Genomic DNA, 70099 nt, shown 5'->3' with positions numbered 1-70099 from the left:
TATAGTCTATAATTTGGAACAGCTTAATTTCCTCCGGTAGGAGAAAAGGCATGGGTTCCCTGCCCTTGACATGAGCTTTCACAGGAACCCGGCAGGTTGGAGCACTCCTTCCACTTCTGTCATTCCTCTCCTCTATGGAGAGAGGATGCCATCTAGCACGAACTCTGGAGAGCTGCAGCTAGCCCCCAAATGGCAAAAGAAAGCCTCAGGTTCCACACTTGCGAGCTAAAATGAGCCCATGAGTGTGGTAGGCGACTCAGTACAACACAAAGCATCCTCACCTGCTACAAGGGAATTCTTCTCTTGACGTGGTCATTGGGTTAAAGAATGTTGCAGTGACTTATCTCAAGCTCCACAACCCTCCTGTGTTCCGGGATCCAGCGGGGACTCCAGAGAATCCCCACCTCTCCAGGCTGAGTCTGGCCTCTCTCTGTTTCAGGGACGTGGAGGAAAGGCTGTGGTTGTTCAGTCACTAACTCATGTCTGAGTCTTTGCGACCCCGTGGACTCAACACGCCAGGCTTCCCTGTCCTTCACCATCTCCCAGAGCCTGCTCAAACTCATGTCCTTGAGTTGGTGATGCCATGCAACCATCTCATCCTCTGTTGTCCCCTTCTCCTTCTGCCTTCAATCTTTCCCAAGGGTCTTTTCCAATGAATCAGCTCTTTGCATCAGGTGGTCAAAGTATTGGAGCTTCAGCATCAGTATCAACCCTTTCAATGAGCATTCAGGATTGATTTCCTTTAGGATTGGCCCGGTTTGATCTCCTTGCAGTCCAAGCGACTCTCAAGAGTCTTCTCTAACGCCACAGTTCAAAAGCATCAATTCTTCGGTGCTCAGCTTTCTTTATGGTCCAACTCTCACATCCATATATGACTACTGGAAAAACCATAATTTTGACTATATAGACCTTTGTTGGCAAAGTAATGTCTCTGCTTTTTAATACACTGTCTAGGTTGGTCATAGCTTTTCTTCCAAGGAGCAAGCATCTCTTAATTTCATGGCTGCAGTCACCATCTGCAGTGATTTTAGAGCCCAAGAAAATAAAGTTTCTCAATGGTTCCATTGTTTCTTCATCTATTTGCCATGAAGTGATGGGAGCAGATCCCATCATCCTAGTTTTTACAATGGAATATTATTCAGCCACAAAAGGGATGAAATATTGAAATGTGACACAGTAGATGAACCTTGAAAACATTTTACTAAGTGAAAGAAGCCAGATGTAAAATGACAAATATTGTATGATTCCATTTATATGAAATATCCAGAATTCAAAAAGACAAAAACATGGAATTGGTTATCAGGAGCTGGGATACAGTGATGGGGGAAGAACTGCTTACTGGGTCGGGGGGTTTATTTTGGGGTGATAAAAATGTTTTGGAATTAGATAAAGGTGGCAGTTCCCCAACATTGTGAATGTTCTAAATGTCACTAACCTGTTTCCTTTAAAATGGTCAATTTTATGTTGTGTTAATTTTATCTCAATAAAAATAAAAATTTTAAATCCAAGTAATAGTTGGAGAATACCTAGGTTGGATTAAGTGATTATTATTAATCACTTAATAATTAATAAGTGATATTAATATGTTGGACTTCCCTGGAGGTACAGTAGATGAGAATCAGCCTCCCAGTGCATTGGACACAGGTTTGATCCCTGGACTGGGAAGATTCCACATGCCTCAGGCAACAAAAGCCTATGAGCCACACAACTACTTAATATCGTGTGCCTAGATAGAGCCTGTGCTCTGCAACAAGAGAAGTCACTGCAATTATGTCTGTTCAGCACCACACTGAACAGTAGCCCCCAAGCAACTGCAACTAGAGACAGCCCACACGCAGCAATGAAGACCCAGAGCAAACAAAAATAATTAATTACAAAATAATGCTAATATTATTAATATGCAAAGGAAATTAAAGATATATTAAAGGCCAGAGAAATGAAAGATGCATAACCAGAAAGTTGCAGGACTGGGTCCCAAGACCAGTCTCTGATTCTTTATGCTGTGCTGTTTCCATTCTACTTACTGCATGATCTTCCAGAACGAGAGGAAAGGCAAGCATTTTTACCAAGTGCACCAATCTTGCAGGAAAGAGAGAATGTTGGCGGGAAGCCTCGAGTCCAGAGACTAGATAAATGGACAGAGGGAGCGGCAGAGGAGAGGAGGAAGCAATTGAGAAATGGAAGACTGACCGGAACATGCTTGCTGAACAAAATCAGGAGAAGGGGCGGGAGGGACGCAGGCAGGCTGGTTTGCATGGTGGAGGGGTGAGACTCCACTGAAGGAAAGAGGCCTTGGGCCACGATAAGCACTCCCCAGTTAGGAAACTGCGGATTAGGAACCTGCTAACCTGCAGGAGCTGATCCACTACTGCCCCTGGCCCCCAGCACCCTTCTCATCCTTTCTCCCCTCTGAGATGTCAGTTTCCCCCTTGGGAAGGACCAGAGACAAGACAAAAACAGCGAAGCGTCTTTCCTTTCAACACACCCTCTGGTCCCACTTCTACTCAACCTCTGCCCACTCTGGCCTCCAGGATCTCCCACCCCTTGGAAAATTAGAAGCAGCTTCTCCTTGCAAAGACTGAGGGCCCCTCCCCTAAGTGGCCGTAACAGAGGGAGGAGCTGGAGCCCATAAAAATGCTTTGCAAATGGTGAGGTCGAATGGAATCCTTCCATGCTGCATGACGAGGCCCCAGTGTTTCTGAACCGTTGATGACTAAAGGGAGTCGCAGAAACTTAGGCAAACAGTACTTTGTTGTGGTTGTGGTAGGGGTGGAGGAAAAATCCATCTGAAAGGAAAGAAGGCTCTTTTATTTTGGGAAAACACTTTCAGGGGCTTTTAGTTACTTGAGAATCAAGCCACTACCCACTCTGGAATGGGAATAAAGAGGAATTGAGCTGGGCTGCACATTCTCTAAAAACATGTTTTCTTCAGGGGAGGCTGATCACAGGATGCTTTCTGGAAGAAGCCAAGGTGGGGGTGGGGGAGGGCTAGGTTGAGAAAAAGAGGTGAGATCAAGGGTGTTCCCTGTGATATTTTCCCAAGGGAGCAGATCCCTGCAATATGGGGAAGGAGGGCTATTGCAAAGGAGAAAAGTGGTCTTGGGGGAGCCTAAAGAGCTGAGAAGGTGACAGAGAACATTAAAGGGATAGCGTCCACCCTGCTTTATGTTTGTCTTGTTTGCATTATAGTCCCCAGCTGTAATCCCCAAGACTTCTATTTAAAATGATTGCTCATCTTCTGCTGGCATCCAGGAATTGAGAGAAAGACATGTGACCATCCTGGGAACCAGAAGTGTAAACAAGAAGACAAGAAGCCCAGAAAAACCTCTGGGCAAGAGGGGAGCTGAGAAGCCCAGAGCAGTGCTGATACCTGAGGTGAAGGGCATGCCTCGGATCAATATGTATATGCTCAGTCGCTCAGTCATATCTGACTCTCTGCGACCCCATGGACTGTAGCCCTCCGGGATCCTCTGTCCATGGGATTCTCCAGGCAAGGATACTGATGTGGGTTGCCATACCCTCTTCCAGGGGATCTTCCCAACCCAGGGATCAAACCCAGGTCTCCCACATTGCAGGCAGATTCTTTACCATCTGAGTCACCAGGGAAGCCCAAGAATACTGGAGTGAGTAGCCTATCCCCTCTCCAAGGGAATTTCCCAACCCAGGAATCGAACTGGGGTCTCCTGCATTGCAGGTGGAGTCTTTACCAGCTGAGCTACCAGGGAAGCCCCAGGATCAATATGGACAAAATGTAAAGATGCTTTTGGGAATCCCAAGAGGTCCTGGGAATGGGGACTGGTAAAAGGCTGGACCACTTTCTAATCTAGGCTAGGAGGGGTTCTGGCTGTTGGACTTTGGGATGCTAATTTTAATGACATTTTTAGTAGCCCAACATGCCAGAGAAGAACCTAACAGTCACACAAGGTGTGATCATTACCATTTGTTCCTTCCTTCCTTTGACATTTACGGGCTGACTGTTAAGTGGGAAGCATAGTTAGGCACCATGGGATGAGTAAAACCACAAAGATGGGTAAGACACATAGGCTCTACCTTTTAACAGCTTCTAGGTGTTTTGGGCAGAGAAGGCAATGGCATCCCACTCCAGTACTCTTGCCTGGAAAATCCCATGGACAGAGGAGCCTGGTAGGCTGCAGTCCGTGGGGTCGCTAAGGGTCAGACACGACTGAGCGACTTCACTTTCACTTTCCTGCATTGGAGAAGGAAATGGAAACCCACTCCAGAGTTCTTGCCTGGAGAATCCCAGGGACAGGGGAGCCTGATGGGCTGCCGTCTATGGGGTCGCACAGAGTCGGACACGACTGAAGTGACTCAGCAGCAGCAGCAGGTGTTTTGGGACAACCAGTCACATGTAAGCAACTGGAGTGGAAGACAGATCAACAGGAGGAGTACAGAGGGCTGAAAGAAGACTGCTTTAAACTGCCTGGATGCAGTATCGGCAAAATCTCCTAGAAACCACTTATGCTCATTGTGGAGGGAGTGTAAACTGGTACAACCCCTCTGGAAGGCAATTTGGCAAAACATAACAAAAATTACTAAAGCACACACAGCCCTTAGTCGTAGCAGTTACAATTCTGGAAATATACCCTAAAGAATTAGATAAGAATGTGTCCAAAGGTTTGGCTACAAAGATGTGTCAACATCATAATATTAATTATAACGTAAAGAAAATTTTGGAACAACACAAATCTTCAATAATATCAGATTGGTTAAGTAAATTATGGAACAATATTCCAGTGGTATTCCGGTCAAAAATATTTAACCTGAATTGAATGGTGAGGAAGTATCAGGCAAGTAAGTGGAGGAACATTCTACAAAAGAGCCAGCTGGTGTCCCTTAAAACCGTGCAGGTCAAAGGAAGATAAAGAAAGACTGAAGGAGACTAAAAGACAACTAAATGCAATGTGTAATTTTTGGATTGGATCATCGGGGACAGTTGATGACATTGGAATATGGACAGTGGATTTGATAATAGTGATCAATGTTAACACTCCTGATTTTGATCATTGTATTGAATATTACGATTATTATATGTACTTGTTTTTAGAAAACACACCTTCAAGTATTGAGGGGTTTTTAAAAAGTGAATTAGCTAGTTATGCAAACTGCAAACAGGAGAGCCATCAGAAATCATTCAGAAATCAAACATGACTCAAGTAACAGCTCAAGGCAACAGTAAAAGATCTGTCATTAAACACAGAGGATTGATCACCCAGAGAATTATGTTAATGATAACTTTCAAAGGCGTTCAGGGGAAGGAGATATCAGCTGGGGTAGGGGAATGGGTAACCAGAAATGGCTGCACATTGTGAGTTTTTAGCTAGATCTTCAACCAGGTTCATCTACATTTGCTCGGGGTCTGCCATGTGCCAGGCACAGTGCTACAGGCTGGGCGTGTAACAGGGAGCAAGATGGGCATGGACCTTGCCCTGGTGGAGATTTTACTTTGGGAAGAAACCCAGCAAATAATTAGGAAACAGACAAAGTAATTGTAATTTCCAATCAAAGGAAACAAGGGCCAAGATAGAGAATAACAGACTGGGTCATTAGGAAAGTCCTCTTGGTGAAGATGACAGCCAAGCCATGTCCTAAATAAGGAAGAGAAGGGACTTCCCTGGCAGGCCAGTAGTTAAGAATCTGTGCTTCCTGTGCAAGGGGCATGGGTTGGATCCCAGGTCGAGGAACTAACATCCCATATGCTGTATAGTGTGGCCAAAAAAAATTTTTTAAAGGAGAAGGAGGTAGCCAGACATGTTGTTTGTTGTTCAGTCACTCAGTCATGTCTGACTCTTTGCGACCCCATGGACTGCAGCAGGCCAGGCTTCCCTGTCCTTCACCATCTCTTGAAGTTTGCTCAAACTCATGAATTGGTGATGCCATCCAACCATCTCACCCTCTGTCGTCCCCTTCTCCTCCCGCCTTCTGTCTTTCCCATCATCAGAATCTTTTCCAGTGAGTCAGCTCTTTACATCAGGTGGACAAAGTATTGGAGCTTCAGCTTCAACATCAGTCCTTCCAATGAATATTCAGGACCAATTCCTTTAGGATTGACTGGTTTGATCTCCTTGCAGTCCAAGGGACTCTCAACAGTATTCTCCAGCACCGCAGTTAGAAAGCATCAATTGTTGGTGCTCAGCCTTCTTTATGATCCAACTCTCACATCCATACATGACTACCGGGAAAACCATAGTTTGACTCTACAGGCCTTTGTCAGCAAAGTGAGATCTCTGCTTTTTAATACACTGTCTAGGTTTGTCGTAGTTCTCCTTCCAAGGAACAAGCATCTTTTAATTTCATGGCTGTCGAGTTTATTTTCTTGGGCTCCAAAATCACTGCAGATGGTGACTGCAGCCAGACTTGAGTGGAGAGAATTCCAGTCAAAGAGCACAGCAGGTGCCAAGGTGTGGGCTGGGTGTTGGGGAAGCAGGAATAAACCAGTTTGGCTGAAGCAGGAATGGGGTGGATGGACCCAAAATGAGTGGTCTGGAAGGAGGTAGGGGCACAGACAGTGTAGGATTCTACAGTGGGGTTTTACCCTAATAAAAAACAGGAAGCCACCGAAGAGTTTTATGTAGGAGATGAAAAGACCTGGTTGGTGTTTGCTGCTGAGGGTGCAACAGGAGGAGGCAGTGAGAGCAGAGACCTTCGGAAGCTTCTGGGCCCATCATGGGCGGTAGGGAGTAAAGGAGGCAGATGGGGTGATGGGGTGGGCCTCACGTTTGGACTTTCGCAACATCTCCGAATAAAGTTTGTTACGGAGAGGCTGACAGAACTGAGAAAGATGGCATTCATCCTCTACCTTTCTCTTTCTTAAATTATATTATTCTGGAATGACATCAGAGTCTCATTTATTTATTTATTTTGGCTGCACTGGGTCTTCACTGCTGCTCGTGGGCTTCTTCTAGTTGCAGCGCTCCGGCCTCTCACTGCGGTGGCTTCTCTGGTTTCGAAGCATGGGTTCTAGAGTGTGGGCTCATAGTTGTAGCTCACAGGCTTAGTTGCCCCGAGGCCTATGGAATCTTCCCGGAGCAGGGATCGAACCTGTGTCCCCCTGCATTGGCAGGCAGATTCTTAACCACTGGGCCACCAGAGAAGTTCCATCCTCCACCTTTCAACTTGGTTCCCAACACCAGCTCTCCCAGTATGGAATGAATTATGACTATTTATGCCTAAATCCTGCAGCCAACCTGTGGATAGCACTTTGTATTACAATTTTTGTAGAGCCATGTTTAAGCTTGGGTTCTCCTAGACCTTGAGCCTAGGATTCAACACAAGGAGCTTGTTTGGGAGGTACCAAAAGTGCAGGTGAGGCAGAGGGAGATCAGACAGGAAAGCAGTTGGTAAAAATGTGTTAAGTAACCTCCGTGGGTGACTGCAATTTAATCCCTCTGGAAACTCCAGGAAACACACCTCAGGTTATCTGCCCAGCAGCAGGGGAGCTGGCTACTTTGACACCAGCTTTCTCCACCTGGCCACTGTGAGGGCTGCCATGGTGGTGGTGGTGGTTTAGCCGTTTAGTTGTGTCCAACTCTTACAACCCCATGGACTGTAGCCAGCCAGGCTCCTCTGTCCATGGAATTTCCCAAATAAGAACAGGGGTTAATTCTCTTAAATTTCTGTCTTTCCACAGGGGTGGATGGTCCAGCCCTCCCAGTTCTGAAAACCCTCAACACAGAGATGCAGGTAAGGGCAGTTAGGAATCTCTGGGATCCAAAGTAGCAGCAGGGTCTGAGGGACACAGAGACTTGTGATACAGCTGCATGGACTTTGTGTTGCATTTTCTTTTCCTTTTAAAACAGACCTCAGGACTTCCCTGGGGGTCCAATGGTAAGAGCTCATCTTCCTATGCGTGGGGTTTGGTTTCGATCCCTAATCAGGGAGCTAACATTCCCCAGGCCTCCAGACCAAAAAACCAAAAGGTAAGACAGAACATCAAAATGTAAGACAGAAGCAATATTGTAACAAATTCAATAAAGACTTTTTAAATGGTCCACACCACACACATACAAAAAACACGTCACATCATGAAAGCGACCTAAGACTTTTTGACCACCAAGAGGCCCTAAGAAGTTGTGAAAATTCCAGGGGCAAAATGGTGATGGCCTGGACTGAGGTGGTGGCAGTGGACATAGAAGGCATCTATCCGTCAGGTGCTGCTTGGCTGCGGCGAGGAGGTGATGAGGAATAGGTTTGAGGAGAGAAAGCAGGAGTTGGTCTTGTGTTTGCTAAGTTCGGGCTGGCCTGGTGTGCTGTGATTCATGGGGTCGCAAAGAGTCGGACACGACTGAGCGACTGAACTGAACTGAACCGAAGAGATATCCGAGTGGAGATGTTGGCAGGCAGGCTGGGAGACACCGCTCTGAAAAGGGGGTAGGTGGCCTAGAGTTAGGAGGAGGATTTTAAGGGCAGTGGACTATTCTGTGTGAGACTATAGTGGTGGATAAACGTCAGCACACACTTGTCCAGACCCATAGGATGTACAACAGCAGAGCAAACCCTAATGTAAACTCAGGGTGATCATCAGTATAGATGCATGGATTGTAGCAAAGACACCACGTTGGCGGATGGTCGGGGAGGCTGTGCAGGGGAGGAGCCAGAGAGTACATGGGAAGTCTCTGTGTTTTCACTCGATTCTGCTGTGAACCGGAAACTGCTCTAAAAAGTATAGTCTATTGAGAACTTCCCTAGAGGTCCAGTGGTTAAGACTACATGCTTCCCAGGCAGGGGGCATCAGTTGGATCCCATGTGCCCTGCAGTACATTCAAAAATTTAAAAAATACACACACACACACACACATATATGTATAGTCTATTAAAAAAGGAGGTGGGGTGGGAATAGATGCCTGCATGCATGCTGAGTTGTGTCTGACTCTTTGCAACTCCAAGGACTGTTGCCCTCCAGGCTCCTCTGTCCCTGAAGCTTTCTAGGCAAGAATACTGGAGTGGGCTGCTGCTTCCCATGCCAGGGGTCTTCCTGACCCAGGGATCAAACCCGTGTTTCTTGAGTCTCCTGCACTGGCATGTGGATTCTGTACGACTCCTCCAGGGAATAGTTGGGGGATAGGCTATCTTTATGATAGCAGAGAAAAGACTCAGGAAAGGCTCAGAAGGAAGCCGAGGTGTGCTGGGGGGCAGGACGGGAAGTCTCAGACTCAGGAAGGTGAAATAATCTGTGGGGTTCTGAACAGAGGACAGGTTGACTCCGTCTGTTACTCACTGCTGTGGAGCAGCACGAGGTCAGGCAGTGGGAATTCAGGGATGAGGTTATCAGGAGAGGCCTTTGCCAGGAGACACGGCTCAGTACTGAGGGTGCATCTTCCCCAGAACCCAGGAGACAGCTGAATCTGGGGCACTCGTCAATAGGAAAAGAAGGGGGAAAACGAATGCTTTTAGCCATGGAAAGAGGAAGAACTCAGTAAACCCAGAGTAATGTCTGCCATCTCTAATTGTAGCCCTGGTTACCAGAATATTAACTTGTGGTTCCAGGGAGGTATTTTCCGAATCATCATAAAAAAGTAGCATGTATCTTTTCATTTGTCTTTCCCTTGTCTAGGTCCAAAATTCTTCCCCCAAACTCAAAAAGGAGAATTTCAGTTATTTTCTACTCTTTGGGTGATGAAGACAAGTTCAGTTTGTCTTTTTCCTTTAGGGGAACAATCTATGTCCTTGTCGTGACAGCTAGAGAAAACTGAATAAAGAGATTTTTTCCCCCCAGAATGAATGCGGAAAGAACGTTTTGGCCACTGTGTCGGCCACTGCTTATTCATTAGTTCGACGAACTTTTTCTGAGCATTTGTCATGAGCCAGGTACTAGCCTAACCTTGATGGCCACAGAGTTGAGTAAGATAAGAGCTCTACTCCCACCAAGTTCACAGTGTGGCTAAGATCTAGACAAGACTGTGTGTGTGTTTTCAGTTGCTCAGTTGTATCCGACCTTTTGGGGCCCCATGGACTGTAGCCCATCCAGCTCCTCTGTCCATGGGATTTCTCATGCAAGAATACTGGAGTGGGTTGCTACTAACAACTCCAGGGGATCTTCCCGACCCAGGGATTGAACCTGTGTCCTCTCTGTCTCCTGCATTGCAGGTAAATTCTTTACCTGCTGAGCCATCAGGGAAGCCCCAAACAAGACTCTCGGGAATCCCAGCGTGATGCAGCAAGCATGAGAATGAGAAAAGCTTTCTAGGTACCTTCGAGGTTTCTCTAACGACCCATGGGGGAGGTAGTCAGAGAAGGGTTGGCGGAATAGTATTCAAATACCAATTCCAATTAAGGTTATCTTTTCTTGGAATGAACAAATGGAGGACTTTGCTTATCCTCCCAGAGGACGTCTTTGGCTCTAGCCAGAGATTAGCTGAAGGACACTCACTCTGCAATTTCTGAACAGGATATTGAAAGGCTCTAGTGTGAAATTCCTTCTGGGCCTCTGGGCCGGAGAGTCTAGGGTACTTCATTCTTTTTAGGACCAGGGAGATAAGCTTTCGACAAAGATCAGCAGACCAACGTGTCCAATGAGTTCTCCATTCTCATCGTCCCCCAGTCAGTGAATCCCTGTGTGACCTGAGGCAAGCTGTTGAAACACAGGCAACTGCTTCAGCTTTCTATTTGGAAAAGAAGTGATAAGCAGTGAAAAGTCTCCAGTAGCCGAAAGACCTGGGAATTGGGCATCTATGTTGAGCCTGTAGGGGTTCCCAGGTAGCACTTGTGGTAAAGAACCCTCCTGCCAATGCAGGAGATATGAGAGGGGGGTTTGATCCCTGGGTCAGAAGATCCCCTGGAGGAGGGCATGGCAGCCCACTCCAGTGTTCTTGCCTGGAGAATCCCATGGACAGGGGAGTCTGGCAGGCTATAGTCTATAGAGTTGCAAAGAGTCGGACACAACTGAAGTGACTTAGCACGCACGCACGTTGGACCTGTAAGCAGATAGGGTAGGGGTTCCCTGGAGAAAGAGACCCAGGCATGACTTTCTTGATGTAAGAAAAGCCATTTTTGGCCTTAGCTATTTTTGTGATCTAAGGCTGGCCACAGTGCTGTCCTTGAACAGGTCTTAGTAATTTATGATCTAAAGGGAACAAAAGAATGCAGAAGCAAATGACTTTATGAGGCAATAGAAGTAACTGTAGTGAGGATTCTTCTGTTATAAAGACTTTCAGGTCTGTTTCAATGATAAAGATTGGCCTGAAGTGTTCAATCACCAGATCAACTGGAACCTAAGCGATGAATGATATTGACCTTTTCTGACCCTCATAACTTCAATCAAGTAAAGCTTGGATTCTATCTACCACCCAAGCCCCTTCATGTGTACCCACATACCCTTAGCTTGAAACTTCCCTAATTTTGCTATGTAAGGAGACAATGCTTTGGAAAATATCTCCTTACTTAGGACTTCCCCAGCGGTCCAGTGGCTAAGACTCTGCACTCCCAATGCAGGGGAACCAGGTTCAATCCCTGGTCAGGGAACTAGATAGATCCCACATGCCGAACTAAGAGTCTGATTGCGTCAATGAAGATGGCAGATACTGTGTGCTACAACTAACACATGGCACAGCCAAAGAAATAAAAACAACAACAACAACAACTCTTACTTGTTGCAAGTAATAAATCCTTCCCTTTCCTGATCTTTGCCTAGGTTGTGTCATTTGGTTCCACACCCACCAACCAGTTTGGAAAATATCCACTTGGGATCTACATTTTATCACACGTACTTGATTTTTATCTTGTTTGATGAACATGCTTCAAAGTACCATGCTCACCACTGAGCATTTGGCTTTACTAATCAACAAAAAATAAATCTTAAATTTGTCTTAATTCTCCCAATTTTGGCAAGAGAAATCAAAATGGAAGCCCACACATCATTACCAAGATTTTTCAGGACAACAAAACCTTGATGTGTCTGACCCACTTGGCTTATTGGTGGTGGTGGTTTAGTTGCTAAGATGTGTCCGACTCTTGCGACCCCATGGACTTCAGCCTGCCAGGCTCCTCTGTCGATGGGATTCTCCAGACAGGAAGACTGGAGTGGGTTGCCATTTCCTGCTTCAACTTGGCTTACTAACAGAAAAACTGCATTAATGACTTTTTTAAAGAACATTTATTATTTATTTGACTGCACCAAGTCTTAGTTGCAGCATGCAAACTCTTAGTTGAGTCAAGTAGGCTCTAGTTCCCTCACCCCAGATGGAACCCCAGGCCCTGCACTGGGAGCACCAAGTCCCAGCCACTGAGAAGTCCCTGAAATTGCATTCATGATTAATTCCATTTCATCTAGAAGCCAGAAGTCTCTACCTCCGGCCAAAATAGGAAAGGGAGCCTTTTACACTGACAGTAATCCACAGGTTCACAGTTCAGTCAGTTCAGTCGCTCAGTTGTGTCCGACTCTTTGCGATCCCATGGACCGCAGCACGCCAGGCCTCCCTGTCCATCACCAACTCCCGGAGTTTACTCAAACTCATGTTCATTGAGACAGTGATGCCATCCAACCATCTCATCCTCTGTCGTCCCCTTCTCCTCCTGCCTTCAAGCTATCCCAGCATCCGGGTCTTTTCAAATGAGTCAGTTCTTAAGTCGATAGCAAATATGGAAATACCTGTCTTCCCATTCTGCATTGGATCTTTTTAGGCTGGGGCGACAAACAGAGACAAAGTATCGGTTTCCCAAGCATGAAGCTACTTAGGAGTTTTCAGTTCAGTTCAGTCGCTCAGTCGTGTCCGACTCTTTTAACAGGACTGAATTCATGGGGTCGCAAAGAGTCGGACACGACTGAGCGACTGAACTGAATTGAACTGAACTGAATCCTCCTCTGGGTGGGATCGACGGGCCCCACAACCGAGACGTGAACCAGGCAGAGGGCCCTTTAGCTCTTTCTCGCCCCGGCGCCGGCGCGCGCCCGCGCCTTCCCGCCGAGGCCCCGCCCCTGGCCCCGCCCCTGGCCCCGCCTCCCCCGCGTCTCCGTCTGCCCTGCACACCGAAGATGGCGGCCGCAGCGGGAAGGTTGCTTCGGACTTCGGTGAGTGGTTGCCTGCGGGGCACAGGCGCCGAGACCCTGCGGTGGCTCCGAGAACGTGCTTCCCAAGTGGGGTGCCCCTTCCCTTGGCCTGGGGTCCTTTCACCCTTCTTGGAGGATGTCAGAGGGTAATGGACCAGGGGCCGCCTCCTCTAAGGCAGGCTCCCCGCGCCTGCGCAGAACCGCCCTTCGCCCGCCCCTACCCGCGTCTTGCGTTCGTGTTTCCAGATCCCTCTTCGCTCCCAGTCTTGGGACCCCCGTCCACCCTCTGCCTAAGCACCTGGCTCTGGATGCAGGCGACCTGTCCCCTGGTCGCGGTTCTATAACTGACTCTATGACCTTGGGCCATTGCCTTCTTTTCCAAACCTCAGATAACTTCCTTACCTTAGCATAGACTGCCTACCTCAAAGGTTTCCGTGAGCATCCCCTTAAATAGCTGGATGGACAACAAAATGTAAAGTAATTAAAGTCCTTGAGTGCCGAAGGCTCTTGGCTGCCCGTCCTCCCCTTTCTCGTGGTGGGTTTCCACCCAGGCTCTTTCTTCCCGAGTCATGCTAGACCCTGAAATTGAGCAAACGTTTCCCTTGACCCCTGCCCAGACGCCCAGAGGCTGAACTTTGCTCTGTTTGCTTCTCTGTGGGCCGGAATGGCCTTGTCTTTCCCGAGGGAAAGCCTTGACATGGTAGAGCATACCCAGCACATCTGCTGGTAAAGAGCTTAATACACAGAGCCTGGCCAGTCTCCTGGTCTGAGTGCTTGGGTTCCTTTTAAAAGCATGGAATCTTCATAATCTTGTAATTTCCCTCTACCTTGCAGTCTTTGTTTCCCCATTAATTAATACGTATGTGTTGAGTTGGCAAAAAAATTCTTTCAGGTTAAACCTAAATGAACTTTCTGCTCAACCCGGTAATTGTATATGTATATGGTATATACATATACAGTCAACCACTGGATCTCCAGGGAATTACCTATATTTTTTTAAATAAAAATTACATATTTGAAGTGTGCATCATGATATAAGTAATGAAATAATTACTGCAGTCTAACATCTTTTAACATGGTTAACCTTTGTGTGTGTGATGAGTGCATCTGTCTACTCTTTTAGAATAATAACACTCTCTCTTATTTCCAACTTCAATACACTATTATTAAGTATAGTCAACCTGCTTGTACATTAGATCTCTAGACTTATTCATCCTCCATAACTGCAATGTTGTACCCTTTGACCAACATCTGCCTGTCTTCCCAGTCTGCTTTACAGTCTTAAAGGATAAGGAAGCAGAAGGGAATTTTAAGAACATGTAGACTCAATCCATGCTTTTGCAGTTTGGAGTTTTTGTTCATAGGAACAAGGCCGGTGGAGGCCACTACTGGCCTGATGCCCTTTCAGCAGGGTTTCAGCCGCCATTCTGGGAATATGTTGTGATATAAAGTGTTTCTCTTTTTAGCTCATCCGACATGTGAATGCCATTCCTTGGGGCATTTCTGCCCTTAGGCCTGCTGCTTCTCGAAGAATGTGCTTGACAAATGCATTGTGGTCTGGTTCTGATCAAGCAAAATTCGCCTTTAGCACCAGTAAGTGTTGTTATGCTTTAGTGTGAACCAAATAATGGAAACATTTATCATCTCTGAACAGGAGCTCTGAACTATGGCCACATGTTAGACTCGTGGGGAGTTTTTACTATCGTACCACTTTCTTAGTCCCACCCCAGACAAATTAAGTCAATCCCTGGGGTGGGACCAGAACATCATATTTTTTTAAAGCTCACCAAGTGATTCTGATGTGCAGCCAAGGGTTGCGACTCACTGAGGCAGACTGCCCTAGTGTCACATTTCCTTGTTGATTCCAGAGGTTTTAATCCCCTGGGCCGAGGAACATGAAAGAGGGGTGGGGACAGTCAGAGGTCTCTGGGCCTGCTGTGTGTGAAGGGTCTGAGCTGACTGGGGTCGGACAGTGCAGCCACTCCAAAGGCTTTTGGATTCAGACCTGCATGGCCACGTTAGGCCAGTCTGTTGGACTCCTCCATGATCTGAGTGACACGCAGCTGTTTCCTGAGATTTATATTCCATTCTAAAATATGAGATTTGCTCGGCACAGCCTCAGATAATGAGTGGCATTTGAGAAGGCCTCCTTTAGGTTTGTCCCAGCTTTTAAAAAGACTGACTTGTCATGGTGGTGGGGGTGGGGGATGTACTTTAGCAAAAGTTTTGTTTGTTGGTGAAATGTTCTAAAAAAATTTAGTTTTCTCAGAACTTTAAGGAATTTCTAGTATCAGCTTGATGACACGAGTTTAACTTTCCTTGTCACCTGTCCCAAACTCCTGCTCCCAGTAGCTCCTCCTGTTTCTGAAGCCAGGCAGCTTGACACCTGGCCTCCTTTGTCCCGCCTTCCCAGCCTGAAGCCTGGCCTCTGCAATCCTGACACAGCTCTTGCATCCTTTCCTTTCTTTCTGTCCCCTCTGCCGTACCTTGCCCGCCTCACCGCTCACTTAGATCGCTGCAGTCACCTCCTGACATCCGGCTCTCCCTGCTCCTCTCACGCTCCCCTGCCCGACTAATCTTCCTGAGAACAGACAACGCATCACCCATCTCCTGCACAGAAGCCTCCAGTGATTCCTTTATCTCTCCTTTTAAGAACAGGCTCATCCATCTGATATATAAGGGCCCTCTCAGCGTGGCCTTCCACCATCCTCGCTCTGTCCCCCATGCGTCTTCTATGCACACCTGTTCTCTGCGTCAAGCAAACTCTGCTACAGGCCATTCCCCACACCCGCCCTGGTCTTGGCAAAAATCCAGACCATGCTTCGAACCCACCTCCAGGTTCATGTGATCCTTAATTCTATGTTCATCCATCCCTGTTCTCTCCTGTCTTCTTTTATCTATTTATTTGCCTTTTGGCTGCACCTTACGGCATGTGGGATCTTAGTTTCCCGACTAGGGAGCAAACTGGCGTCCCCTGAAGCAGGAACTGAGTCTTAACCACTGGACTGCCGGGGAATTTCCTCCTGTCTCTTTAGTTTCCATAGCACTTTGAATTAGTGTACAGTCTAGACCTATGGAAAGAGAAACAGTTTTGTAAGATGTACAATTGAACTGAACCTTTTAATTATACTACTGATTAATTACTGGGAGAGGTTTGAGTAAAATCAGATAAGTGGTTGGTTTAACGAATTAACTGTATATGTATGTTTTGGGGGTATTTTTCAGGTTCCTCATACCATGCCCCCACCGTCACCCAGCATGCACCCTATTTTAAGGGTACAGCCGTTGTCAGCGGAGAGTTCAAAGAAATTAGCCTTGATGACTTTAAGGGGAAATATCTGGTGCTCTTCTTCTATCCTTTAGATTTGTAAGTGTATTTTCTGTGGTGCTGTAACATCATTCTGCGAGCAAGTGAAGATCGCTGCCTTCCCACTGACACTGCCTATCTTAACTCTTGTCAAGGGGAGGGTTATTGCTGACTCTGTCACTGATGGTCTATGTTGATACAGCTTGCATCTGTAGTTAATTCACAAGTGATAAGTATAGGGGGTCGAGTGGCATTCCTTTTAATGGGTTTCAATATGGCTCTTTTTTTTTTTTTTTAAGATGTATGTATGTATTTATTGGCTGTAGTGGGACTTAGTTCCTGCATGTGGGCTTTCTCTAGCTGTGGTGAGCAGGGGCTCCTCTCTTGTGGTGCTTGGGCTTCTCATTGGAGTGGCTTCTCTTGCGGCAGAGAACGAGCTCTAGGGCGCACGGGCTTCAGTAGTTGCAGAACGTGGGCTGAGTAGTTGCGGCTCCTGGGTTCTAGATGGGGTATATGGGCTTGGCTGCTCTGTGGCATGTGGCCTCTTCTGGGGTCAGGGATCGAACCTGTGTCCCTTGTTCTGCAAGGAGATTCTTACCCACTGGACCACCAGAGAAGCCCTGTGGCCCCTGTTTTATGGCTCTGCAGCCCGGGAGCTGCATTACTGAACCCACGTGCGCTCGAGCCCACGTTCCACTCTGGAGTAGTGGTTCCTGTAAGCCTGTCAGGGAGGAAGCTTCCACTGGTCTGGGGGAAATGAGAAAAGTAAGGATAATGAATTTTCTCATGAAGCTACTTATTTAAATAAAATTTTGCATTTATTCTTGGCATATGTTTCTGCCACCCCTGTTTTTTGATATGATTCTTAAAATAGAAAGTTGGTTAATTTCTTTTTTTTATACTGGAGTATCATTGTGACCAGGAGTCCAGTGAGGATGATTAACCCTTTTGCCTTTTTCTCCTTTAAGAAAATAGAACTACTCTTTAGACAACTGTTGTTCAAATTTTTAAAGTCTTTTAAAAAAAATTGTCTAATGAGAATTCCTGCCTTTTTTTCCTAGCACCTTTGTGTGTCCTACAGAAATTATTGCTTTCAGTGACAAAGCCAATGAATTTCATGATGTGAACTGTGAAGTTGTTGCAGTGTCGGTGGACTCCCACTTCAGCCACTTGGCCTGGATAAACACGCCGAGGAAGGTATACGCGTGTCCACGCTGCCTCTGCACTTGTGATCTTAAAACCTGCCGGATCCCATGAAAGACCAACCTAGAAGTTGTTAAAGCATGACTGGTCTGAAATGGGCTATCAGTCAGTCCTAACCTACTGGCAAATTCTGTTAAGCTCTATCCACGTCTCCTGTAACATTGCATGTATTTACTTCTCACTACACCTCTGTTTTCCAAACAGTAACGGAGAACAAACGCAGCAGGGCAGGGGAAACAGCTGGACTCCATTGTCTCCCCTCTCACCTGGACCCTGTAGGTCCCCATACCCTGTGAGGCAGGTGGGACAGTGGTTAAGTTCTCTGATTTTACTCTTCTGCAGGATCAATATTCCTGCCTCAAAATTTGATTGGGAGAATCAATTTCTAGCTATGATGTTGGACTATCAAATATCAAATTAGTCAAAGTATTCTTTTTTTATTATTATTCCAACTTTATGCTTCAGAAATGAATCTTCAACCAAAAGGATACTTTAAGAATTAGAAAAAGAAAAGTCTGTAGTATTCGCTGGGTTTAAATCCTGCCTCTGCCCCTTTCTAGCTGGGACCTGGAGCCAGTTACTCAGCCTGTGTGCACCTCGGTTTCATCATCTGTAGAATGGCGATGATGGTAGTAGCTACTCCAGGGTGCTGGAGGAGGAAGTGAGGCAGTAGAAGGAGCACCTTCTACTCTTAGAAGCAGCACTCGACCCGCTGCGGCTGCTCAGTTACTGCTGTCTGGCTGGTGTTGGTCAGTCGTCCTGTTTCCTGGCTGAGGAGGCTGTGGGAGCCACAGTGTAACCACCAGCCCTGTTTGTATTTTTATCAGAATGGCGGTTTGGGCCATATGAACATCGCACTCTTGTCAGATTTGACCAAACAGATTTCCCGAGACTACGGTGTGCTGTTAGAAGGTCCTGGCCTCGCACTACGGTAAGATCCATTTCGTATGAACTTAAAATTGTTTTCTTATGTGTTTAGTATTATCTTGCTTCATAGGGAATTTACAGAAGCCTGGGTAGGGAATTTTTAGAACCCCAAACCCTTAATTTGTCTTTTATCGTAATAAGCATCAGTGGATGCCTCCTGTGAGGGTTGGCAGTCTTTCAGAAATGGCTGTGACGTGTGTGCCCTCTGCGTCTCCCTGGGCCTGTTTCTGAAGAAGGATATCGTACCTTTTAAAAAATGTATATTTATTTATTTTATTTGGCTGCACCAGGTCTCAGTGGCAGCACTCAGGATCTAGTTCCTTGACCAGGGATCGAACCAGGGACCCCTGCATTGGGGAGCACAGAGTCTTAGCCCCGGGACTACCAGGGAAGTCTCCAGTACCACATCTTAATGGGCACACTGCTTCACTCTCCCTGACCATGTGGGAGCCACTCCTCACAGTGAAGCCATCAAACTGCTTAGATATTGGGGGGCGGGGGGGCAGAGGGAGCCAGCAAGGGTAGAAGTCAGTTTCCTAATATAGTTAGTATCTTGTCCAAGCGCTGGAACCAGACCAGAGTTTGAATTTAAGCTCAGCTGCTCAATAGCTGTATGACTTGGAGCAGGATATTTAACCTCTTTGAGTCCCTTTCTCCCCAAAATTAAAATGAGAATGTACCTCCCGGATTGGTTGTGAGGATTGAGTAAGGTGAGGCAGCTACAGAGTTTGCCGCACAGGTCCTTGTAGCTGTTGTGAGTCCCGTCCCAGACCCTCAGCCTTCCTGGGAGGGACAAGAACTTAGGCATAATGATGGCTGCTGAAGAAGGAGGGAAAGGGCAGAACTTGACCTCCAGGACACAAGCGAGGATCGCACTTGGATGGGCTTCACAGTTTTGTTGGGGGCTGGCTTGAACCTGCTCACCTGCCCACCCTCGTACCTGATCTCCCGCCTGCTGGGGGTACACTGGAATTTTGGCTCTGGAAGCCACCTGGGAACTTTGGCCTTTTGACTCCAAGGAGACTACTGCCTTCCTTTAATAAATGGAAGCCTAGCTCTGACAGCATTGTCAAGGGAAGGAGAGAGTCCTGGTGTTTTCCTCCCAGGATCCCCTGTAGAGTCTCAAGCTAACTTTGTAGTTACCTCCCTACTGGTTTCACTATTAGGACTGACAGAGGGAGTCGAGTCTGGCTTGTAAGATAAGGCTTTCTTTTTGGAGACTCTGCTGTGGGCCCCTCTTCAGCCCAGCTTTCTGTTTCCGCATCCACACAGTGGACTCCAACTTGGCTGCACCCTGCAGGAACATGAACCAGGACCCCTTAGCCTCAGAGCCTAGATCCCCTAAGGCCGGGCCCAAGGAGGAGGAACCACCTTTTTATCTTTTGAGTTTTTTCTAACTTGCTTTTTCCTGAGTGATCAACATTTGGGAGGCCACACCCTTTTAAAGATGGACTGTTAAAAACCTCTTGAGTTTTATGACCCCTGCATAAGTCAGAGTATCACCCTCACTTGTATAGAAGATAAGCACAGACCCCAGGGCTGTGGATTACCTCATTACATTGCTGCTAAGTGACAGCTTCCCTGGTGGCTCAGAGGTTAGAGCGTCTGCCTCCAGTGCAGGAGACCCGGGTTCGATCCCTGGGTCGGGAAGATCCCCTGGAGAAGGAGATGGTAACCCACTCCAGTATTCTGGCCTGGAGAATCCCATGGACGGAGAAGCCTGGTAGGCTACAGTCCACGGGGTCACAAAGAGTCAGACGCGACTGAACGGAACGGAAGTGATAGTGATGAGCTTGGACAGTCTGTGGATCAAAATAAGAACTGTTACGTGATTGAAACACATCAAATAAATTTAAATCCAAGATTCAAAGAATTCCAGGAAACCAGTTCATTATTTTGAAAACTTAATAATGGAAGAGTACTAAGCACTCATTCTGTCTTTCCTATACAAACTGTACCTCAGGGTAGCCAAAAATAAACAAAAGTGATGGGATTGTTTTCCTTTAGATTTCTACTCTGCCTAGACTTAAGGCCAGTAAATTTTCCCATGGGATTTTCTCCTCGCTACTCAATTCACTCAAGAATTTATAGAATACAGATAAAATACGTCTGTCCTTTCTCAATAGCCTATGGTTTCTTGCCAAGATTTGATACAGCTGCCCAAAGAATGCTTCCTGCATCACTAACGAGAAGTGTTTGCTCTGGGTAGTTCAGTGACCTTCAGATACTGTGAGACATCCAGGTCACATCTGTCAATGTGAACACACTGCCTGGTGGCCTAGTCTAGTCCTATCTTTGTTAAAACATCTGTCATCAATAAGAGATGAGAATCTTTCTGTACAAGGAAAACCTGATTTTTAAGCACATGATAGAGTTTAATAAATGCTCTATCAAGGAGAATTAAAGTCAGGGTAGAAGTAGAGTCTTTCTAGCTCTGGTAATGTTGATATTCTGATGAGGATAATCTTTACGCAGCGGTCTCTTTATAATTGACCCCAACGGAGTCATCAAGCATCTGAGCGTCAATGATCTCCCAGTGGGCCGAAGCGTGGAAGAGACCCTCCGCTTGGTGAAGGCGTTCCAGTTTGTGGAAACCCATGGAGAAGTCTGCCCGGCCAACTGGACACCCGAGTCTCCTACAGTAGGTTTCTTCCCCGAAAGCAATGGGAGCCCAGCCAAGAGGGTCCCAGGTCCTCACTGCCTCAAGGGCTGCTGGCCTGGAATATCCACGTTGGAGCAAGGGTGGAGGTGGTATGCAAATGCGTGAAGCTGCTGCAGGTGGGGGTGGGACCAGGCCCCAGGAAGGCTGTTCATGTCCGTTTCATCCATGTATTTTAAAGGAAACAGACCAATTTTTAAAAAGTTAAAGAACTGTAGGTTAAAAATTGAGGGCCTTTGGCTCCCTTTTGAGAGCATGAAGTCACTTACCCAGTGAAATGTTTTTGTATTTTCAGATCAAGCCCCATCCAACTGCTTCCAGAGAATATTTTGAGAAGGTAAATCAGTAGGCCGTCCTGTGCATACCTGCCACATCCCATACCAGAAAAGAACCACAGTGGGAACTCACCTGTAGCTTTTCAGAGATTTGTATTTATAGCAGGCCAAAAAAAACCTAAACCCAATGATGCTTATATTCATAAATAGTGTTATTCTAAATGTTTTGTTTTTGTAATGTTGGCCATGGCTTTTAAAATGTTTTCAGTTACTAATGAGTCCAAGGCAAGGTGTGGATGGATGGCTAGTTTTTACAGAGTGTGTATGTAGTTCACCTGTTTCTTGGATCATGTCTTCAATGGGAAAAGGAAACAGATCTTTTTCCTCAGCCTTACTTGAACCTTTGTGTATACCAGAGTAGTACGACAGGTAATGAAAACTTCTGATCAAGGGTCCTGAGATTTTCCTCTTGAATTTCTTTGTATTAAACTGAATTTTCTTTTAAAGACCATAGTTTTAAGTTGTCGGTATCAGTGGTCTAATTTAACACTTGCAGTGAATGTGTGTATGGTTGAAGGAAATGTGAATCATGTTTTTTTTTTTCAAAAAAAAAACCACAGTGGCAAAGTGACTTAACTGATCATGCATGTTCCCCGTTCCTGAGATTTATAGTTTATATAGTTATTTTACTTACTTTGTTAGCTGACTTAGTGTCTACATACATTTCTAATATTGATTGGGTATAATTAGAAAGGATATTTATTGAATCCAAGGATTGCAATATGAATTTGAATCATTCATTTGGATTATTGTAACTATTTTCTTCCTTGAAGTGTTCCATGTAAAAAATATAATAAATAAACATATTTTAAAATACTTGCATTTATAACACCATTAATTCTTGCTTCAGCTTACTTATATTGTGGGGCTCTCTAGTTTTCCTTCTCTGATTATGTCAACAGACATTTATTGAGCATTTAACTCAGTGCCTACAAAGATGAGTAAGATAACTGGCTCCACATCCAAGGAGCTGGACAAAAGAAATATGGAAGCATTTATTCATTTTAATGACTTCCCTAGTGGCTCAGATGGTAAAGAATTTGCCTATACCGTGGGACACCCGGGTTCAGTCCCTGAGTTGGGAAGATCCCCTAGAGAAGGGAATGACTACCCACTCCAGTATTCTTGCCTGGAGAATTCCTTGGACCCAGGAGCCTGGCAGGCTACAATCAAATCCTGGAGTGCCTACTATATGCTCGGTACTATTTTGGAGGCAGAATGAACAAAGAAGACATTCCTCTTCCTTTTCGCACTTACATTCTAGAGGTAATAAACAATAACATTACATAGAATGTCTGGAAGGACAATAAAGTGGAACAAGGGACTGGAGCAGAGAGGTGGAGATATTTTAATAGGGTTTCAGGGAGTCAGTCTCTCCAGGTCTGTGTTCTCATCTGCAAAATGAGGGCTGTAATTGTATCTTCCTTAGGGTTTTGGTGTCAAATGAGATAAAACATGTAGAAGGTGAGGGAGTTACAGGGATAAAAAGGTTCTAGGCAAAGTGAATGACAGGTGCAAAGGCCCTGAGGCAAGAGTGGACTTGGGGTGGGTGAAGAATTAAAGGACCATGTGACTGGACCCGTGAAGGGGGAGAATGGTAATGGGGCACCCAGAGGCAAGCTAAGGACTGGACTTCGGATTCTATTCTGAGAGGGGAAATGGCAGAAATGTTTTGAGAAGAGTTACATCACCTTGTTCTCAGAGGATCACTCTGGCTCCTCTGTTAAGACTAGACCCCATAACTAGACCTGCAGAGAGGAAAGCCGGTCAGCTGACTGGGTTTGTGATATCCTTGCAGTAGAGCCAGCAGGATAATACAGGTGTGCTAAATACTTCGGTGCAATAGATGCATTCCGGGGAACTCTGAGGAGGGGGGCACCTTACCTGGCTATGGGCATCAAGAAACTCTTCCTGGAGAGAGGAGATGAAGTCTTAGAGATACAGAAAAGTGACCTGTGGGAGCTCAGAGCCCACATGGACCTGAAGAAAACCATGAGCTGCTTTCATGTTCCCGGAGGCCAAGGCAAAGGGAGGGGAAAGGCCAACCGGCTGCAAGTGGTCCAGACTGACCACTTCTTAGGGACCTAGCACTGCTAGGGCTTTCACATGTTTTATCTCATTGGACCCACAACAAAAACACAATAGGTACAATTATTGTCATCATTTTATAGATGAGAAAGTAGACTTGGAGATACTTGACCATGGTCACACAACTAAGTATTCCATGGCACCAGGTCCCTAATCTAGGACTCCTGAGGCACCCCCTGAACACCCTCAACATCCAGCCTTCCACAAACACACATAACCCGCACACACCCCAGTGCTGGGGAAGTGGGTGGAGGCAGAAAGAAGGTACACTTTCCTCTACAGGTCGTCTCTACCCGTGTACAACAGAGGAAACTGGATTTGCCCTAGAGCAAGGGGGAAACCCTTGGGCAGAGACACTGCCTGGGAGGCAGGGTTGGGGAACCTAGAAGGGGCTTGGTCTAATGCTGTCAAGTCGACTTTTGAAAATTCAAAAAAGAGGTACCACTGGGCCGCACAAATTGTGTAGTGTGTCCTATCCCCCATCCCGTTTCCGCTGGACTTCAGGTGCAATCGAAGGGATTTCCTAGGGTAAAAAGCCTGTGCTCGGGGAGGTCAGACGCTGCAGGAGTGCAGGGTGAGGCTGTGGAAGGTGCCAGGCGCCCCTGATCGGATCTTCGCTGTAGGTCCCGTGATATGGGGGTTACGTAGGTGCCCCGTCTCGGCCTGGAAGCGGTCAGCCTACCCGAAAGTGAGGAACAAGGTTGGGAGGACCTGGCCTATGGGGGAGGTGGGCTCCCGGCAACAGCAGGCGTGCAGGAACCCGGGAGCGGGAACAGAGCGCACGCGGTACCGAGGAGCCGAGGGCGCGCGGGCCTGGGAGCCGGGCGCCCGGACAGGGGACGCGTGCGCGCCCGGGGCGGGGCTCGCCGCCCGGCTCCGCCTCCTCGCCAAGCCCGGCCGCCGCGGCCTTTCCTGGCAGCTCTTAGGTCCCAGGAAGAGGAGCCCGGAAGAAGAGGCAGAAGCGCGGGGGCCGGGCGGCTCCCAGGGTGCAGCGGCGCCGCCGCCCGCATGGAGCCCAACGTGCGCTTCTGGATCACCGAACGCCAAGTACGGCCCGGGCCCGGCGCGGCTTGGGGCGGGGAGGGCGCGGGCCGCGCGGCCTGGAATCGCCGCTGGCCGCCGTGACCTTGGGCAGGCCACGTGGTCGCAGCACCCGCCTCCCCTTCGACCCCGGGGAGGGAACGAAGGGAAAGCCAGGCTTGCAGGATGCCGACGGCCACGGCTGTTAGCATTTGTCGCCTCTGCCGCAGACTTGGCTAGGGAGGGTAACACAGTGTCACCCAGCAGATCGCATGACCCAGGAGTCCACTCCCCACCCCTCAGGGGTCTGCTTCTGCTGCCCTGGCTGTTGATGAGCACCAGGTTGGAGAGACACAAAACAGGCCCTTCCCAGGAGCCCCCCAGGAGTCTGTAGGCTCCGCCACGCGACCGTGAGATTCCCGGCTGCGGGAAGCCCCGCCTCTGGAGGCGCTGTCCAATAGAAATAGGATGGAGCCACGTGGGTAATTCCGAACTTTCTAGTAGTCACATTAAAAATATATATATGACTTTTTACCTTGTAATTTTAATAATATATTGCATGTAGCCCAGTAGAAACAAAATATTAACATTTAAACATGTAATCGATATAAAAAATTATGAATGCGATTTTTTACATTCTTTTCTCTAGAAGTCTGTGTATGGTTTCCACATGCGGCACATCTCGAATTGGCCTGGCCACATGTGGTGAATTGGACAGCTCGTTTCTAGAGTGTTCTCTTTCAGCCTTGACCTAGAGCAGAGCTTAGCGCCATACTCTTAGGCGGGAAAGTCAAGGACAAGGAACTCAAGTTGTCCTAGCAGAGCCAGGCCTCAAAGAGGGAGTCACTGCAAAGTCTGCGGGCTTTGGGAAGCAAACCAAGCCTCCTTTCTCCATATGTGAACCAAATTGCCTTTATTGAGCCTTCACTGGAGAGTTCAGTTCTTTATGACTGGAGTTAAGCCTTTATAACCAGGCTTCCCAGGTGACTCTGGTAGAGAATCAGCCGCAGTGAAGGAGACTCCGGTTCAATCCCTGGGTCGGAAAGATCCCCTGGAGGAGGAAATGGCAACCCACTCCAGTATTCTTGCCTGGAGAATCCCATGGACAGAGGAGCCTGGTGGGCTACAGTCCTTAGGGTTGCAACGATGTGACGTAGCACGCATGCATGCCTTATAATCACCCGAGGGGTGAAGAAACAGATTCTGAGGCAGTGCTTCAGGGTGATATGTGGGGATTGAACATAGGTCCATTTGACTCTAAAGTCTGGGCTTTTAATCCTTAAGAGCAATTTGAAGTGAAGAGCACGGGCCATTGGGTCATTTCCTGGTTGGGCTTCCTTGAGTACATTCATGAGCCCTTGGAAGCTTCAGTGCCTTCACCTGTAGGATGGGAATGTTGTAAGGATTCTAGAAGATGCTGCAAGGAGAAGGCCCTATGAGGTTCTGAAAATAATGTTAACTGTTATTATTACCTGTTTTTGCTTTTCTGCTGCCATTAACCTCTCTGGTGCTCCTGCCCCTCTTAAGTCTTTTATTCAAAGATTTCTTCAGTGGACAGAACTGTTGGATCCTACGAATTTGGTCCTTTCAATTGTAAGTATTTTCTTGTTTTCAAAATAGTGAATTTCACGTTTTATTCTGAAATGTGAAGGTTGTAGCTCCCTTTTCAAAGCAGTTGAAATAGCAGAATCCATGTATATTATCATGTTTTTACTCCTTGTGAATGAACTTGTGAGATTGGAAGGTTACTCCATAAGAACAGACATCCATTTAACAGGTAGTACCAAATCCTGGCTTCCTGGGTGAGTGACTCAGTGGTTGACAATCTGCCTGCAATGTAGGAGACACAGATTCGATTCCTGGGTTTGGAAGATCCCCTGGAGAAGGAAATGGCAACCCACTCCAATATTCTTGCCTAGGAAATCACATGGACAGAGGAGCCTGGTGGGCTACAGTCCATGGGGCCACAAAAGAGTTGGACACGACTTAGCGACTAAACAACAACCAACCAAACCCTGGGCCTGGTGCTGGTGGTTTCAAAGGGAATCAAAACAAACCTCCCTGGTAATGGAGGACAGACTGGCAAAGCGAGTCACAGACCTTGACCCAGGGCTCTAAGGGCAAGGTGTAGCAGGGAATTGGGGGAGGTTGTTTAAAAAAGGCTGGGGGGGGGGGGCCAGGGAGGAACTGTCAGGAAGACAGGACTGTAAGCAAAGGGGAGGGGGGCAGGGGCCAGGTCACCCAGTTACTGGGTCTTTTAACTCAGGGGAACCAGACAGTTCTCAAAGGTCCTTGTGTGTCGTTCAGACAAGAGGGATTTGTCCTTAGCCCCATGACAAGTAACCAGAGGGACCCAGACTATGATTAGTTCAGGGGATGACTCAATTGTCTAAGTGAAAGATGAGAGTTTGAACCAGGTGTGCCTGAGGGAAGCAGAGGAAGAGAAACCCTTCACGACAGACCAGCAATGATGCTTACAGCCAGATCCACAGGGACACTCCCATTCTTCTCTTTATAATAGAGAAAAACAAGAAACAAGCTGAATACACATCAGTAGGGAAATAGAGAAATATAAAATGGTATATTCATGCAGTGGAATACTGAGAGTGTGGGTTCAGTCCCTGATCAAGAATTAAGATCCTGCAAGCCTCTTGGAGAAGTCAAAAAAAAATTAAAATCAGGTGTTAGTAAGCATCTGATTCTTAAATCTGTGGATAAATCTGAAGTTGAGGTCATTCTTGATTTCTTTATATCTAATTGTAGGAAAAAATAGAAAAATCGAGGCAACTGTTGTTAACAAATGAAGATGCATCCCGAGGTGACTTGGAAGACAAAAGGGTATGTTTCTTGTTCCCAGGTGTGCCTGGCTCAAGGCTGGGCTTGGCTGCCTTCAGGTGACTCCAACTGCATGGTCTGAACTCAGATGAGATTTTGTCAGCATAAACACTACTCAGTTGGGTTAGCTTTTAAAGTACAGTTAGGACTCCTTCTTGTAAGCCAGATGAATATGAGTTATGACTGTTAGGCACCAGTATTAACGGGAAAAAGCATAGGGTTCCTCCTGTGCAACAGAGATTGGCGGTTGCAGTATCTGCTATGGGTGTTCTCTGTAGCTGACTCCTGAGCCCCGTGGCGAATTCCAGAATTCTGGCACGCCTCTGAAGTCAGAATCTGCTCCCTGTTAGAAGCAGTGTTACGGGGTGGGGTTACAGCCCCTGCCCAAAGACTTTAGCCCAGTGTTTGTTATCTACCTTGTAGTGAATGGGGCTTTCCAGAGCCCACAAACATCAATCCCTTGAGGCAGCCTACGGAAAGCTCACATGTTTAACTTGGTTTTTCTAAGAACTTGCTGGGGCCTCTGAACTCACACCTGGCTCTGTTACAGTGACTTGGCTAAAGGCGTGGTTTGCACACAGCCTGCTCCGCTGTGAGCCAGGGGAGGCTGGCTGCATTCAGGGACTCCCCCAAGGGGTGAGTTAGTTGTTGGCCTCTCCAAGGTCATAAACTTGGGGGGCTTTTTAATGTTTTGGTCATTTTCGTGTGACTCTTCTTTTTGCTTCTTGTTAGTTCATTCATTTGATTTACTTGTTTTGATCTGCTCTGCCCCCATGGTAGAAAATAGTTCACCTTTCACTCTCTGAAAGGTAGAGCAAAGGTGGTACCAGAAATGAAACTGGAGAGGAGCTATTTTGGCTGCCGAGCCACCGTTAAAAGCTGTTGCTTGGTCTTTCTCTTTTTAGATACAAGAAGCTTGGAAGAGAAGTCTTGTAAGTCTCAGCCCCATCCTAATTTTTAGCCTAAAAAACAAAACCAAACGTCAGACTCACCTTTGTGTTTACCCTTCTGAAGTCCACAGTGCATCCTGACAACAGCAGGCTAATCCCTGGTCCTTTTCGACCTGCAGGTGAGTTGATTCTAATTTTCACAAATGGTTTGTAACCTTTAGAAAACCTTGCCTCCCTCCAAGTCATGTAGTTGGTTCCCCTGGCAGCCAATCCTATCCTTCGGTGCTTTCCCAAAGTCACCGTATTGACATTATCTCAGGTGTGGTTGAAAGGGGCTTGCTTTGAAGAATGAGAGGCACTTGGGACTTCCTGGGTGGTCCAGTGGCTAAGACTCCATGCTTTCAACGCAGGGGGCCCAGGTTCGATCCCTGACCAGGGAACTAGATCCTGCATGCCACAGCTAAGACCTGGTGCAGCCAAATAAATTAAAAAAAAAAGAATAAGAGACACTCCTTTCACCTTTATCCCCCTTCTCATTTAGGAAATTTCAAGGGTTTTAGGATCTCTGTGCCAGGAATAGGGATGAAGACCAAATACATATGTCTTATTATAAGTCACAGTGTCACAGATGTATTGAATTCACCTGGAATGATGAACAGACTTGCAACAAGTGACCGCTTATGCTCAATGACAGGAAGCCTGGTCAGGTCTTCCTCTGCTATGCTGGTTTTAAGTTTTGCCTTATGCACATAGTTATTATTTTTATTAGAAAAGTTCATGAAAAATATCCTTTGACTCCCGTGCCTGAGAAGAGGCTTCAGGGTGCACAGTTTTCCACCCTGTCTGCCGTCACTGACCCTCTTGTCTTTTTTGCCAGCTCTCCTGCCTTTCACGGCGCCCACGGTGAGTAAGCTGCCATTTGCCACTAAGAAGCCAAGGGGTCAGGAGGACGTCCATCTATCTCCTAAGCTCTGGGCCCCTGTCCCGTGACTGCCTGACAGATGGTTAGGACCTCTGACCCTTGTCCACACCCCACCCCTACTTATCCCCCCGGGCATCAGGGCCTGTCGAGGATACACAATGTCAATGTCACAAAGTAACCCTTTCTTTGAATACCTACCATGTGCCAAGCGCTAAGGGGGAGCTTGATGAGTTAGAACATACTCCGTGGCACAGGCCCATGTCACTGGCTGTCACCTCCTCTCCCCAAGCCCCCTCCCCCCCAATCAGGCAGGTCCTCCCCTGGGACCTGGAATCACCCCCCAGTGAGGCTGTCCACCTTGGCTCTCATGAGGCATGCTCACTAAGTGACAGCATTCCTCTGCCCCCTGCAAATTTAATTTAAATTAAAATAATGCTTCTCAACCACCCTGCTCGATTGCACGTCTGGAGACAGGGACCACTGTGAGGCACCTCCCGGGCTCTCACTGCCCATGGGGGCCCATCCAACACCACCTGTCCACTGGCCACTTGCCCCCAGCGTCCTCATCTTCTGCTGCTTGCCCCACTCTTGGGGACTCAGTTTTACATCTCCCTGGGGAGATTCTGTGTGCCACAAGCCTTCCCTCCGCCCCAGACACTCTCAGCTCTGTTTTATTTTCTCTACTTGAAGTGGACTTCATTTACACTGTTTCAGCTTTACAGCAGAGTGATTCATTATATATGTGTTCTTTTTCAGATTCCTTCCCATTGCAGGTTATTACAAGATCTTGGGTGTAGTTCCCTGTACTACACAGTAGGTCCTTGTATATTTTATATATAGTCGTCTGTATCTGCTTTACTTTCTTTACAGCTATTTCTGTCCATGCTGCCCGTGAAAAGTCTGAAGTCCATGATTTTACCTCAGGTAGCAATTCTATTTCAGAATTATTGAATTTTGTTGAACTTGAAACCAAAATGGGACGTATTCGCCTCTGTCTTCCTGTAGGCTTCCTTCTACACCTACAGTACAGTCTTCAACATCATCAATGGAAATGCAAGTTATGTGAGTATTACGAGGCCCAGAGGGCATGCAGTTTCAGAGTATTTCTTTTGGCGATTTTGTGTGTTTGTTGGAATTATCTTTCCTGGGTAAAACTGGTATTTGCTAAATATGAACCTTTGTTTTTCCCTAGGATCGTCGTTCACATGAGAGCTTATTACTAGGAGCAGGAGTGATTGTGTCTTCAACATTTTTGGGCGTATGTATATTTAAAATGTGTCAAATCTGTTACTCTTCAGAATCAAAATTTTATGTTCTAACTGAATTTAGAAAGTACGATTAAGACATAAAGAAGAAAATCAAAGTTACCTGTAATCCTATAACCCCAAAATTATGTGCTTTTTTTTTTCTAAATTTCTAGGCAGGGACTCAGTACTGTTATCTTTTTAAAAAAAATTAATTCAGGGGACTTCCCTGGTGGTCCAGTGGTTAAGACTCTGAACTTCCACTGCAGGGGGTGTAGGTTTGATCTCTGGTCAGGAAACTAAGATCCCATATGCAGCGCTATGCAACGAAAAAAAAGAATAATGTTATGTTTGTAAACATGTTATACAAATTGTGTGTTGCTTTCAATGTCAGGACACTGTAATGAGTGAAAATGTAGACTTCAGAGTCTGGTGAACCTGGGTTCACATCTTGACTCAAATCCTTAACATCTTAGTGACTCTGGACACGTTCTGTAGCCTGAATCTCCAAGTGTTCCTCTGATGACCAGGGAGAACACTTCAGTGTTACAGGAATTAAAACAAGAAATATGTGGAGACACTTGCAGGGTCCTGCCCTGTAACAGGAACTAAGTTGACACTAGCTCTCTGCCGGTCCCATGCAATAATGATCTGTCTCTCTCATTTTCTAGTTATTCCCTCGTTTGCTCCAAGTAAGGCTTTCAATGACTAGCATTCTGAGCAGAAACGTCATTCCCGTCATCATTCTCGGTAAGCAGGAGCCTGCCTTCATCTTCAGGGATACCCCAGTCCCTGGGCCTCACTGCAGCTGGTGAGAGCTGCCATTTACAGCTCGCTGGTGCCCCCAGGTCCAGATGGGGTCTTTGGTTTGAGAAATGATGCTTTCTCTGTAGATACCCCTTGAGTTGTCAAAGGATGAACACAAACCTGGAAACACAAATTACCTTTTATTTATTTATATTTATATAAATAAATATGTATTTATTATTTATAATAAATATTATACTCTAATTAATATTTTTATTTTTTAAAATTTTTATTGGAATATAATTGCTTTACAATGTTAGTTTCTGCTGTATGCCAAAGTGAATCAGCTATATGTATGTCTGTGCGTGCGTGTGTGTGTGTGTGTGTGTGTATGTACACATTTACCCTCCGTCTTGAACCTCCTCCCCACTGCCCCATCCCACCCCTCCAGGTCATCACAGAGCACTGAGCTAAGCTCTTGTGCTGCACAGCAGCTTCCCACTAGCTCTCTGTTTTACGCATGGTAATGTATATATGTCAATCCCAATCTCCCGGTTCATGCCCCCTCATCCCTCTCTCTGTCCACATGTCCATTCTCTACACCTCCATCTTTTTGTAAAGACTGTACAAGCCTTGTCCATATATCATTTCCCTGAATCTTGACAACAACTTAGGGGCAGGTAATATTATCCCCATTTACAGATGAGGAGACTGAGGCAAGGGGCGGTTAAGGAGATTTTCTAGGGTTACACAGGGAGGAGGTAGTAGTCTTGGGATTTCAAACCAGTGGTCTGACTCCAAGGGAGGAACAGAGATATTAACCAACTGCTTTAAATTTGCCAGCCTGCAAGTTCCGTAATTCACACTCAGCATTTGGGCTTGGAAATCAAACAGCTTGAAGAGCTGGCAGAATTAGGTCAGTGGTAAAATCTGGGAAATTATGTTATAAAAACTGGGTCAGGCCAGCTTCAGCAAAGAAGGCAGGCATATTTCAAGGGCCCCGGGGTTTTTCTGGGAATCCCATCAAGGGTGTTGGGACCTGGGGCTGGGTTGTAGTCAGGATCCAAGACTGAGAGGCCAGCAGTTCTGACCCCTACTCCACAGCCCAGGAGAAAGCTGACCTTGTATGTGTCAGTGACCACCCGTGGATCGGCAAAGCATACCCATCAGAGAGAGAGGCGTGACCCTCGAAAGCATGTCCCTTCACTGGGCCCATACTCATCCCTCTGTCTCCTTCTTTACGTCCACAGCCCAGCTCAGTGGGATGAACGTGATCGCCTCCCGAAGTTTGGAGCCCATGCGTGGGATCGAGGTCATGGACAAGGAAGGCAATGTCATAGGTTATTCCAGAAAAGCCGGGACAAAGGTAGGGGACTCACACCTTGGAGCTGTAAGCTGCTTTGGGGCAAAGAATTTAATTGTCAGTCTGAGAGCTGGTAACAAATTCACATCTCCCTTCAGCCTTTTCTGATCTGTCTTTTCTCACAATGCTCAGAGAGAGTTTATATTTGCACTCTGATGTTTAAAAGGTGATGCGGTATTTGGGTTCTCCAGAGAAACAGAACCAATAGAATATCTGACCATCTATCAGTCATCTATATAAATAAAGTGTGAGCTGTGCTGTGCTAAGTCGCTTCAGTCGTGTTTGACCTTTTTGGAACCCTGTGGACTGTAGCCCACCAGACTCCTCTGTCTGTGGGATTCTCCAGGCAAGAATACTGGAGTCGGTTGCCACGCCCTCCTCTTCCAGAGGATCTTCCCGAGCCAGGGATTGAGCCCACGTCTCTTCTGTCTCCTGCCTTAGCAGGCAGGTTCTTTACCACTAGCGCCACCTTCTCCAGCAGATCTTCCCAGCCAGGAATTGAACTGGGATCTCCTGTATTGCAGTTGGATTCTTTACCAGCTGAGCTACCAGGGAACCCAAATATATATCGAGATTTATTTTATTATTATTTTAATTTTTATTATTTGGCTGTACTGGGTCTTAGTTGCGGCACGCGGAGAGTCTTAGTTGCAGCTTCTGGGATCTAGTTCCCTGACCAGGGATTGAACAAGACTGGGAGCACAGAGTCTTAGCCCTTGGACCACCAGGGAAGTCCCACCACAGTCCAATTTTAGAACATTTTCATGCCTCTGAAAATTTTGCCCTTTTCAGTCACTCCCCCTCCCACCCCCAGCCCCAGGGAAATACTGATCTGCTTTATGTCTTCATTGTTTTACCTTTTCTAGAAGTTTCATACAAGTGAATCACAGTACTTTTGTGTCTGGCCTCTTTGACTTTTGAGGTTCATCCATCTTTTAATGCATTGTTAGTGTGTGGCTTTTTATTGTCGAGCAGTCTTCCACTATATGGCTATACCACGTTTTGCTTGTCTACTCCCCAGGCGATGGACATTTGGATTGTGTCCAGTTTTTGGCTGTTGCCCCTGATGCCACTCTGACCACTTGTGTACAACTCTGTGTGTGGATGTGTGTTGGCATTTTTCCTCAACCGAATTTTAACTGCAGAGCATGGTGAGAAGCACAAGAGCAAATGTTTAATCCACAAGTTGTTCTTCAGCACCTCCCGCTTCTCGGGCGCTGTGCTGGGCTCTGGAGACCCACCCCTCACTGGTCAGCATCGCTTCTCTCCAGGGGCTGGAAGGGAGCCTTGGGCCCTGCTTGCTACCCAGTTATCTAGCCCATCTTATTGAGAGGAACTTCCTTGTTTGCAACACGGCCAATTTAGGGTGAAAGAAAGGTTTGATGATCTACTTAAAAAAAAAAAAGTTGATCTTTCTCTTAAGAATAAAGTGTCTGTGACCGTGCATAAGCTTGAGCATTCTTTCGTCACTTCCCTGTCACCGGAAGGTTTCTTTTCTTCAGCTAAAATTTCAGAAACTGCGTAACCAGCAATATCTGATTGTAACAGGGCACCTTCGATCAGATTTCAGGAGCCTAGTCCATGCTGTTATCCTTTGACTGGCTGAGTCGGCTACTCAGTTGCAGGCCGTCACGCATCTCTCAGTGTCTCCTCATGACTGGTGTCTGGTTTGGAATGTCTTCCCTTCCACGCAAGACAAACGGAGAGAAGCCAGCCTTGCCCTGCTGACGCCGAAACACACCAGGCTCAGCCACCAGTCTTTTCTTCTTGGAGTTGAATGACTTTGTCTTATATTCCTGAAAGGCTATTTTTAAAAGCCACCCTCCTTGCAGCCCTCTGTCCTCGTGGGGGAAGGGCATTCCTGCAGGGGATCCAATGAGCTGAGTATTAGTGTCCTAGGCAGAAAGCAGGCATGTGGGCCACAGCAGAGAAGTCTGGACAGTGGGCTGTAGCCACGGGGTCACAGGAGGCCGGAAGTGCACCGAACAGATTTCAGGGGAGAGCAGGGTGGGCAGAGTGCCTGTCGATCTTGCACTGAGCATGTAGAGTTGTGTCTTACTCAGGGGTTGGGTTCTGATATTCCAATGCAAGTGTCATCTGTAGTCAAAATTTCCCTTGAACATCTCTGATGTTGCCCTTGAATACACCTGATTTTGTGCATATAATGCATACAGTCGGTGATATGTTTAAAGGTTCAATATAGAGAGTGACGTATATTATAGAAAAGATGGCAACACGGTATAGACTATACATACATGTTTATGCAAAATAAAATTTTATAACTGTTCATCACACAAGCAAAAGATGGGTGCATGCAGGCAGATTCATGCATGTTACATGCAGACATGATGCCATGCCAGTGCACTTGGAGCTGGGCTTCCCCTCCTGGAAGGAGTGGGATTAACTGGGGGCAGTTCAGGAGAGGAAGGTTGGTGGCAGAGTCCTGGACTGAAAGAAAAACGTGGAGATGTCCTCAGTGGCAAATCAAGCTTTTCCAGCAAAGGGACTGCCGTTTGGTTCTAAGTAAGGATTTGTCTTTTCCAGTGAGTCAACTCTTTGCATGAGGCCTGGCATGCTGTGATTCATGGGGTCGCAAAGAGTTGGACATGACTGAGTGACTGAACTGAACTGAACTGAAGGATTTGTCTGTCAGCTGCTTCTGCTTGTACTTAATGTTTTATTTGGGGTGGTCGGTGGGAGTGATGGAGTCAGGGATAGGTTAATCTCATCTCCGATCACTCCCGGCACCAACCCAGGCATCTTCTGTACATGTGCAGGTCAAGCGCTGCTTCCAGCTCTTTGCACGTGCGGAGAGGGGAGAATGGCAGTTTGCCAGTCTCTGCCTTGAGTTGCAAGATCCCTGGAAATCGTCCCACTCCATGTGCTAAGCTGCTTTCTTTTGATTTCCTCTAGGCCGTTAAAGATACAGCAACATCCAGAGTTGTGCTGTTTGGGACCTCTGCATTTATCCCTGAAGTCTTCGCATACTTTTTTAAAAGGTAAGAGGTATGCTTATATCTCCGGGAAGGAATAAACATGTTGACCATCAAAATCGTATAAAATTTGTCAAATACTGAACCTGATGAGCGGGATGGGAAGAAGGTGCTTCAGGAATCTTCCTTCTAAACAGTCTTCATCACCATGAAGACGGTAGGATTGATTTAGGGCAGGTGTGGAAATCCTGATGTGCACATTCCATCAAACCTGGACTCTCCCCCAGGCTCTGTCCTCAGCTCCGTCTACTCCCTGGGCGTGTCCCTGCACCTCATTTCTGTTGATAGAAAGATGAGTTTGGAGGATTTGCGGGCCCTGGAGAAGGGCCTAGCAACTCACCCCAGTATTCTTGCCTGGAGAATTCCAGGAACAGAAGAGCCTGGCAGGCTACAGTCCATGGGGTCATGACTGAGTGACTAACACTTTCTCCTTTTCACTTTTCTTTCCCAGCTCTCACGTGCTATGGATGTTGCTTGAGTGTATTTCCCCTCTTCATTCCAAGCATGTGTTAAATTAGCTTAAGTGGCCCAGAATCAGTTGACTGCCATTCCTTTTTTTATTTATTTTAATATTTATTCATTTGGCCATGCCAGCTCTCACTTGTGGCATGCAGGATCTTTTGATTGTGGCTTGTGGATCTAATTCCTCAACCACGGATCAAACCCAGGCCCCCTGCATTAGGAGCACTGCATCTTAACCACTGGACAACCAGGGAAATCCCTGCCATGGCCTGTTAGGAGTAGAGCCTGGGGTCAGCTAGAATGCGAGGCCGCACTTGCAGGAAGTAGCTTAGGGCCGGAGGAGAGGCGTTGGTTTAGATCGCAGGAACAGGGCAGGGGGTGGCCTGCAGCAGCTGATCTGAACTCTTGTGCAGGACAGTCCTCTCCTCTCCTTCGTGGGTGTTGTCTTCCTCCTTTCCCTCTGTACATGGGCTTCTTCACGTTGACACGTGACTGTGGCCACCTCCCAGCTTGTATCCTCGCAGTGTCCTTTTTTTAAAAAAAAATTTTGGCTGTACCCCACAGCATGTGGGACCTTAATTCCCCAACCAGGGATCAAACCCACACCCCCTGCATTGGAAGGCAGAGTACCGGAGTGGGTTGCCATGCCCCCCACCAGGGGATCTTCCCAACCCAAGGATTGAACTCATGTCTCTTATGTCTAACCTGTATTGGCAGGCAGGTTCTTTAGTACTAGCACCACCTGGGAAGCCCCTTAATCACTAGACCACTAGGGAAATCCTCACAGTGTCTGGATGAGAGAGAAAAACACAGCAAACCTTGGGGGGATGGGGGCAGGGATTGTCTTCCACGGAGTTCACAAACTCCTGGGAAAGGATTCTGTTGGTCCAGGAGGGGTCGGTCACCTGCCTGGTGCTGGCCCAGCCTGCTCTGTCTGGGCTGCTGAGCTAGGAAGCCTCTGCTTGGACCACACAAGGAGTGCATTTCAGGAAGCAGCAGTGTTCTGTCCAACTCTTAGTTCCCGTGATCGATCCAGCTGGGTGGGTGTGGGGACTTCTGCTGGGTTGGGTCCCCCTGCTCCTCTCTGGCTGACCTCAGCATGGGGGATTCTGGGAAAGCTGGGATCTTGAGGTTCATCCTCCAAGGTCTGCATAGTGGTACCACCTGCCTGGTGGGGAGAGATGGTCTTCATTTCCAGGTGGGCCTTGGGGGTGCCTGGAAGGGACTTTGTCCCACACCCATGACAGTATCCAAGGTAGAGTGGCTGCAGTGGCCCTTCTGACTCAACCTTTTCATTTTTGCCTTTGAAAAATCTCAAGGCTCAGAAGGGGAAGGTGACTTACCCAAGAGCACAGGGTCTGTCAGTGGCCACGCCCCAGCCGGACCCCCGGACCCCAGGTCTCTGACTTCCCAGGCTGGGCTTCTTGCACCTTCTTCCAGTCTCAGAGGTCAGGGTCAGAATGTCACAGTCCAGGGGAGGAGGGCACAGGTCCTAGAATCTGACCTCTCACTTTTGAGAATTTGAAGATGTTAGACAAGGTCCTTACCAGGTCAGTGGCTGCATCGTCTTGCTGGTGTGAAGGAGATGATGGTAACACAGACCTCACAGGGTCAGGGGATAGCAGGTGAGCAAATGCATGTGAAGTGCTTGGCCTGGGCCTGACGGGTAGTGAGTGCTCCACCTGTGCCGCTGCTAGTATCACCTGTTGCGGGGTGATTAGGAATGGAGGCCAGGCCTGCGGCTACTCACAAAACAATTGGCTGCCATTTGAGCCCAGCGTGGGCCTCTAAAAAAGCCCTGGCGGGACATCCCTGGTGGTCCAGTGGGTGAGTCCAAGCTTCCATGGCAGGTGGCCTGGGCTCGATCCCAGGATGGGGAACTGAGACCCCGCATGCCGTGTGGTGAGACCAAAAAAATAAATAAAAATTTAAGTAAGCCATCTTTAAAAAAAAATGTTTTTAATTAAATTAAAAAGCCCTGGTACCTTTTTCTTACAGGACCCAGTTTTTCCTGCAGAATCCATGGTCACTGTGGACCCTGAAGCTTTCTTGTACTATCCTCGTCATGGGATTGATGGTACCAGTTTCCTTTAGTGTCTTCCCACAGATCGGACGGGTAAGTGTCCCCCTTCAACTTCCTCTAAAAAAGAAAAATTGTCTTTTCTCATTATCAGAGTGAGATAACTCATTCTCTGAAAAAAATCAAGCCAAGTTTACAGAAGAATAAAACAAAATAATATCATTTATGCATAATCCCACCCTGTAGATGACTTGCACAGTTTTGGATTCTGTTTTTCTTAACTGTGTATCTGGTGTTTTTCTAGGACATTAAGAGAAAAAAAAAAAACTTTGAGATAGTTTAAAGCTTCGTAAGATACTATAGTGAAGCCCCATCCTATGGGACTTTCCACAGTGATGGAAACATTGTATATGTGTTGTCCAGTGTGTGTAGGCCCTCATCATTGTTGAGCACTGGAAACATGGCTAATATGACTGAGGGACTGAATTTTTAATCTAGTTTAATTTTAAGTGCTCACATGCAGCTTATGACCCCTGTTCTGTGTGTGCTCAGTCATGTCCCACTCTTTGCAGCCCCATGGATTGTAGCCCACCAGGTTCTCTGTCTATGGGATTTCCCAGGCAAGAATACTGGAGTGGGTTGCCATTTCCTACTCCAGGGGAATCTTCCTGACCCAAGGATCGAACCCGAGTCTGTCTCCTGCATTGGCAGGCAGATTCTTTACCACTTGGAATCTTTACCACTAGTGCCACCTGGGAAGCCCCTGATGCTCTATAGAGCATGATCTATTATAATCTGTGATGAGTCAGACTGCCTGGACTCAGATTCCCAGCTCATCCATGACCCTGGTCAATCTGCTTAAACTCTCTGAGGTTTAGTTAAAGACAGATGGAGGTCATAATACCTCTGCAAAGGTTTGTTGCTGACAGCAAGGACATTACTGATGTAGTCAATACTGATTTCCGGCATTTCTTGGCTGAATTGCTTGTTCCTGTCACCATCACCACCCCCGACCCCAAACCCCCACCAAGCAAGTCTTGGCATTTGCTGGGCGTTTAAAATACCTTGTTGATCCAAGGTGGGCCTGAGGTGGCTGAATGGTGGTCCTGTCTTGCCTGGGGTGGCTTGCAGATAGGGTGCGGGGCTGAGAGAGGTTCTGCCAGGGCACTGCCCAGGGTACCTCCTCAGACATTGTGTGAGCTGCAGCATTTGTTTATATTTGAAATTTTCCATAAGAAAGTTTTTAAGGGACTTTGCTGACGGTCTAGTAGTTAGGACTCTGAACTTGCAATGCAAGGGGCCCAGGCTCAGCCCTTGATCAGGGAGCTAAGATCCTGCAAGCCTCGAAGTGTGTGGGATTTTAGTTCCCTGACCAGGGGCTGAACCCAGGCCCTCAGCAGTGACAGCATGGAGTCCTAACCCCTGAACTGGCAGCGAATTCCAGATTAATGGTTTAAGACATCACTGAAAAGATTGGACTGTGAAATAGATGTTTTCTGAACTTTTTTTTTTTTTGCTACACTACAGATCCTGGCTTGCAGGATCTTGGTTTCCCTGACCAGGGATTGAACCCAGGGGCCCTTGGCAGTGAAAGCTCCAAATCCTAACGTCCTAACCAGTAGAGCACTGGGAATTCCTAAAAAAAAATTTTTTTTAACTTCTAAAGCAAAAAAACTGAATATGCATATTAAGAATTTAACTTTGTTTTTTAGATACAGTGCAGTGAGCTTGAAAAGGAAATTCAGTCGGCAACAGAAGAAACAGAACTCTTCTATAATAGAGGGGTGTAGGTGTGTGTTTCAGCTGCATTTGGTTGGTTCCTGCTTGAAAACCTTCCTCAAAGGTTTCACTTTCAAGAACCCTGCCAGAAGTGTCCTGGAAACCCCAGAGGTGTCTGTGCCCACAGGATGGCTTACGATGACACCTGCCGAGACTGGTCCTGCCTCAGGTTAAACAGGCTTGGATGGAAGAAGGGAAACGGGGGCTGTCCTGTCTGACCCACCACGTGCGGTTGCTAAGGGGATGTGTGCATGACATAAGATTCAGTTTTCTATTTGTTTGTTAGCCTGTGAAAGGATACTGTGAAATCACCAATAAACCTGTCTAGAGTTAAGTATTTGAAAATGAAAGAGAAAGGTCCACGTGCCCAAAGCACAGGCATTGAACTGCTAGCCCACCTCCTGGTACACTGGTGGGGTGTGGGTAAAGGCCTTCCACCCCCAAAGCGATGGTGTTTCCCTTCTCAGCTTACTCCTGTTTGGACAGCTGCTTAAAACCTTTGCTCGCTGCTACCCAGCTCCTTCTTTTTCCTCCCTGGCAGATGACTCGTTCTCGCCCTTCACGGTGAAAGCCAAGGCTATCGGCCTCCTGGCACGAAGCCTGCTGACCTCCGTCCACCCACGCCCAGCCTCCCCTCCTCCCTGCATGATCAGTGGTGTCCTGGGCTTGGGCCTGACCAACCCTGCCTGTTTTCTCGGGGCCTGGCTCTGCAGCCTTCACTGCCCGCTCTGGCTTTAGCCTCCCTCCTCTGCTTCTTCCCAGGGGCATTTCAACTGCATGAGTCACCTGGCTCTTGAAAAAATAAACACCCCTCTGTGTAGCCGAAGTTTTTCAGAGTTTTCTGCCTTCACTCTTTCCACCCCACCTTCTACTGCTAAGGCTGCTGTCATCCACGTCCCCAGTGCTGTTCACACGGCCACTGCCCGCTGGGCAGGCCTGTCATGGGGCTGGCTCTCCCCTGAGCAACAGGCCCACATCCAGCTGTCCCCTGCACTTTGCCATCCGGACATACATTTGGGAGCATCTTTCCCTCCCAGTCTCAGGAAATCACACTGCTGCTTACCAGCTTAGTCAGGACCACTGGCATCATCACCCCTTACTCCCCTCCTCCCCCGACCCCATTCAGTAGACTCAGCAGCCGGATAAATAGTGTTAAGCCGCTAGAACTCACCCCTGTGTCTGCCACCACCATGGCTCTGTCCAACAGCATCCCCTGCTGGTATTGCTCATCAATCCATTTCTAGCCTGCTCTTCTAAACCACACCTGCTTAAAAGCCCTAAATGGCCTTCCAGTACACCAGGATCAAGTCCAAATTCCTTGCCACGGCAGGTAGAAGACTTTATTCCTCTCTTGCCACTCCCGCTCCTCACTCGACTGATGTCCTTCAGTGTCTCTGAGCCTTCCCACATGCTGTTTCCTCTGTTCCAGGTTAACCTCTCCCTGGGCTTCAAGTCTGACTTGGACGTCAATCACTTTCCTCCAGGGAGCCTTCCAGGATTCGCAGGACTGAATTAGGTGCCCCTCCAGTGTGCTCCCGTAGCGCTTATGTCTCGCCTAGCACTTGCCACACAGCCATGCCATGGCCTGTTTGCTGACCCTATGCCCCCACAGACGGTGCATCTTGAGAGTAAGAACCATTGTCGTGGGCATCAAGGAAGCCCCAGGATACAATACACAGTGCAGTGTACCCATGTTTGTGTACTGGATGGAGGATGTTTCCAACACACCCTGCCCCAGGTCATCTCAGAACGCACCTGTGGGGCTTCCCTGGGGGTCCAGTGGTTAAGAATCTGCCTTGCAGTGCTAGGGAAACCGGTTCGATCTCTGGTCTGGGAAGATCCCACAGGCTGCGAAGCAGCTAAGCCCGTGCTGCACAACTACTGAGCCTGTGCTCTCAAGCCCGGGAGCTGAAACGACTGAAGTCTGTGAGCCCTACAAGCCCGTGCTGCACGATGAGAAGTCGCTGCAGTGAGAAGCCCTCACGCTGCAGTGGAGAGTGGCCGCTCACCACAACTAGAGAAAGCCTGCCTGCAGTAACGAAGACTCGCCGCAGCCCAAAAAATAAATCTTAAAAAAAACAATGCACCTGTGGCTTTCAGTTTTCCCTCGGCCACAGTGGCAGTCATCTCCAAAAGGTGTTTCACCACAGTCTAAAAGGACAAAACCAGTCACAATGATTTACCAATTATCTCCATGCAGCCACAAGTTTCTACTAAACAAAATGACAAATGTACAAAGGCTCCAAGTGAAGATTCAGCCACTGATCGATGATACAGTAGTAATGTGAGGACATCTTTTCAAAGGTGATGCTTGGACCTTACAGTCAGCTCCAGGAAGGGGGCGTGGAGGGGGACGGGGTGAGGAGAGAAGGGCCAAGCCAGGGTGGAAGGAGCCAGACTGCTTAACATTCATATGGGTCTTCGGATAGTCCCCAGGGGGTCCACATTTGACAGGGTTTTTTCTTTTGTTTGGTTGGAGTGGGGAGAAAGAGCACAATTTATGACTAAAAGTGCTGAATATCAAAATATTTCACTTTATTTCTGTATCATAAATTTGTCATTTCAACAACTTTGATCATGAGCTAATACAGTAATACCAAAAAAATGAGGGTGAAAAAGACATTCATTTTCATAAAGTGCAGATTTAATTTTCAATTGTTTGCCCCAGTAAACAACATTTCACTTCAAATCCTCCCCTACCCCCACCCAAAAAGGGGCTGTTTTAAAATTTTTTTCCTTAACAAATGTCTCTCACCCAGGATAAATGAAAGATCCAATAAAGACAAGTTTTTCTGCAAACATTTTTCTGGTTAAGATTTCTGAGGACAAGAGAACTGAGTGAAAAAAATAACCTGTCATAATTAATACGAATATACATAACAAGAACATAATTTAGACCCCCATGGTTATTTTGCAATTTTTAGGTCTCCAATTATGAAAAAGGTACCTAACTAAACAAGAATGGATACCTTCATATGTGGCCAAATTATTTTTACTGACGTTTGAAGACATTCTCTGGCTTTGGCCTTTACAAGAAGTTAATTCTCATACTCCCTCACCAATTACATAAGGTTGCTGTTTCAGTCAGACAGACATTTATATTCAAAATGGGCTTCTCTTATGCTACTACATAAGGACTTCCCTCTTTTTTCCAAAAGAATATTGCTAGCAACTAGGTTAATTAAAGAGTACTCATGGCTTAAAGTTGCCAAATGCTCACCTGTGCGACAGTATAAATATGGATTATTAAAGTTGTCTACTCAAGTATAAAATCTAGGCAAAACCCTTGTAATATAGGCAAAATATTCAAAGGCTAAGAAAAAAAAATTTCTTTTACAAGAAAGTGCAACTGCAGGGTCTTTTGAATGATCGTCTAGACGGTTCTGCAGAGAACTGAGTAGTTTGGCTCAGAAAGTAGAGTTCCTCATGAGGAATTAAAGTTCTTCCTGGAAGGATTCAGAGCGAAATTCCAGGCAGCTTTCTGAAAATAAACCGTTAGTTTGTGGCTATACAATGAGATAAACTGGAACTTGTAATAATGAAGGCCTTCAGAGCTGCTGCAATTTGCAGGAGAACTTGACAGAGCTGCTCTGCTCTTACCCCAGGATGATGGGCTTTTATAAGGTTACATAGATAGGTGGTTACAGCACTTTGTAAACACTGAGAGTAGGCATGAAGTTAATCAGACAGGAGGAAATCAGAAGTGTTTTCATGTGTGTTTCAGTGCTTCTTCAGGTCAAATTACAATGCTTTCAAATAAAACATTAGAAGTATAACATTTTCTGGTTATCTCCAGTATTTTACATAGTTAATGGATAATCATGGTGCTAGGGCTTTAGATCAGTCACCAGTAATACATTCTGTCCCACCGTCAGATTTTCAGCATTTGCTCCGCGGCTGCTAGATGGTAGAGGAAGTTTTCTGTGGCTGGTGGAAATCGTCTTTGCTTTAGTGCCTCATAATTGAGCACTCGTTTTTCTCCATCATCCGAAACTTCTGAAAATGGAGCCAGGTTGGTGAAGATTTCTTTTGTTTTTAGGGAGATATCCTTTAATAGAATAGGAAAATATACAATATGCTAGTGTCCGAAAATTTGAATAGCTCTCCAGAAATATTCCTGCTATTTTTTAAGTTTATCAGACTAATTTGATTTGTAAATTATAAAAAATGAAACAAATTTAAAACAACAAAAAATAAATGTCACAGCTAACTTTGCGCAGCAGCAGTGGTGGGGGTGGGGAAAATATTTTAACCTTTGTTTTTTTTTAAGTGCACAACTCAGTGGCGTTTTAAGTACTTTCATCATGTTGTACAGCCATCACCACTACCCATTCCCAGAACTTTTTCATCATCCTAAACCAAAACTCTGTACACATTAAATAATAACTCCCCACCCACCCCCCTAGACCCTGGCAATCACCACTGGACTTTCTGCTTCTATGAACTTGCCTGTTTTATTAATAGGTACTGCTGCTGCTGCTGCTGCTAAGTCACTTCAGTCGTGTCCAACTCTGTGTGACCCCAGAGACAGCAGCCCACCGGGCTCCCCCATCCCTGGGATTCTCCAAGCAAGAACACTGGAGTGGGTTGCCATTTCCTTCTCCAATGCATGAGAGTAAAAAGTGAAAGTGAAGTCGCTCAGTCGTCTGACTCTTAGCGACCCCATGGACTGCAGCCTACCAGGCTGCTCAGTCCATGGGATTTTCCAGGCAACAGTACTGGAGTGGGTTGCCATTGCCTTCTCTGATAATAGGTACTAGTGGACATGACTGAGCAACTTCACTTTCACACACTGGAGAAGGAAATGGCGACCCACTCCAGTGTTCTTGCCTGGAGAATCCCAGGGACGGGGAGCCTGGTGGGCTTCTGTCTCTGGGGTCACACGGAGTTGGACACGACTGAAGTGACTTAGCAGCAGCAGCAGTGGAATCAGAACATCTGTCCTTGTGTGACTGGTATATTTCACTCAGTGCAGTGTTTCAAGGTTCATGCATGCTGCAGCACACGCCAGCACGGCACTCTACGGCTGAGTAATAGTCCACCATATGCACATGCTACATTTTGCTTATCCATCCATCTGCTGATGAACATCTAGGTCGTTTTCACCTTTTGGCCATTGTGAATAACGCTACTATGGACATGGGTACATAAATATCTATTTGAGTTCCGGTTTTCAATTTTTAATGTAGAATTACCAAATCTATATTAATGCTGTTTGGCTCTTTGAGAAATCTGCTATTGTTTTTAGAACAAATCTCTTCCCAGAGTCCCCTCCTGACTGGGATGAGCAGCCCAGCACCGGCCACACAGGCTTTCCTTCCCCTTCACCGACTGACATTCCCTTTGGGTGGCTGAGGACTCAGCAGGGCTCGCATTAAAGTCATGTCTCTTTCCTGGTTTGCTGACATCATTAATTTATTCGGATATTTTTGAATTCTGAATACATACCAGGCACTACGTCATACATTATACTGAACCATCTATGGATCACTTTTAGTCCATGAAAAACACTGTAATTCAAAACTCAAATTTACACATTTCACCAACACTGTTTTCACTCTAATGGTGATGGTGGAATGTGTGGGTAATGACCATCTGTCCAGTAGGACAGTCTCAAGAATCTGGGTTCTCAGGACAAAACCCGCCCACCCCTCCCAGCCACAGCTGGACGGGCCACCAGCACTGAAGAGAAAGGCACTGCTGCCAAGTGCCACCAAACCTGTGGCCCCTCTCACCACTTGCTCACTACATCTTTCACAGTAACTGCGTGATTTTGGCACCAGCCCCCTGTACCCGTCTCTCCCTGGAGCCTGGTAACTGACTGGCTCATCTTCATCAGGCCCATCCTGAAGACCTCCTCTAAGCAGCTGCCCATGGGCCTCTCCAGTCACTTCACTCTGTTCACATGGACAGCAGATAACCTGCCGCTGCCAAGAGATGCCTTTTCAGGACCCCGTCGGTGGGAAGATGAAGGCATTACCTGTATAACTTGGCTGTCTGACTTCTCTGGATCTTCTGCCGACTGGACAATTAACTGACCAATTTCTTTATGCAGTTTGCCCATTGTCATGGCCTCTGGTGAGATCAAGAAGAATATATTATGTGAATGGTTAGACATTTACAAAATGAAAATAATCATCTACATGACAACCCAAACGACTGTACAGAGGGGATTCTGAAAAAAAAACTGACAAGCCCCCACATCCCCATCCTGTTACTACACACAGATGGGATGGCTGGATGGCATCACTGACTCAACGGACATGAGTCTGAGTAGGCTCTGGGAGTTGGTGATGAACAGGGAGGACTGGCGTGCTGCAGTCCATGGGGTCGCAAAGAGTCGGACACGACTGAGCAACTGAACTGACTATACACAAATACGACGACACAACAGGAGGTAAGGCATGATCATGATTTATATACTTCATGTCCAAAAGTACCAGCACCAAACCAAAATTCTGGTAAGAATTTTATTTTTCTTTCTAGATGAAAACCTAATGAAAACTGACTACATGTAGGCTGTGACTGTAAGCCAAGAGCCTGACTTTCTGGTCCACGTCTTCACAGTTGGAAATTCACGTTTATCTTTCTGGCAGGAATATTGTGAAAGCAGTGCTTCCTGTCAGTCCGGCAGAAGCATCTCAATAATCACAGTGTAAAGGCCCCTAGGAATGAGCCAAGGCAGCAACCTAAGTTACCGTACTTATGGGCTGACCAAAAAGTTTGTTCAGGATTTTCTGTAACGAACTTTTTGGCCAACCCAGTATCTACATTGCTATTTTCTGCAGCAAGAAGGTTAACAGAGATTTCTGTTTAACACTCGAGAGGGACAGACTCCACGGGGATGAGCCCATTTTGTTGACTCAGAGCAGCAGGGGACAGCAGGGAGCAGCCATGCTTTCTGGTCCTAACCAAGACTTCACAATGTCCTGGGCTCAAAATATATAAAACCCAACCTTTTTCTACTTTATGCAGCTGTAATTTAGGATGATTTACAGTTTCCAGAGGTGACCCTATGACACTAGAGCACCCTTTCTTGGTCTTTAGCCTCCAAGAATATTCATTCCCTGGTGTTTACTGAGACATTGTTCAAAAAAGATTTTCCACACAGGAGTCACATTCAGCCCTTGTGTAGTGACAGATGTCTGCACACTCTTTGATACTTTGTCCTTCATGAGGTGGAGTCTAAATTCTTTTCCCTTAATGACCTGCTTTAACAAATAGAATCGGAGAAGGCAATGGCAAGCCACTCCAGTACTATTGCCTAGAAAATCCCATGGATGGAGGAACCTGGTAGGCTGCAGTCCGTGGGGTCGCTAAGGGTTGGACACGACTGAGCGACTCCACTTTCCATTTTCACTTTCACACATTGGAGAAGGAAATGGCAACTCACTCCAGTGTTCTTGACTGGAGAATCCCAGGGATGGGGGAGCCTGGTGGGCTTCTGTCTGTGGGGTCACACAGAGTCGGACACGACTGAAGTGACTTAGCAGCAGCAACAAATAGAATACAGAGGAAGTGACAGTATGTGACTTCCCAGACTAGGTTGTAGAAGACATCGTGGCCCCCTCTGTCTTGAATTACTGTTGGGGTGACCAATAGTCACGTGCTGAGAACACTCAAGCTGTGCTAGGGAAAGGCCCCTGTGGTGAGGCCACCTGTCCACAGCTGTGTGAGCAAGCCTGGAAAGGGATCCTCTTCGCCCCAGCTGAGCTTTCATTTGACTGCAGCCCTGACAATATCTTGATTAAAACCTCATGAGAGACCCTGAGCCAGAACCTCCTAGCTAAGTCCCTCCTAAATTCTTGCCCACACCAAAACTTTGAGATAATAAGTATTTGGTGTTTTAAATCACAAAGTTTAGCAGTAATCTGTTATGCAGCAATAGATAACAAATACACTTTGTTTAAACAGAAAAGTGGAGAAACAAGATGAATAGACCATTGATCTTACTAATATATATATACCATACAGCATAAGCACTCACATGTATCCTTAACTGTTAGGTCTACTAGAATGAGTGCTGTGTTCTAGACACAGAAAAATCCATCCAGCACAACAGGTGAGTACTTAGTATTTAAATAACGAGAATCAGCCTAAAAAATACAACTGCTTGGCTTATATCCGGTGACGAGAACAGAGAACTAACCTTTTGCGAGCGGGGCAATGGTGATCTCACTGTCTGCCAGATTCACAAACACATCGTACAGGTCTGATCTATTGCTCACCTCCAAGTCCACAAATCCAGCGATGTAACCTGGGTGACAGGGAAGACCAGCATTACTGGAGGAGGAAGAAAATCACACTGTGAACATACTGAAACGGGAGTGAGTCTACGAGCTCACAGCAGCTTTTCTTCTCTGCGTTACTTATCCAGGGCATTTAAGCTGCATCCGTGGTATTTCTTAAGGTGACACTCCTGCCAACTGTCTGAAGAAACTCACACACCCCTCAGAATGTCCCCAAATTAGATTTTATGTCAAGGAAGAAGGCTGAAGTAGTGCATCAGCTTTTCAGTTGTTGCTATTTGGGTCAAGAATGACAGAGGAGGGAATTCCCTGGTGGTCCAGTGGTTAGGTGCTTTCACCGCTGGGTCCCGGGTTCAATCCTTGGTTGGGGAACTAAGATCCCACAGGTCTTTATCTGTGCAGCCAAATAAAAAATAAAGTCTTTCAAAGAGAATGACAGAGAAAATAGCGTGTAGCAAGGATTCTCTTGACCACTGTCCCCTCCCAGGTTTCTGTTGCCAAGAAGTCACAGCCAAACACTCAGGTTCCTCGAGGATAGTATGGAAGAAATAGCATCATCGTCACCAACTTTAGATCAGATACAAAAAACACTAGAGGAATCAAAGCAACTCAAGAATCAGCAGACTGGACTTCCCTGGTAGTCCAGCAGTTAGGAATCCACCTGCCAGTGCAAGGGACATGGGTTTGACCCCTACTCCAGGAAGATTCCACATGCCACAGGACAACTAAGCCCGTGGGCCGCAACAAGTGAAGCCTGAGTGTCCTAGAGCCCATGAGCCGCAACAAGAGAAGCCACCGCAATGAGAAGCCTGCGCACTGCACCTGGAGAGGAAACCCCGCTCGCTGCAACTAGAGGAAGCTGGGGTGCAGCAGCGAAGATCCAGTACAGCCAAATAAATAAAAAAGAATTAGCAGACTTTTGGAACTGGTGTTAAAACAAAGGTGCCCGGACTTTTTAGATTTCACAGAGCAATACAACTAAAAGAAATTGTTTTTTTAGACCAATTTTACTTTACCAAGTGAGGACGTTTAAAACACAACGGCAGTAACAAAAGCAAAAACCTACCACAGAGCACCCAGACAAAGATTCCCTCAGGTATAAGAAAATGCGATATATGATGACCAAAATCATATATCAAATATGACTCATAAAATCATGATTTCTATGATATATAAAATCATATATCAAATATTTAAAAAATGATACTGCAGATTCCTGGAGAGAGAGGACTCTCTTCAGTAAGTGTTCCTAAGCCAAGTTGCCATCCAGATGGAAAAAACTGAAATAGTGAAACTCACACCCTACCTACAAAAATAGTAATTCCAGGTAGATTAAAGGCTTAAATGGGGAAGAAAAAACTTTATAAATTTTTACAAGACAATATAGGAGAATTGGGATAGAAATTTTCTTAAACAAAATATAAAAGATAAATTCGTAAGTCTATAAACATCCCAACACATTAAGATTTTTATTCATCAAAAGCTACCATGAGGGGAGACTTCCCTGGCAGTCCAGTGGCTAACTCTATGCTTCTACTACAGGGGGTACAGGTTCAATCCCTGCTCAGAGAACTAAGATCCCGCCAAGTCTTGAAACATGCCCCACTCCATAAAAAGGAAAATGAAAAAGGTGGTAACTTTTAGGTGATTTTGTGTATTTTATCACAATTTTTTTAATTTTATAGTTTTTATTATAGTTGATTTACAATGTTTTATTAGTTTCAGGTGTACAAATTTTTTTAATTAAAAAAATTTTTAAGGGAAAAAAACAACTGGCTGCATTTACCAAAGAAATAATAAATAATCAACATTCCCCTTGCTATGTTGTGCTTAAGTTGCTCAGTTGCGTCCAATTCTTTGCAACCCCATGGAGTGCAGCCCACCAGGCTCCTTGGTCCATGGGGATTCTCCAGGCAAGAATACTGGAGTGGGTTGCCAAGCCTTCCTCCGGGGAATCTTCTCAACCCAGGGATTGAACCCAGGTCTCCCACGTTACAGGCAGATTTTTACTATCTGAGCTACCAGGAAAGCCCAACATTCCCCTTAGGAATGCTCTAAAATTAAAACAAAAATCCGCCCAAACAAACAACAACCCTGGTTAAAGCTGAGCTTCTCCTCCCCGGGAGCCTGCTGCCGACCTGGGCACATCTGTAGGGCCTCCAGTTCGTCGGCGTCCAGGTGCACGTAGGAGTGAAGAACAGTCCAGTCCTGTCGATGCCACACCAGGGCAGGCAGAGTCCTGGGGAATCAAAGTGAGAACACAGATGGTTGCCAGCCCACCCCTGAGGCTCCGCCCGTCTTGTTCCCTCTTCTTCTGGGGGAGGAAACTGGCTTCCAGATACAGAAGGAGAATAAACACTCACTGTGCCAACACCTTGAGGCTTCAAAGTAAAGTAATGCAGTGTTTTGCTGTTGTTTAGTTGCTCAGCCGTGTCCAACTAATTGTGACCCCGTGGACTATTTGTAGCCCGCTAGGCTCCTCTGTCCATGGGATTTCCCAGGCAAGAAAACTGGAGTGTTGCCGTTTCCTTCTCCAAGGGATCTTCCTGACCCAGGGATTGAACTCCCGAGTCTCCTGTATTGGCAGGTGGATTCTTTACCACTGACCACCAGGGAAGACCAACTGTTTTAAACACCACTTTTGGGGTCAGATAAGCTACAAAAACCTGAAGGTATTAGTTTCAAAAGATCTCCATGGTGGAAAGGAATGATGCTTTTCAAGTGTTCCCCCATGGTCCAGTGGTTAAGACTCTGCCTTCCACTGCAGGAGGGGCGAGTTCCATCCCTGCTTAGGGAGTATCCCACATGCCTCACAGGGCAGCCAAAACAATAATAATAATAAAGTGCTCTTCCCAATGCCCCACTCTGCAGACCGCCACAGAAGCGGTCTGGGGGTAAAATCCAAAGTGGGCCCTGCAAGCAAGAAATTTTTGTGAAGCCTCCCATTTCACATTTAAAATTCTAGCCAATCTTGCAAACTATTTTGTGTTTGTTTCTATATGAAAATAAGTTTTCTTAAAAAACTAGGAGTGAGACAGCTACTTTGTTCAGGAAGAAATATGCATTGAATGCACCTGTGGTTTTGTGAACCCTCTGGTGGCCTACATCTCAGAAACTGAGGACACTCAGGTTTCAGAAGCATAAATGTAGAGGAAGAGGGAAAATGGGTGGAAAAACACAATTTGGGAGTGAGAGCAGGATAACAATTCTGGTCCCATTACTGTGACCTGAAGCAATCACCATCCTAACAACCATAATCATTTCTAGAGTGCACACTATGTGCAAGGCACGTGCTGAGCATGTTACACAAATTATTTCCAATCCTGAAACCAAGCTTATGAGGTGGGTATTACCAGCTTCATTTCACAAAGAAACTGAGGTGTAGAAACATTACATATCTTTTATGGGGTCACAAGGCTACAAAGTTGTCTCCCAGGACTTTACCCCAGGTCTTTTTGCCTAGCAAGTCTTTCTTCTTCTCAGTATCTAACCACTTATCCTCGATCTGCTTATCTATAAACAGGGCAGTCACACTTCCTCCCAGGGTTCTTCTCGTGAGTAAGTCTAATACATCCAAGTGACTTACACAATACCTCACACACAGTGAATAGCATAAATGCTAGCTCCTCTGCTTTTACAAAAGAATCTAAGAACAAATCTAAGTTAGATTTGGCAAAGAAAACAAAACAAATCTATATTTACTATATAAATAAGAGTCTGTGATAAAACAGAATGGAAGAACAATTTGCCAAGAACAGGGGTCAGGCAACTATGGCCTATGAAGGTGCTGCCCTTCTTTGCACGTAAGATTTTACCAGAACACAGTCATGCTCATTCATTTACGCATGGGCTGTCCATGGCTACTTTTATGCAACCCATGGCAGTAATTGGGACAGAAAGCATATGGCTACAAGGCTGATATCTACTCTCTGGCAAGGGAATGTTTGCAAAGTTACTGCTCCAAAATATTCGTATTTCAAAATTTAAAGAAGAATCTGTTCAAACTCAGTGACCTTGAATATGAAATCTAAACCAAAGTGGTATTTCACCCCTAAGATAACACATCTTATTTATTCCAATGTGCAAAGCAACAGGGCCCACAGTGACACAGAGGACCCCAAAGTGGCTGCCAACAAAGTTTACACTTTTTACTGATAAGAGATCATACCTGGTAAACTCCTGGACAGCTTCTATTTTGGGGTGATAGACGACAATTCTTTTCTTTAGCATCAGTGCTGTGTGTAAGATAACAGTTTCCATTCCAAACTGAGATACAATGTCTTAAAACAAAAGAAATTGTGAGTGCATTAAACATTATATAAGGAAATCAAGTTTTTATCAGAAATAATTCTTATCACATGAATGCATAATTATTTTCAATACAGAGAATAAATTTCGGTAAATGTTATAAGTACAGAAGCACCTTAGTTGGTGGATGGGCGTATCACTCCGTACATCTGCTCCCCAGGATGGGTGTTACAGTAGCTACACGAACTCCCACAAGGGACTGGTTGCTGGGTGCAGAGGTGAAGCCAGATTCATAAGAAAGGGGAATTATATGAAGGGAATCACCATCTTTGGGGTCGTGAAAGCTTAAGAAAAAAGGTTCACTGATCCCCCAAACCTACATACACATCACTGCACAAGTCCTTGTGAGAGACAGCTGGACAAACACCTAACACCTCAACAGGGATGCTTAGAAACCATATGAAACAGTGGGATCGGGGATGAGAATGAAGCACAGCACTGCCCACGGAATCCTCTCTCTTTCCTTGTTAAGGACACAAACTCTCAGCTCAGCTCTAGGCAGGACTTTCCATCAAGGAAAGAGAGGCAGGGAGTTAGACTGGGAACTGGGGCAGAGGCTCCCCCGGAGTAAAAGGTCACTGCTAAGATCTAAGGAAAGGAAAACAATGGAAGTAAGTGGAAACTTCGACCTGCGAACTTCAGCACATAGATGAAAGAACTCTCTATAGACAGCTGGAATCATATGGAAAGAAACACCACACAAGTCTGCTTTCCCGACAGAGTTCTAAACACATAAGGAAATGGAGAACTACCTTCCCGCACAGGAAACAAATATCATGTAGATGAAAACATGTGGAAAGAGGAAATAACAGTCTAATGTGAGACTGTCCTTGGCCTGGGGTTTTGTTGTTGTTGGAATGGGTTTTTCTTTCTTTTTTGCATCTTTTTTTTTTTCACCTTTGACGGAACCTGCAAGGTATGCCTTTCGGGCATCAAAGTCCTTGCTCAGGAAAGAGCCATTTTCTTCACTCTGGCATATCCCCTTCGTGAGAACTGCGATGTAACTCTCCATCATCTTAACTGGACTCCCATGCTTCAGGTACATTCTGTGAGAAAGGATAAAAAAGCAAGCGTGCTTCCAGTTAGCACGGACCATGTGGAGTAACGCACCGAGGCCAGGCATGGGTACGTCCTAAAGAACCTGAGCCAACTTGCTAACACACTTCTGAATGCCTGCATCTTTTCATAAATTTACTTGGAAAATATATTAAAAAAAAAAAAAATCAAACCACCACTGGAGAAACCTTCAACAGTTCTGTGAAGTCGGTTCTCATTACATCTGGGGAGGCCGGCTGAGGTCCACTTAGGCAGGAGAATGAAGTAAGGACTTCCTGAGGCCCCACTGTTCTCAAGAATACTGCATCCTTATCTGTTTTTATGTCTTACATTCACAGGTGGTGTCATTGGGCATAACAACTCTGTTTTACTGCTGGATCTCCTTTCATAAGAAAGGAGTTTATGCATTGTCCACAGAGAAAGCAGCAATTAGCTGTAGAACATATATTTACTATCGGAGTTCTCAGAGGTAGCTATATTTAGATAATTAAGAAATCAAACTCCTCTATACTTCTGGTGATAAATACACACTAGATACATTCATTAAATTAAAAAGGTCCAGAAAATGCTGACAGGAAGCCGGCTACATTGACAGCTGACATGTGAAATCAGGCCCCTCCCCAGTGATCTCTTCCTGTGAGAAACTAAATGTGAATTCTTCTAGAGAAGCAGGTCTGGGTCTACTTAGGCATTTTAGTAGCTGAAGGGGTACAAAACTGGGATGAACATAAAATAACTGTTTAAGACAGTTCACTTGAAAACTATATTTATTGTAGATTAAGTGAAAAAAAAGCATGGGATTAAACTGCTTATTAAATTTCATCAACTGTCAGTGTTTAAATTACTTTTGTGCACACACTAGGGAAAAGAGGCAGAGGATGGTGAATAGGGTGAAGTGTCACGTACAGAAAACTGCCAACTCCGTGAACTCAGCCAGTGCTTACAGACGAAGAAAATAGCTCCAGTAAGACATAAGGAAGACAAGTCCAGGAGCTGCCCTGGGGTGGGGGGCCAGGAGAAGAACTGGAGACTGGGAACTGGGGAAAAAGGGGACTTAGACTTCACTGTGCAATAACTGTACAAACACTTTGGTGTTATTTGCATTTCTTTTTACTATGTGCCTACATTACCACCACCAAAGCAGAGCAGAAAACCAAATGACACCATTAAAATGATTACATGTTTAAAAAACAAAATAAAATTTCATTTAAAAAAATTAAAAAAGGGGTCATGGCAGTGGGCCCAGATCCCACAGAGGGAATGGACCCCGCCATGTGGGGATTCCTCAGCCACTGTGTGCAGCGCGCTGTGAAGGGCGTCTCTCACCAGAAATGGGAGAGGACATCTTCCCACCATCAAAAAGTGCTTTTCTAACTAACACGACATTGTAAATCAGCTGTACCTTAGTAAAAATAAAAAAGGGAAAGTGTAAAAGCGTTTATCTCTGTGTGTGTAAAGAGGCACGTGTGTTCGTGGAGCGACTGTGCATGCAGAGAGCACATGGGTATGGACAGATGCCAGGGCAGACACTTGAGGGTGCTGGGGCGGCGGGCAGAGGAAGTGGCTGGCATCAGCTTGAGTCCTCATTCCTCTTGTAACTGTGATAGGAGGAGAGAATTCAGAGTGCAATGTCACAGCACTGCACAAGTTGAGAAACCCTCTGGGCTTCCTCCAGGGCAGGAAGTACTGTCTAAAGCTACCTGGCCTTCGGAGGCCCAGAAGGGCCCAGAATATTTCCCAGTGAATTCAGCTGAGTAACCTAACCTTGACTCAATCAATGAAATGGGAGTCCACCGTTTGTTCAAAAACACCTCTGCAGTGTCTTTAGTTCAAGGCTTCTGGATAGTGACCCCAACAGTAACAATCTCCTTTTGTGTCAGTGCCTTATTTGCAAACAACTGTGTATATTCCACAGTGAGCCACACTCCTGGAATTTATCTCATGGAGAGCAAGAAGTCTGTATCACAGCTGACTGCAAAAACAGTAAAACTTCATTCTGTCAAAATATAACCTAACTGTAACATTTAGGTCACGAGATGGCATTCTTACACTGTGTGTATGTGTGTGTATACATATATAAAAATGGCAAAAATGCAACCACTTATCAGGCTTATAGTGTGAAAAACAAAAACAATGCCTCTTATCCTGCCCTCCATAAAAATCTACATATTGGATGTAAACCTGAGGGTAATACATAACACTGATATTTATAATTCCATCTGGTGACAATATTAGGAAAAAAAAAAGCAAAACCTGAAACTCTGCAAAAGTCTTATTTAAAGAAAAAGATAATGTCTCTCACATATAAGACAGATGTCATTAATTTCACTAGATACACTTATCAAGGCAAGAAAGCAAACTAGTATACTTCAGATTAATTTTTTCAACAGCTGTGAAGCTGAAGGAGTCCACTTGAATCATGATTAACCAGTTCATCAGTTTCTCAGCTCCTCAGCATTCCAGCTAAGAAATATTTTCCAGTCCTTAAGCATAATTCAAAATGCCTGTTAGCCTTCCCCAAATGACTCCCACACAGAGACTGACACAAATGAACCAGCTTACCACTTCCATCCTAAGGAAAGTTCCAGCTTGGAAATGAGCAGAAGTAAAATACCAAAAGTAGCAAGTGACTCAAAATACCCAGCACCTACAACAGTTGTGCAAACTGCCTTTTCTCCCCCCATCTATCATTTTCCCTGATAATAGGAGCAGTGCCATAGAAGTAAGGCAAAATTCCTCTTTATAAAACAGTGTCCAAACAAAAGGCTGAAATAAGCTTCCTCATGTAGAAATCTGCTACATGACTATTGAGTAAGATCCTTATTTTTGTATATTAGCATTTAATACAGTTTTTATACAGACCTACACAATATCCTAGTGAAGGCGGCATATTTCTCTGGATTAAAATCTTTGGCGGTCAGAACAATAGAAAAATGAGTCACCTGTCCAAAACAAACAAAAAAAAAAGTACACTCTTTAAAGACACTTTAATATAATTAATCTTTTATTACTATATCCTAATAAGCCTCTTGTATAAGACAAACCAGGATTAAAAAGAAAAGACCAAAATGTAACAAGTCCTCACTTACCTCTATACTTTTATATGTATATTATTTATTAATATATATACACACATACAAAATATTTTACTTACATACTTACTGGCTTTTAGCCTGTCACCTTGATGGTATCCATATAAAATGACACACACACACACAAAGTCTACTGAATACACAAATTTCCGCAGTTATCCTCTCTATTCTTAACATCCCCTTATCATACATAAGCCAATAAAAAAGTTTCCTTAACCAGGATAATTATATCCTTCAAAATAGTTTTTAATTATGGAACATTAACTTCTTCCCACTTTTAATCAGAGTCAAGGCTTTGAAAACTTTTCTACATTTCTACTCCATCCAAGTGTAACCTGGGAAAAGCTTCTCTATACCAACCATGGGTCAATCAAAAAATATATATATGTACCAATCAATATGATGATTGAGAGTGAAATGTGAAAGAGAACATTCCCAATTAAAATCATATATTTAATATTTTCCCAAAACATATTATGAATGAGGAAGTCTAAAGCTAAGGGCTATTGGAGTAATCTTACATCACTGAAAATATTTTTCCATTTTGTTGACCCTTCTACAGTCATACCTTTTTCAAAACGGAAGAATCTGGAACTTCAACTGTTGTGATATAAAACCATGTTCTTCTGTACTGACCAAAGACGAAGGGATGGAGCAGTTTGTTTTCATCTGTAAGGCAGCATTTTCTCAGCAGCAGATTCCTTAAAGTAGCTGTGGTGGAAGGGTAACACCACACCCACAGAACTTCTCCATTTGTGTCCTTTTCTACGGTGGAAAGATGGTCACTGTGAGAATGTCAAACAGCAGCAAGGAAGTGAATTGATTGGTTACTTAGAAGCACTTCGTGGAATCAGTTTCAACACCCCGTTTTACAAAGAAACCCAGAGCATGTGAGATCCCCCACCCCCATTCCCCACTTCTCACCTACCTCTCCTGGTCCCATTAGCTAGCTCTCCTGATCTCAAATTTTAGGCCACCTGAGTAAGAAGCTTTTCTAACAATTCATGAATGAAAATGTAGCTTCAGAGGTTTGGTAGGGTCTTCTCTATCTCCTCCCACACAAATTCTCATAAACTTATAATCACTTTACCTTACGATCTAGTTGTAAGTATGTTTAATAAATACATAGAGTTTGTTGAAAACTGGAAATTAAGAAAATGGGGAAATCTCTGTTATATCATGCTATGCACTGATAGTATGAAGTCTATATTTTAAATTTTAATAATAATGGTTAAACAGTCATACATGAAGTTTCACCACCAAAGGCAACACCTCAGTAATAAAATAGGAGCAATTTGCTAATAAAAACAACTCCAGGCAAAAAATAGCCTAAAATTTAGAGAAACAGTAACTGAACATATACCAGTAAAAATCCAATTTTTCATCTACAGACTTAAAAAAAAAACCACTTTATTATGAAAATGTCAAGTATAAAAAAAAAGTAGAGAATGATAAAATGAACCTCCATCACTCAGCTTCAGCAATTATCAACACCTGGTCCTTCTCCGGTCATAATGGGAAGGAGTTCCACTCACCCCCATTATTGTTAAACCAATCCCTTTTAAATTCATGTCAACATGAAAAAAATTTTTAAATGAATTGAAAATGCAGTAAGTCATCTTTTTCTTTGCTGATACCAGATAAAGTCACAGTTTAATTCAGTCTTAACTCAAAAGTACCTTCAAGGACTAATAAGTCTTAACAACAAAAATTGTTCAGTCGTGAGCGACTCTTTGGGACCCCATGGACTATACACTCCATGGAATCCTCCAGGTCAGAATACTGGAGTGGGTAGCCTTTCCCTTCTCCAGGGGATCTTCCCAACCCAGGGATCGAACGCAGGTCTCCCGCATTGCGGGCTGATTCTTTGCCAGCTGAGCCACAAGGGAAGCCCAAGAACACTGGAGTGGAAGATGTCTTAGGTACTTAGGTTTTGTTTTGAAACAGTTTTAAAATCACATTAGAAATGAACACAGAATCTGTCCCCAGATAAATGCACTCCTTTGAGACAGTGAAAATAATCAGCAACATTTAGTCACATTTCCACCAGTTTTGTTAAATCCAAGCAACGTGCTTGTGCACTAGGGTTTAGGCCTATATGAAAATCTCTGGAGAATATTTTTTCAAAGGACAATGGCATGCAGAGAACCAATAGACGTTCCCCTAAACCAACCCCGTGCTCACTGTCGCTGTCCTATGGACGTTGCTTCAAAAACCATTGCACAAGCCTCGGGCATGCATTTCCGGCAGCCCAAAGATCCTAACGCACTTCCTCATACATTGATTTCCTCAAAAGAAACTGGGATTCCACCCACTATGATGATATTACATGTTACAGGCACGACCTCTCTCTTCAGATGCAGGCATTCTCCCCTGGTATGAGGTGGGGCTCTGGGGCTAGACTGCAAGGGTCCCCATCCTGGGTCCACCACTTCCTAGTGTGCCTTCTTGCACAAATGACACCCTGGGCCTCCATCTGCTCCGTGAAGTGGGCATCAAACATTAGCTGGACTCCCTGAGCCGAGGTGAGAGTCAAATGGGAAACAATCGATGTAGAACGCGCGGCACCCCGGGCCTGCAGCAGGCCACCGCGTCTGGAACCGCTCGATCACATGACCGGGGCCAGCCGGGCGCTGGGCTGGCGCCCGTCTCAGCCTCGCTCAGAGGGACCCTGGCCCTGCAGCCTCACAGACGTGCGGCCTGCAAGCTGCCCTCGGCTTCACCGGGGCCTCGCCGGAGCAGCTCCGTCAGCCTTCACGTCCAGGCTCGTCTGCAGCCTGGAGCGTCCAGGAGGACTTCCCTCATAGAACCCTAGAAGTCTCCGGGTTGCCCCCGCCCTGCCTCCCAGCCCGGGCAGGCCCCAAAGAAGGCCGCCGGCGCACCGGCCCAGGGCTGCAAGCCCGGCCCCTGCCCCGAGGCGGTCGGGCCCACAGTCCCTAGCCCAGGCCCCACTTGGAGGGGGCCGCGCCCTCCCCACCGCTGGCGGTGCTGCGGGCCGCGGGAGCAGGGGTCGCCCCGGGTCCAGGCGGAGACGGAACTGGATGTGGGCCTGCGGGGCAGAGTGCCTGGGTCCTCACCGATCAGCCCGACTCCGAGCATCAGCTGAGTGTCCGAAGCCTCCGTAGCAGCCATTTTCCGCTGCCGCCGCCGCCGCCGCCGCCTCAGTGCGCAGATCCTAGCTCCCCACCCATAGGCCCCGCCCCGACCCGACCCGCCCACCCAGGGGCTCCACCCACTCTCAGGCCCCGCCCCAGGCCCCGCCCCCGCCCTCCTCCTGGCCCTGCCCCCCGCCCCGAAGACACCCTTCCTCCTCCAGGCCCCGCCCCCCGCCCTGAAAACACCTCCTCCCGGACGGGCTCTCCCGGACTTCCCGGCTCTCCCGGACTTCCTTCCTCTCCTCTCACTTTCGCCCCAGGCGCCTAACCCTTGAGTCCTGTCTCTTGTCTCTAATCCAGATCTTCATCCTCCGCCTCCTCAGTTCAGTTCGGTTCAGTCGCTCAGACGTGTCTGACTCTTTGCGACCCCATGAATTGCAGCACGCCAGGCCTCCCTGTCCATCACCAACTCCCGCAGTTTACTCAAACTCAGGTCCATTGAATCGGTGATGCCATGCAACCATCTCATCGTCTGTCGTCGCCTTCTCCTCCCGCCTTCAATCTTTCCTAACATCAGGGTCTTTTCAAATGAGTCAGCTCTTTGCATCAGGTGGCCAAAGTATTGGAGTTTCCGCTTTAGCATCAGTCCTTCCAATGAACACCCAGGACTGATCTCCTTTAGGATGGACTGGTTGGATCTCCTTGCAGTCCAAGGGACTCTCAAGAGTCTTCTCCAACACCAGAGTTCAAAAACATCAATTCTTTGGCACTCAGCTTTCTTTATAGTCCAACTCTCACATCCATACATGACTACTGGAAAAACCATAGCTTTGACTAGACAGACCTATGTCAGCAAAGTAATGTCTTTTCTTTTTAATATGCTGTCTAGGTTGGTCCTAACTTATCTTCCAAGGAGCAAGCATCTTTTAATTTCATGGCTGCAGTCACCATCTGCAGTGATTTTGGAGCCCCCCAAAATAAAATCTGTCACTGTTTCCCCATCTATTTGCCATGAAGTGATGGGACCAGATGCCATGATCTTAGTTTTCTGAATGTTGAGTTTTAAGCCAACTTTTCCACTCTCCCCTTTCACTTTTATCCTCAGCCCACCCTAATGTTTGCTCTTCCTCTCAGGCTTTCCCCACTCTGCCTCTGCCCAAAGAGGTGTCCTGAGATGGTAGGGGAGGTCTCCCCATTCATTCACTGGCTTATTCATCCAGACATCCCCAAACAAAAAAAATAATAATTGAGGATTTAAACTGGCTTTGGAAATACAGGGTTGACCAAGACAAAGTATTCTAGTGAGGGACTTACTAAAACAGCCCAGAGTGATAAGCCTCTTGCAGTAAAATAGTGCTGTTTGTTAAAGAGTTGAATGGACATGTGGTGATCTGAAACGGGTGTTAAGGAAGGCTTCCCTCAGGGATATTTGAACAAAGATCTGAATGATAGGAAGAAGCCAGACTATTTGGGTGGCTCCAGGATCCTTCCTTCTGGATTCTCTGTGTCTCCAAACCCAAATCACACAAAACTCATTGGGGAGGGATCCTTAGAGTCTAGTCTAGTCTGTGCACTGATGCTCAGTCTTGTCAGACTCTCTCATGGACTGTAGCCCGCCCAGCTCCTCTGTTCATGGGGTTTCCCAGGCAAGAATACTGGAGTGGGTTGCTACCATTTCCTCCTCCAGGGGATCTTCCTGACCCAGGGATCCAACGTGAGTCTTGGATCTTGTGCATTGAGATGCACTGGCAGGCAGATTCTTTATCACTTGGCACCACTTGGGAAGCCCTTGGAGTCTATAGGCAAACAATTCATCTCATTTGATCTTTTAAAAAATTTTTTAATATGAAATATTTCATACATAAATAACAATCTAAGAAAAACTAATGACTACCACCCAGCTTAAGAAATAAAGTATTACAGGGACTTCCCTGGCAGTCCAATGGCAAAGACTCTGTACTTCCATTGCAGGGGCCGAGGGTTCCACCCCAGGTAACTAAGATCCACATGCCGGTGAGGCCCGGCGGAAAAAAATAAACAGAAATAAAGTATTATGAATGTCCCATCACTTCATGACAAATAGATGGGGGAAAAGTGACAACAATGACAGATTTTCTTTTCTTGGGCTTCAAAATCAAATGTGAAAATTAGCCAGTCAAAACAATGGTACATAACAGAATGCTATGAAATTATGGAGGAAAGTGAGGTGGACATATTTGTACTAACTCATTATAATCCCATAAACTTTATCATTACAGTGCTGCTAGCTTCCCAGGAGGCTCAGTAGTAAAATATCTGCCTGGTAAAACTCTAAGTTCTGTGTGTACTTATGTGTGTATATAACTTGTATGAGATGGGAGGGATGCACACCCAAGTGCTGACAGTGGTTTCCTCAGAGGAGGAGCATGGGGGCTGTGGGGATAGTGTGAAGGAAGGTTTGGGGCTATAGACCGTATAATAAAAATACGAATATAAATATTTAGAAATGTTGTTTAGTCGCTAAGTCCTGAGCAACTCTTTGCAATCCCATGGACTGCAGCATGTCAGGCTTCCCTTTGCTTCACTATCTCATGTCCATTTAGTCAATGATGCTATCTAACCATCTCATCTTCTGTCGCCCCCTTCTCCTCTTGCCCTCAGTCTTACCCAGCATCAGGGTCTTTTCCAATGAGTCGGTTCTTTGCATCAGGTGGCCAAAGTACTGAAGCTTCAGCTTCAGTAATACTCCTTACAATGACTATTCAGGATTGATTTCTTTTAGGAATGACAGGTTTGATCACCTTGTTGTCTATTGGACTCTCAAGAGTCCTCTAGCACCACAGTTCAAAAGCTTCAATTCTTCATCACTCAGCCTTTTTTATGGTCCAACTCTTACATCCATACATGACTAGTGGAAAAACCATCAGTTCAGTTCGGTTCAGTTGCTCAGTCGTGTCTGGCTCTTTGCGACCCCATGGACTGCAGCACGCCAGGCTTCCCTGTCCATCACCACTTCCTAGAGCTTGCACAAACTCATGTCCATCGAGTCAGTGATGCCATCCAACCATCTCAACCTTGGTCGTCCCCTTCTCCTCCTTATGGAAAAACCATAGCTTTGACTATATGGACTTTGGTGTGCAAAGTGATGTCTCTGTTTTTACTACACTGTCTAGGTTTGTCATAGCTTTTCATCCAAGGACCAATTGTCTTTTAATTTTGTGGCTACAGTCACCATCCACAGTTATTTTGGAGCCCAAGAAAATAAAATCTGCCCCTGTTTCCACTTTTTCCCCATCTATTTGCCATGAAGTAATGGGACCGGATGCTATGATCTTAGTTTTTTGAATGTTGAGTTTTAAGCCAGTTTTTTCACTCTCCTCTTTCACCCTCATAAAGAAGCTCTTTAGTTCCTGTTTGCTTTCTACCATTAGAGTGATATCATCTGCTATCTGAGCTTGATATTTCTCCCAGCAACCTTGATTCCAGCTTGTGATTTATCTAGCCCTACATTTTGCATGGTGTACTTTGCAGATAAGTAAGCAGGGTGACAATATACAGCCTTGACGTACTCTTTTCCCAAATTTGAACCAGTCTGTTGTTCCGTGTCTGGTTCTAACTGTTGCTTCTTAACCTGCATACAGGTTTCTCAGGAGGCAGGTAAGGTGTATAGTGCATGAATACATATATTTACAAATATTTATAAATTTGTATATTTAGTACATAAAGGCTTTAAATATACTATCTGTAAGGTCCATATGCGGGTCAAGAAGCAACAGTTAGAACCCTGTGTGGAACAACTGATTGGTTCAAGATCAAGAAAGTAGTAGGACAGGGCTTCTGCTGTCACCTTGTATGTTTAACCTATACGCTGAGCACATCATGAGAAATGCTGGGCTGGATGAGTTACAAGCTGGAATCAAGGTAGGTGGGAGAAACATCAACAACCTCAGTAATGTGAATGATACTACTCTAATGGCAGAAAGCAAAGAGGAGCTAAAGAGCCTCTTGATAAGGGTGAAGGAGAAGAGTGAAAGAGCCAGCTTAAGACTAAATACTAAAGCAACTAAGATCATGGCATTCAACTCCATTACTGCATGGCAGACAGAAGGGGAAAAGGTGGGAGTAGTGACAGATTTCCTCTTCCTGAACTCCAAAATCACTGCAGAAGGTGACTGCAACCATGAAATCAGAAGACATCGTTTCTTGGCAGGAAAGCAATGACAAACCTAGACAGTGTGTTGCAAAGCAGAGACATTACTCTGCCGACAAAGATCCATATAGTCAAGACTATGGTATTCCTACTGGTCATGTATGGTTATAAGAGCTGGACTGTAAAGAAGGCAGAATGCCAAAGAATTGATGCCTTCAACTGATGCTAGAGAAGACTCCTGAAAGTCCCTTGGACAGCAAGGAGATCAAACCAGTTAATCTTAAGGGAGATCAACCGTGAATATTCACTGGAAGGACTGATGCTGAAGCTGAAGCTCCAATATTTTGGTCATCTGATTTGAACAGATGACTCATTGGAAAAGTCCCTGATGCTGGGAAAGATTGAAGGCAGAAGGAGAAGAGGGTGTCAGAGGAAGAGATGGCTGAACAGCATCACTGATGCAATAAACATGAACTTGGGCAAACTCTGGGAGATGATGAGGGACAGGGAGGCCTGGCATATTGCAGTCCAAGGGGTTGCAGAGAATCGGACATGACTGGGTGACGAAACAACAACAACAAAGGTCCATAACTGTAAAAATATAGAAAAAAATTCAAATGTTAGTAATAGTGGTTTTCTTTAGGTAGATAAAACTTCAGCAATTTTTTTCTCCCCCTATTGCTTTTATTTTGCAATTTAAAAACTGCTATATTTCTTTGCATCCAAGAGTTCAAATTTTTAAATCTCTGAAATTGGGACACCTCCTATAATTATAACTGGAAGTGTTTTTCTTCTTAATGCTACATAAAATGATGTGCTTAATCACTGATGGCATTTCTAGACTTGGTGAAACATGGTAAATAGAAAAAAATTAAGAAAATGTGTTAAATCTGTATGCCCCAGATATCCTGTCTTTTCCACTTCACCACTTTGCTGAAACTTAAAGACAAATTTAGCCCAAAATACATAATAATTTTGTGTGGTATTTGGGCTAACCAGTATTACCACACTAACTAGTATGGTATTTGGGTAACCAGTTTCCATTAAGTTAACAAGAATGTGGACTCAGTAAGAGCTGATTTCCTTTGCTCAGTGCGCTAGCATCTGCAAAATAGACTGTGACGTGGACTAAAGGTTGGGGAGATGGTAGAGCACAGTTCTTATCTGTGACCATCTCACAACAGGCGAGAAAACAGAAGAGAGGGAACACGTGACCAGATCTATTGCTTCTGGGACTTCAGACCGAGAGAGGCAAACTTGTGGAAAGAGAAAAAAGCCTCAGAGGCGGGGCAGGATGAGAGCACAACCTTTCCTTGCCCTGTTCAGGTGGCTCTGCTGTGGGCACCTTAAGTACTTCCTCTAAGAGTGAGTTAGGGACAGCCCCCTGTGGCCAAGGCCCATTGGTGTCAGCTTAGTCTCTGGCACATTCCAGAGGCATTCAGAAAATAAACGAGGATGAGATGATGACAAGTAGATTCTGAGACAAACGATTGGAAGGAGATGGTGGTATGTACCGGGAGGGAGGGGGGACAGGCTAGGGAGTGCGGAGGTTGTCTCTGCAAAGTGTGATTGGAATTTTCTCCTTCCCCTTTTACTTCCTGGTGTGGTCAGACCTGCCAGACAGGTTCTCCAGAGTCAAGGGGAAGAAGCAGAGGGTGGAGAGAGGAGAACTTTCGGTGATAAGACTGACTGCTGGGTGTGGCAACACAAACTTGAGTTCTAATCCTAGCTCTGCTCCTCATAGCTGTTAAATCAACCTTCTCTGGGCTTGTTTTCTTAGTGATCAAATGGGGCTAATCTTATTTTCCTCTGTGTTTGTCTTAATAAGGGTTGGACCAAGAAAAATCTTTATGCTAATATTATAGATAAGAGTAGCCTTGTGGAGAGAATGAACTAAACTATGGTGGCTGGAGTCAGGCATTTAGGAAGTTTCTTTCCTTCTTTGTCCAAGTATTAGTTAAAAGGAGTGCAGCAGAAACTAACCAGTGGCGGCATTATGTTTGCAAAAAAAATTGCAAGGAAAAGTATTGCAAGCAACAGTAGTAGTTGCTGGATTGGGTTCTAAGGGAAAGGGTAGAGAGAGTCAATCAGTTACCAAGAAAGTTGGAGATAAATTTCTTCTCCCAGAAAATGGAGGCACGAAAGTAGTTCTAGTCGACAAAGATTATTTTTCATTTAGAGGTGGTGACATTCTTTAAAAGTATGTGTTAAGTCACATCTGACTCTCTGAGACCCTTTGGACTGCAGTCCACCAGGTTCCTCTGTCCATGGAATTCTCCAGGCAAGAATACTGGAGTGGGTTGCCATGTCCTCCTCCAGGGGATCTTCCCGACCTGGGGACTGAACCCGTGTCTCTTGTGCCTCCTGCATTGGCAGGTGGGTTCTTTATCACTAGCACCACCTGGGAAGCCTGTAGACTGAAATAAATCACTATTGAAATGGCATCTGCCTATTCCACTGAAATATTTAATCATGTAAATAATTTCCACATCTCTCCTTTATAATAAACTAGTGATATCACCCCGATGTAGAGAGAATCTCCGAGACCACCCCAGGTTCAGTGACGTGTGGGGGCTCACAGGATTCAGCACATAGCTGGGCTCATGGCTGTAACTTATTATAGCTGGAGGATACAAGCCAGACAGCAAAGGGGAAAGGCATGGGGGTGATAGTTGGAGGAGACCAGGTCCAGGCTTCCAAGAGTCATCTCCTCATGGAGTCACATAGGATGCACTTGTTTTCTCCAGTGACACATACTGACAACACATGTGAAATGTTGTTCATCGGGGAAGCTCATTAGAGACGCAAGGTTTTTACTGTGGGCTGGTCACAGAGGTACTTCCGGCCCAAAGCATACCAAAATTCCAGCCTCTCACAAGGAAACAGGTGTTTAACATGAACCCCACTTCGTGTATGAATAGTTCAGGCCCAGACAGTCTTATCAATTCTGGGAATGGTAGGAGCAACCCCCAAATCCGACTTCCCAGACACTAGCCCTGGGCCTAAGCTTCTCAGCAGGCTTCTCTAGGATGGTGGTCTCTGGCCTGCTATGTCTGGTTTGCACAGCCTTCTTGTTCCTTTCTCTTTAGGAAAACAGTAAGAAATCACTGGCATCGATACGGGTTTGGAAAATGCCCAAACTCTCTGAGCATGTGGATAAGGGACCCAGTGTTTTCCACAAATGTTCCAATGCCCGGGTCCCTGTGCGCCAAGTGTGGCACTTCTTTTCATCTGTTTCAATAATTGGATTTAAGCAGAGATTAGGCACCATGTCAGCCAAGAACTTCTTTGGTGGGGTGGCAGCTCTTTTAAGGGATTTCAGGCCTGCCTGGGGACTGGAAAGTCACCTCTGGAAGGGGGTTCGGTCAACTACCGTGACACTGTCTTGACGGTTAAATTGCTTCCAGCCTATTCGAGGCTTCCAGAACATCTCCAAGAGGAGGTCATTCTTCTTGCACTGTCCAAGGTTTCAGGTTGCTTATATTGGAAACTGAATAGAACCTAGGCCCCAAGAAGTCCAGCTTTGGAACTGTGTCGCATTAAAAGAAATGGTTCAGTAAGGAAAATGCAGTTAAAATGAATTCTGATCTTTATTTGCAGTTTTCAAAGAACATTAAAGACCACAGATTTATTACCTACAGTGATACATCTTAAAATGTATTTCCACTCATATTTTTTAAACATTTTGTCATTTTTTAATTAAAAATTTTTTTTGGTGCTGAAACCTGGGATAAATGTTTTGTTTTAGAACAGTTTTCTATTTCCAGAAAAGTTGTACCAATAACACTGAGATTAATATATGTGTGCATGGCAGTGTGCGTGCTCAGTCTTGCCGACTCTTTGGGACCGCATGGACTGTAGCCCGCCAGGCTCCTCTGTCCCTGGGAGTCTCCAAGCAAGAGTGCTGGGGTGGGTTGCCTTGCCCTCCTCCAGGGTTATCTTCCCAACCCGGAGATTGAATCCAGGTCTCCTGCATTACAGGTGGCTTCTTTACCACTGAGCCACTGGGGAAGCCCCAGTTACTATATATTCCTCACCCGATGTCTCCTATTGTTAACATCTCATATCACAATAGCAAATTTGTCACAACTGAAAAATGAACTAAAAAAGGAACCAATGTTGATACATTAGTAACTAAAGTCCACATTTAATTCAGATTTCCGTAATTTTTACCTAATTCTTTTTGTTCCAGGTTTCTAGTGAGGATAACCTATTTAGTCAACATGTGTCCTTAGGGTCCTCTTGGCTCTCCTTTCCTTGTTTTTGATCACCTTAACAGTTTTAAGGAGTGGTGGCCAGGTAGTCTAGAAACTGCCCTTTGGTTAGGGGTTGTCTGATGCTTTTCTCATGACAAGACTGGGTTGTGCATTTAGGGGGAGGAAGACCACAGAGGTCAAGGGCAGGCCTCATCCCATCATATGAAGCCTTGCTCACCTGGCTGAGGCTGTCTGTTGTAAAATCACCGCCTCCCCACCCCCAGCTTTCTATGCAGTTCTCTTTGGATAGAAGTCACTGTGCACGGTCCACAGCTAAAGAGTGGAGGGCTATGCTCCACTCTATTGAGGGCAAAGTATCTATATAAATTATGTAGAATTCTCCTCGGGAACCCCCTCTATTCACTTGCATCTATTTAGTTATTCAATCATGTATTTGTGTTGGCACTGACTCATATTTTGGGAAACTCTCTCTCTCATTCATCTGGCTCGGGTTCTCATATCTCTTTCTACCCTTCCTTACAAATAACTTTTCCCACTATTTTCATTTCTCTCTTCTTTCTTTTTCACTCCCATTACCCTGTTTTCCCGCCCCCTTTCCCGCTCCCTCTCTCACCTCATCCCTTTCCTTGAATCTCCTACCCTGTTTCTCCAGTTGCCCTCCTGATTGGTCGACTGGTTACTCCGCATACCAAATAAAGTGTCTAGAAAATAGAGTATAAATAAAATAAAATGTCTGGAAAACAGGGGGAAGGGAAGCAGGGAATGCCCATTAGTCAACATCAGAATAGTTTAGCCGTCGAGGGGGCAGAAAGAGGCTGTGAATATGTCAAGCACTGATTATTTTACCCATCTCGTATGCATATATGTGGAAATGTTTTTTAGAGAGCTTGTGTCAGGGGTTGTGCTGAGAACCATACATGTAGTATCTTACTCAACCTCATCATGCCAATTTCAGAGCTCATAAATCTGAGACTCAGAGAGATTACCTGCTCAATGTCAAGTCAAATGGCAAAGTGGGGGGTTTTAAGTCACAATTGCCTCCAAATCTGGTGTGCTCGTAGGAAGAACTGAGATGTATTTATAATCCTGGTTCCCTAGGAAATGAAACATACCTCTACTTCTAGAAACACCAATGTGGAGTACAGAAACATGTTCACAGTCTCAGAGAGTCTCAGCTCTTACGAGGCTTTGGCTCTGTCTGAATTTGTAGGTACACCTTAATTACAGTCTTGCCCTTTTCCTCCATTGAGCTGGTACCTCGGTTTTCACCTCCTGCAAAGCAGACTCCAGAGTGTTTTAGTCATTTTTTCCTCTGTGAGTTACTGTGGAGAAAACTGTTAAGGTCTCTGGATTTGTTTTCTCTTGTTGTGTCACAGGTAACCACAAATAGGGGCTTAAAGCAATACCCACTGCTTAGCTCCGGGTTTTGTAGATTTGTGTGACAGCTCTCTGTTCAGGGACTTGATGGCCAGGCTGCCTTCCTTTCTGGAGGATTCGGGGAAGAATTGGCTTCCAAGCTCATCTAAGTTGTTGACAGAATTCAGTTCCTCGCAGACTGAAGCCTCTGTTCACAGGGTGACTTTTGCCTGGGAGATGCTCTCAGCTTCTAGACCGACCGCACTCCCTGCCGCAGCCTTTCTTCGTGTGGCTCCCTCCAGATACTCTCATGCTTTGAATCTCTTCCCTCCTCTGCCTCTGACTTTGAGACCCAGATTTAAAGGGTTCATGTGATTGGTCAGGTCCACCCAAATAATGAACCCGCCCCCGCTTTTTATTTGGCCATGCCTCGTAGCATGCAGGATATTCCCCCAACCAGGGATCAAGTCTGGGCCCCCTGCAGTGGAAGCATGGAGTCCTATCCACTGGGCCACCAGGGACGTCCCAACCTCCCCTTCTTAAAGTCAGTTGTGACACATAATATAACCTAAAAAAAAAGTGAAAATGTTAGTCACTCAGTCTGACTCTTTACGAACCCATGGACTGTAGCCCACCAGGCTCCTTCGTCCATAGAATTCTCCAAGCAAGAATACTGGGGTGGGTAGCCATTTCTTTCTCCAGGGGATCTTCCCAACCCAGGGATCAAACCCGGGTCTCTTGTATTGCAGGCAGATTCTTTACCATCTGAGTCACCAGGGAAGCACAGCAGTAATACCCCA

The 70099-nt window shown here is 45.8% G+C and overlaps 3 protein-coding genes and 1 pseudogene across 5 annotated transcripts; 3 read left to right on the top strand and 1 right to left on the bottom strand.

Moving 5' to 3' along the window:
- Nucleotides 1-12942: 12942 nt before the first annotated feature.
- PRDX3 (peroxiredoxin 3) lies at nucleotides 12943-22250 on the top strand. Its single transcript, XM_055424550.2, has 7 exons — nucleotides 12943-13024; nucleotides 14470-14596; nucleotides 16229-16370; nucleotides 17372-17507; nucleotides 18341-18444; nucleotides 20916-21081; nucleotides 21395-22250. The coding sequence occupies exons 1-7, from the start codon at nucleotides 12989-12991 to the stop codon at nucleotides 21446-21448; spliced, it is 765 nt and encodes a 254-aa protein (XP_055280525.1). The 5' UTR covers nucleotides 12943-12988; the 3' UTR covers nucleotides 21449-22250.
- A 2147-nt stretch (nucleotides 22251-24397) lies between these two features.
- On the top strand, nucleotides 24398-41319 carry SFXN4 (sideroflexin 4). 3 transcript variants are annotated; one of them, XM_055424553.2, is made up of 15 exons: nucleotides 24398-24569; nucleotides 26070-26135; nucleotides 27306-27380; nucleotides 28283-28309; nucleotides 28392-28446; nucleotides 29145-29170; nucleotides 30060-30113; nucleotides 30195-30251; nucleotides 30382-30447; nucleotides 31105-31183; nucleotides 32431-32546; nucleotides 35457-35542; nucleotides 37997-38114; nucleotides 39731-39808; nucleotides 41227-41319. In XM_055424553.2, exons 1-14 carry the CDS (start codon nucleotides 24531-24533, stop codon nucleotides 39806-39808), a joined length of 942 nt encoding a protein of 313 aa, XP_055280528.1. In that variant the 5' UTR covers nucleotides 24398-24530; the 3' UTR covers nucleotides 41227-41319. The 3 variants fall into 3 exon arrangements, with proteins under 3 accessions (XP_055280528.1, XP_055280527.1, XP_088698492.1); XM_055424552.2 differs by lacking the exon at nucleotides 41227-41319 and having other exon boundaries at nucleotides 39731-40629; XM_088842366.1 differs by lacking the exons at nucleotides 30060-30113; nucleotides 41227-41319 and having other exon boundaries at nucleotides 39731-40629.
- A 533-nt stretch (nucleotides 41320-41852) lies between these two features.
- DENND10 (DENN domain containing 10) lies at nucleotides 41853-59694 on the bottom strand. Its single transcript, XM_055424551.2, has 9 exons — nucleotides 59580-59694; nucleotides 57071-57267; nucleotides 56273-56352; nucleotides 53252-53400; nucleotides 52215-52326; nucleotides 50185-50285; nucleotides 47947-48054; nucleotides 45778-45872; nucleotides 41853-43845 (listed from the first exon to the last, which is right to left on the bottom strand). Exons 1-9 carry the CDS (start codon nucleotides 59632-59634, stop codon nucleotides 43669-43671), a joined length of 1074 nt encoding a protein of 357 aa, XP_055280526.1. The 5' UTR covers nucleotides 59635-59694; the 3' UTR covers nucleotides 41853-43668.
- A 1910-nt stretch (nucleotides 59695-61604) lies between these two features.
- On the top strand, nucleotides 61605-65948 carry LOC148776037 (10 kDa heat shock protein, mitochondrial pseudogene; annotated as a pseudogene).
- The last annotated feature ends 4151 nt before the right edge of the window (nucleotides 65949-70099 follow it).

Source organism: Moschus berezovskii, chromosome 12 (assembly GCF_049115385.1).
Source record: "Moschus berezovskii isolate FMDL1 chromosome 12, NW_MosBer_1.0, whole genome shotgun sequence".
NCBI lineage: Eukaryota > Metazoa > Chordata > Mammalia > Artiodactyla > Moschidae > Moschus > Moschus berezovskii.
Note: the sequence above shows the minus strand (reverse complement) of the source record. Positions and strands in the feature narration are given on the sequence as shown.

What these genes read in the sequence shown, in the direction of transcription:
- PRDX3 (XM_055424550.2), top strand. Translation starts at nt 12,989, where the DNA reads ATGGCGGCCGCAGCGGGAAGGTTGCTTCGGACTTCG. An exon ending in GGTCCTGGCCTCGCACTACG is followed by an intron (nt 18,445 to 20,915) that starts GTAAGATCCATT and finishes ATCTTTACGCAG; the next exon opens with CGGTCTCTTTATAATTGACC. An exon ending in GGACACCCGAGTCTCCTACA is followed by an intron (nt 21,082 to 21,394) that starts GTAGGTTTCTTC and finishes TTGTATTTTCAG; the next exon opens with ATCAAGCCCCATCCAACTGC.
- SFXN4 (XM_055424553.2), top strand. Translation starts at nt 24,531, where the DNA reads ATGGAGCCCAACGTGCGCTTCTGGATCACCGAACGCCAA. An exon ending in TGTCTTCAACATTTTTGGGC is followed by an intron (nt 30,448 to 31,104) that starts GTATGTATATTT and finishes CTCATTTTCTAG; the next exon opens with TTATTCCCTCGTTTGCTCCA. An exon ending in TTCGCATACTTTTTTAAAAG is followed by an intron (nt 35,543 to 37,996) that starts GTAAGAGGTATG and finishes TTTTTCTTACAG; the next exon opens with GACCCAGTTTTTCCTGCAGA.
- DENND10 (XM_055424551.2), bottom strand. Translation starts at nt 59,634, where the DNA reads ATGGCTGCTACGGAGGCTTCGGACACTCAGCTGATGCTCGGAGTCGGG. An exon ending in GCTGTCCAGGAGTTTACCAG is followed by an intron (nt 50,286 to 52,214) that starts GTATGATCTCTT and finishes TTGATTCCCCAG; the next exon opens with GACTCTGCCTGCCCTGGTGT. An exon ending in CAGACAGCCAAGTTATACAG is followed by an intron (nt 43,846 to 45,777) that starts GTAATGCCTTCA and finishes ATTCTATTAAAG; the next exon opens with GATATCTCCCTAAAAACAAA.